The 64,829-nt window shown below is 44.8% G+C and overlaps 1 protein-coding gene across 1 annotated transcript; it reads right to left on the bottom strand.

Moving 5' to 3' along the window:
• Nucleotides 1–10,242: 10,242 nt before the first annotated feature.
• Nucleotides 10,243–58,991, bottom strand: LOC111149732 (solute carrier family 1 member 2). Its single transcript, XM_022506975.1, has 10 exons — nucleotides 58,856–58,991; nucleotides 56,926–57,078; nucleotides 54,659–54,909; nucleotides 48,175–48,343; nucleotides 43,707–43,833; nucleotides 34,950–35,183; nucleotides 29,969–30,163; nucleotides 26,118–26,252; nucleotides 13,474–13,705; nucleotides 10,243–10,344 (listed from the first exon to the last, which is right to left on the bottom strand). The coding sequence occupies exons 1-10, from the start codon at nucleotides 58,983–58,985 to the stop codon at nucleotides 10,273–10,275; spliced, it is 1,698 nt and encodes a 565-aa protein (XP_022362683.1). The 5' UTR covers nucleotides 58,986–58,991; the 3' UTR covers nucleotides 10,243–10,272.
• Between the last annotated feature and the right edge of the window lie 5,838 nt (nucleotides 58,992–64,829).

The following is a 64,829-nucleotide window of genomic DNA, read 5'->3' as shown; positions in this document are numbered from 1 at the left end:
TGTGTGTGTGTGTGTGTGTGTGTGTGTGTGTGTGTGTGTGTGTGTGTGTATGATGCGCATCATATACCTTTCATTGTGTGAGAATCTCATTATGCTGAGCCTGGTCTTACTTTTGAAGACCATGCATTTTATTTCTACAACATGACTGACAAATGCTTGCTACTCACCTTCACAGCAATGATTTTTCTAGCACTAGAGAAAAAACGTGCAGTTGGACCTACTGAAAGATGATATGTTCGTATTTTAGCCTTTATGAATGATTTAAGGACTCTTTTGGCCCGATAGTCAAAAGAGCTATTCACCAACTATTTCCAGTGTTCTTCCTGGTATGGTTGTACTTCCCTGCCCCCTTGAGGTTAGGTAGAGCCCTGTGACTTCCTCTGGTCATTGAACTATGAACACAAGTGAGGTCCATGACATGTGGGAGGAAGCTTTAAGACTCAGGGTAACATCTGACACGTTTGGTATCTTCTGAATTTGGCACCGGCAGAAATATGGATATGAAGTCTCTCTCAGACTCCCTCAGTGAAGATGGTATGCAACAGAGTCCCTGAGGCAACTTGTGATGGGCATTTCACATAACTGAGAAATAAACCTTGGATCAAACCCCAAGATTTGGGACATAGCCCAAGTGATTCACAGGGGAAATTTGGATTGCATCCCATTTTTGTCCTCTTCACTAACTTTAGGTATGACATGACTCCATTAGATACTTAGGTATTCTGGAAAGTATTCATTTGGACACTGTACTTTTCAGTCCACAGTTTTTCCAGAAGAAACACTTCTGGAAAGACCCCCTTCCCCACTATGGAACCAACACTAGTTTAAAATGGGAACTGAAGGAGAGGCAACGACCAAGAGAAATCAGAATGCACATTTATTGATAAGAGATATATACACAAAAGTTAAAACACTTAGTGAAATATTGGATTCACAGATTGCTTCCAGTATATAAAGAATATCCAGTTATTTTACACATGAAATGTTAACAGTAATCAGTCCACATGGTAAGAAAGCTCAAGGTGAAAATGAAAGATCTCAACTACCCCAGATGTGCTTTGCCAACGAGGCATCTCCTAGTATCATATTGAAGAAATATCCCCGAAATTAGTTGAAATTTTTATCTGTTTTCATTCATTAGTCTTTAAACACCTATGTGCTATCAGTGCTCTGGGCTACATGACTTTAGACCAATGGGGATGGTGAAGTTGAGGAAAACAGTTATTCTTATCTTTCATTCTGGACACACAAGAACCTTCTGAGGAAACCCTACCTAAAGGCTGGCTTTCCTTCAGTAGGGTTTCCACCTGGAATCTGACAGGAGTTGAAGAGGCCACATTTTCCAGGAAAAATGTGCCTGTTCTGCCATCCATACCCCCTCACTCCAATCACTGGAAAAGCCACTGAAAATTAATGTGCTTTGTGCCCTCACGGGATTGTGCAGGCTTCCCCCCCACCCCCGCCCTTTTTGTGAAAGACAGAGGCACTTGATGTTCCCAACTGTGCATGGCCATTTTCCTCTGTCCTTGGGGAGGAGAAAGGGGTCACGGGAACTGTCAATGCTACAGCATTCCAGGTAGTGATCATGAGACAGAATGTGTGTTTTAGGAGGCAAGTGGATATTTGCATTAGTTATCTCATCTCCAATCACTCAAAACATGCACACAGAGCCTACAAGGTGGAGGTCATACTCCCTTCATGTCTGTGGGATCTGTGCCTCATCAGTTGTCTTTTTGTAACCCCAAAGCTCTATACTGACCATTCTTGGGCCTCTAGTGCTCTTTCTATGGACATCTGTACAGTTTACTACAAGAACTGTGCTTCTATGGGGTTTTGCCTACATGGCAGTTAAGTTAACATGACTCGAGAAACCAAGGGGGACAAGGTTCTTCAGAACCTCTAAGTCATGAGCATCCTGATCAGTATCTGGCAACCAGAGAGGCATACCTTTACCTAAGGACAGGATGTGAGCAAGCACATAAGCAGGCTAACTTTTTGTCTTTCTTAAGTCCAATCCACCAAGCAAAGGAGGGCTGTAGATAAGTGTCCTCATTCTACCCCGACTTAGGCCTAGATCATCAGAAGCTCCACAACTATATTTTCCATGCATTAGACAGATGTCTGATGACCTTTCACTAAGAATCATGACACACACCCAACCTTCCCTTGCTTGGAATTGCGTATTTACAAAGATGCTGGATGCCCAGACTTTCACACAATCATTGGTACAAAGGATTCATAGAGAAGTTCTTCACTGATATGTACCCCTAGATCACATTTAAAAGAGGAGAAGTGCTTCACTAGTTATCTAAGAGGGAAAAGTAGGGTTTTCCAAAACATCCAATTGACATGCCTACCGCATTTAGATGAAAAGCTAAAAATAATATTTAAATTAAATTAAAATACATCTATACACTATTTCACTGAAATTACACATAGATACCTACATTATAGCTACACAAAGTGCACAGGCACTGTTCTTCATGCACGAACCAAGTGTTACTGTAGACACACAAGAACTTCATGCTTTGAACAGCTCTCTGGACTCGAAAATCACAGATACAATCATTGCCAGTTGAGGGCACTTCTCATCTGTTTGCTGAATGAGGAACAGTTTCAAATACATACCAGTACACTTTCTATGGAGTTGACTATCTTCTCTGAACATGGCAAAAATACTAACGCTACGACCATATCAGAAAGTGTGTTTGGCAGAAGGAAAACCCCCTGGTCTTCGCAGTGGCTATCGATTTGCCTTTTGGGGGAATTACATAGATCGTTATTCACCTGAGGACAGAATCTACCTGGGCTCCTTCTAAACTATTTCAGAGTGACTCTAAGCTCCCACCTCCAGCCCCAGTGATTAAGGGTATTGCTTCATAGCTAGTACTAATAACCTTTTTCTTAAAAATATGTGCTCAATTCACATAACAGTATGACATTTACTAGCAATTTGCTTGGCAAGCATGAACTGCAAAAAATCTGTCCCGAGTTGCTTCTTAGCACTCACCCTCAAGCTCTCTACTCAAGGTTTTCCGAAGCCAATTTTGACATAAATGGTTGGGGGGAGGCAGGGGAAGTTCTGATACAGAAATGATCCCACGCTCATCACCTTATTTTTCGTCTTCTTACTTTGGTGAAATTTGAACACTTAGCTGGAAAAACAAGGAATCAGCACCATTCCTCAAGTTTAAAAGACTGATTGTTTAAATACATATCTTAACCAGCTAAGGGATTGAAGCGATTCCTCATTCTTTATGGTCATTTTGTTCAATGCAGCGTGAAGGACCGGATTCTTAAATTTTTTGAACGCGGTTATATGCTCAGGAAACAACTGATAGGCTCTGAGTTGCCGTAGAAATGTCTTGTGCTCTAATTAGTTATAATTCTACCTATGTGGTTATATAGAAAATACCATAAGAAAATATCTGTCTGCAAAATTACAGATACGAAATAGATTAATTCAGTCTACACTGAGCTCTCTGTGATTTATGAAGAATAGATACAAACCTATAACATTATTAAAGGCTAAATCAATATTAAACATATAATATCCAGGACTATAAATACATTTCCTCATGCTCTTTATAAATAATAGCAAAGAAGTCCAGGGATTTGTTTAAAAAAGAATGTAACACAGGGCTGGAGGAATTTCGCTGGGTGCGATACTGATCACAGGGCAATGGGTTGTCCCTGGTAACATCGGTTCTTACCAGGAAGCCAAAATGTATCTGCTGGCAGCAAGATCAAATTAGATTCACAGTTTGCCAGCTCTCTCCTTAAGCCATAAAAAACAAATAGAAAAACAATATACAAAAATCCTCACAAAAGTAGTCTTTTATATACAAATCTCTAGAGCGACCAGATAATCTGATCTGTGTTGTGCAACATGGGAATGCAATGCTGAGGTTCCCCAGGGGGAGGAGGAAGAAGAGAGGAAGTTAAGGTGATTTATGGAAAGATCTGGATGCCCAAGGTTGAGTTCCTAGTAAGGACAATTACTCTCCTGGAGTAGTAAGTAAGCAACCAGTGGGCCAGCTTTCCGATCACACATCTCAGAGGATTCGCTGCGTGCACGAGAGACCTCAGAGCTGTGCTAGACTAGCTTTCTTGGTGAGTGCGTGCAATTCTCTCCTACCAGAGGCAATGGCCATTTCTAGGCAGGCTGAATGGATGCCATGGAGAGAAGCAGAGCCCCAGCGGGAGCAAGGCCCGGATGGCATCATTCCCGTCTCCACCAGGAATGACAAGGGTCACAGTCAGCTGTTAGTTCCAACACTCACCCAGGGATTGGGGGTGTCTTCGGAGAGACTGGAGACCTGTGATGACCCATGCTCTAAGTCATGTGTTGACTCTGCAAAACAGTGGGGTCTGTTTCTGTAGCAGGGTGTAGTCTCAGCACAAAAGGGCCTGTGTGACAATCAGAAGGACTTTAAAAATCTCAAAATAGATACTTGGTCTGGAGGTAGGAAGGTGAAGCCAGGCTGGACATAGGGAAAAACAAAACAAACAAATGAACAAAACCATGAGTAATAATTTAGGATATAATTTGAGTGAATCAAGTAAGAATGTGCGGGCTTCTCTTGCTGGTCTACAGGTTCTTCCATGGGTCAGTGGAGAACTAGCCTTTGTCTTGCTGCCTTTGCCTCAGGCCTTCTGCACTCGAAGACCAAACAACAGCAAAAACCCTGACCCAGTCCTTTCTGTCCTACATTTACATCTTTCTTCCCCAAATCTAAAGAATTGGGCTTCTTTGGCAACCAAGCAAATACCAAACCTATTTCATATTTAGCAGAAGCATGGGCACAGAGCAAGGACAAAACTGGGGGGCCATTGCAGCCGTACCACAAAGTACAAGGGGGTGTTCCAAATCCATGTTGGTGGCCGGCACCTTGCAGACAGACCGTGCCTTGTATCTACCCTAGAAACCAGCCCAACTCCACTCTTGTAAGATAGAGCTTCTCTAGCTGGGACGGGATGCCCACAATGAAAACAAACCAAGAGGACGTTTGAAAATGAATTCAAATATCCCTGCAGAGAAGGGACTTAGCCCAGGCTTAGCCCGTGCTAGGCTATGCGCATCTGCGTGTGGGCAGGGAGGGAAGGTATTAGTGTGTAAGTCTTGCACCAAATCTCCTAAGAGTATTCAAGTTTATTTGCCAAACATTCCCAAAGTCCCATAGTGGGTTGGCAGTTAGGACGGTGTGCAGAAAACTGTGTGCTTTGGGCTCGGAGTGGGTTCTGTTACTACAGCAGGAACATTCTCGGCCCCTGAGGGAGGCTCTACGCTCCCCCTGCCTCCCTGGCAACCGTCTTCTTTGAGCTGAATGGCAACTTCTACTAAGACAGGGAGTGAGGCCAAGGGCCGTTTTGTCAAAGGATGTCTGTTTGTATCCCAGAACACCAAACTACAGATTAACGTGGCCATCTTCCAAGCTTGTTGAAAAACATCAAAGGAAGAGAGAGACTTGAATTTAATATTGTCCCAAGGGGACAAAAAAAAAAAAAATCCAAATTGATTATTCTGTATTATGGGCCACTCTGACTTAAAATATAAGCAAGTCATACTTCACAGTAGTAAGCCTCTTATGAAAAAAGAAATTCAAGCAGAGATCATAATATCATGGATTCTTAGGGCCCCAAGAGGTTTTTAATTGCCTAATCCAACCCCTTCGCTTTAGGTATGGGACAGAATGAGGCTTGGGAATCAAGTGACTTGTCTAAGTTACACAGCTCAACATTGGCAGAGTCTAAGTCAAATGTTTGTTGTATCCAACGGCATTATTTCTCATCCTCCCTGTGTCATCATGTGAATTCACTGTGTTCTGCTATGAAATGAGATAGTACTCAAAGAAGATTCCTTGTCATCTTTTCTAGAACCAACCCTTGCCCTAACGCATGCGGTGTTTTACTAAATGATCTCTCAAGCAGCAACAATGACAGGTGGAATGAGAAAGGAGGAGGAAGAGCGGGAACATGGGTTTTCCTTTTGGGAAAACCACGGGCAGCTATAGCATGAGCAGCTTTGGACTCGCTTCACCTAAAGAGAACAATCTGCCCATGGTGTCTGCCCGGGTTGGCACTCGATAGCCCTTATTCTAGATTTCATCCAGAAAGTACCAGAGATCCTGAGGCCACTCATTTCTGGCAACTAGATTGACAAAACTCTCATTTCAGAATTCCTTCAGCTTCTTTGCTTAAACTTACTCTTTTTAGGTTCTCAGAGGGGATATAAAGTTAAGTGAAATAAGCCGGTCAGAGACAAATACCATATGACTTCACTCGTATGGGGAATTTAAAAAACAAAACAAAGGAGCAAAGATAAAAAGACAAAATGAAAAAATAGAGAGAGCAAACTACCGGTTGCCAGAGGCGAGGTGGGTGGGGGGATGGGTGAAGTAGGTGAAGGGGATGAAGAAGACACTTAGCGTGACCCTAATATTCCAAGTGGGTATTATGACAACTGAAAAAAAATCTGCTTGGTCCTTTTGCTTGCCTTGGGATGAATTTATTTGGAGAATAAGAAAGGCAAAAACAGCAACCTAGACAACTGTATGGTTGTCTAGAATCAAAAAGCAGGGAAGAAGAGCCACCTCCATTGGGTATAACTGCTGAGCACTTTTGGCCATCAAGCCAAGCAAGAGGTACGAAGACCTTCCCAACAAGGGTCTGAACCATAGAAAAATTCTCTCTGAGCATTTGTGTACCTGTTCGGACTTACTGCTATATTTCATGGGAAACTATAGCACAGATAGATTCCTTGATTCTGACAAAAGTAAAATATTGTCATAGTGTTTGCTTTTGGGAACAAAAGGAAGTGTGGTATTTGCAAAAACGTGGCAGGACTGGATTTCCTTTCAGGGAGCGGGTAGATGAGTTACTCAACCCTGAAAGTTTTTCTTGACTAGATACACTTGCAAGTGACATACTTCCCCATGCAAGGTTGGAAATGGCCTGAGGCCCTCTACTCAGTCATTCGGATTCCTGAGATTTCCTACCGGGAATACATATCCCCATAAATTGAATTTCCCCTAAGCCTTTTTCAGTTTCCACAAGTCTAAATCCAAGATTGAGGCATTTGGCACTCTTTCTTTCCGCCAACCAATACTGCAGAGGAGAAGCGAATACTTGTCTTTTACAGGACAAGGTAACTTCTTCAGGCAATAAGACTACAGGCTGTGTTTCCACACCCAGTAGGAAATAAAGAACTGAATCTGATGTCTATGTGGTTCAGATCTTATTACCTGAAGACCTGGACCTCTGTGATCTAGACGACTGCCTTGATTTCTTTGATGCTCCACATGGGAGGCATATTCTCAAAGACCTAAGGTAAAGCCTTAGCTTGAGAGAGAAGCCATTCTTCCTGCTGATTGGATTTGGCTCATTGAACTGTAGTTGGTAATCAAACGGTGATTCTACTTGGGTTCCTGTGGGCAAAAATTATAAAGGGGAGGATGAAAGTCTGTTTAATTGATTTTTCTCTCAAAATGATTTGGATTCCTAAAAAGAGTGAATGAGTTTGTAACAAAATGGTGTTGCCAAAGCCCTGACTTATAGACCTTATGGGATGCAGCATGTGGATCTGGCCTCCTGTGTCCGTATATAACTTATGCATCATCAAATATTAATGGACTGTTACAAGCATTTACAACTGTGGTGAACCTATTAATATAAATCTGTGCACATAACGGAAAGATTATGGGTATCTTATTTAGAAAAGGGTTCTTAGAGGTATACTCTGGATCTGTTTTTCCTGTTTATGGCACTCATGCTGGCCAAGGGAAGCCCTAGTGGGCATGGCATAAGAAGAATGAACGAGACCTAAAAAAATAGAGATCACAGTCATACGTCAGCTCTACATACATCCTGGATTTTTGGGTTAGTCCTGACTTTAACAGATTATTCATTTGTAATATGATGTGAATTTCCAGATGAAAGTGAGTTCCTAAGTATGTTCTCATGAAATGTATTACAGGTAGTCTAAAACCAGAAAAACATGTTTTGTTAAGCTGTACACCTTGCTTCTTCTGAACACATTGTCCCCTTATATATTTTATAGGATAACTAGGAAGACAAAGCAAAGCAGGAAGACACTGAAGCAGAGTCTTGGGGAGACAATCCCAAGACCACTCTTTTGAGAAACACGTCAGCATTTACAAGAGCTAAGCTGGCCTTAAACAGCAAAACCCACAAACTCCTTGGTGCCTCGTCTAGATCCTTCTCTTCTCCATCACAAAGCTCTTGGGAGCACCACTTAAAGACAATCCATAACAGTTTCACAGCTAAATCCAGGACCTGTCCCCTTGGCCCACAGTATCGGCTCTAAAGGGTGTATTTATTGTCCACTACTGCATTTCACACATCCTTGGTGACCCAGTTAACTGTTCATCTAATGAAAATGAAGAAGACCAATGACACTAAAAAGAAAAAAAGGCAAAAAGCTGCTTAATACTGCTCAACGGTGGTCCTTATCCAAAAATAACAAGGGTCTGAGAGACAAAAGCAATCGGAATCTTATGTCTCTCATATGTTCCGAAGGTGTCTGGTTTGGAAGAGAAAAGTCACCAGGAATGGGCAATAAAGGGTCCATGATGTCTATGTACAACCTCTTCTCAGAGCATTTGGACAGTACAACTCTTGGTATGTACCCAGCACCCATCTGCCAGTCTTTGATGACCACCTGACTCCTACATATAGACCAAGTTTCTACACGCTCCTCGAAGTCAGTCAAATGTACTTTATTTCTCAGTGATTCAGGTTCAAGTTCCCAGCAACCTCCCAGAGCCTGCAACCTTAGGAAAATACTGTGAGTTATTCAACAGAAAAGGATAGTAGAGAAACTGACAAGTTTAGTCTACACAATCCACCACTGGGATTCGTTGGGTGCCTACGGCCTACAAGGCACGGTGCTAATCCCCTTACAGTACTGACTCCTCAAACTGTAACAGCCTTGAAGATGCCATCTTGAAGTTGTGAGGAGCCATTGTCTGCTCCCATTTCATGGCTCAAGGCCATCTTGACTTTGCCATAGGAATATCACCTTTATGGGATTTTGCACGTTTGTTTCCTATTCCTTGCTACACAGAAGACTGGGAAGCAGATTGACTCTGCTTTCAACTGTGCCCTGTAACTAGATTCAAGTGCTTTGAGAGAATACAAGAGAAAGCTCTCTATGTGCTAGATCATGGACAGTGTTTTGTTTTTATCGAGAGATGGTCTTAAAGGCGGCACAGCCAGCGTAACTGTCCTCTCTACCCGTGAGGAGAGTGGAATGGTTAGGCCTTCTAGGTTAATGAGATTGTGACTGAAATAATTTGCGATTAAAAATGTCTTTTTTTTTTTTTTTTTTTTGGTTAGATATACAAAAAAGAATTTTACGGCTGGAACAAAGAAAGTAAAGCATCGATCAAATCGTCTCACTCGATTTCCCTCTACCAGGTGAATGCCAACCGAATTGGAACATTTGACTCTGGTTAAAGTTGACGTTGGCTGTGCTCTCTCACATTTGTCCACATGCACAGCAGCGCTACGCAGATTACATCCTAATTCATTATCATCATTGAAAGCAAATTACGAGACCTCCTTTGAAATTTCAGTAATGATTTCCCAGGACTGGATATGGCAGAGCAGAAACTCAGTGGGTTCCGTAATCGGCCGCCTTGAAGAGCACGGTTCCCACTACCATTCTCTTTGAAATATTTAACTGAAAGAGTATACAGAAGGTAGATTCTCAGAGTTCCCGAAGACAGGGGTTTGCTTTTAATTAACACATGAGCCACCCCTAAGACATTTCAAGAGAATTACGTCTAGAGGCTTCTAACAGAATCTCTTGCGTGCACTAAAGCAGAAGCAGGGATGACACCTGAAGGAATCACACACTGAGTGTCTGCTCTTTATCCCAAGTCCCCAGGATGCACCACATGCTTTAGTCGTGTCCCCTGGGAAAAGAGGATCCGCAGCTCTACATTTAGAGAGTAAAGGGAAGCTGGCCAGAACGCGTCTTCAATTCAAAGGGATTCCTCCAGCAGCCTCCATTCAGAAAGTAACACAGGTGAGAAAATGAGGCATTTACAAAGCATCACTTGGCAAAGACACCGCACTGCGCCTATCACTGACTCACGACAGATCCTTGAAGCCTCGGCTAGCAGATTAAGTAAACACAGAAATAGATGCTTTTTTTTTTTTTCCTTTTTAAGACAGCTTGTTTATATTCTCTTTTTACCATAAGATACGCTGGGGAGTTTGTTCAAAACTTTGCTGAGAGTCATGTCCTTATTTTTCACGTTTCCACGGCTCTTCCTCAACTCCGCCGTCAGCGGACTTTCCGTTGGCTGCCAGAGTCACCTGAAAATAATTATCATCAGCATCCAGCTAACAGGCTGTGAACCAGAAAACCTCCCCCACGGGTTATATGGAGGAGCACCAGATCCAAGCTTCACTCTACGACCTCCCTACTACTTTTAAATGTTATTCTTTCCCGGCAGATTGGGAGCCAATCTCGCTTTTCAACATGAATTTGTAAATACTGAAAAGTCCACATTGGCCTTGGGGAGTATGGAGGAGCTAGAGACAGTCTGCAGTTTGGAGAATAACTTCCACTCTGATTTTAGGGTTGGGGGCGTGTCAAGCTGCACACGGACCCATCATCTAAGAATGCAGCCCTTAACAAAATAGTGTCCTTGTGCTACTCCATACAACCAGAGAAAACCCCCCGGAACTCGACAGCTAGTTCTACACATGCGTGTGAAAGGTTCAGTCCCAAGGAGGCCAGGTTGGTTTATACGAGCCCAATTGCAAAATCAGAGATCAAGAGAGTCTGGATACCAGATACGCTATCCAGGCTTTAAACGTGAAAAAAAGAAAAGAAGGGATTAAAAGCCAGAGATCTGTGACAAGCGGACCTAAATGATTTCAACGCAGACATTTCATAATCAGGTATCCGCACCAGCCTGTCTGTATCAGGGCTTTCCTGGCTCTAAGTGAACTGAACCCTTACACCGAACGGGAGGTGTTCCCCTCCGCTTCTAAGTCGTTTCCTAGCTTACCTTCTGTCTGTCTGTCCTCAACGTCATGTGCAAACTTAAACCCACGACTGATATTCCACATAATGGAGAGACTGGATTTATGGAAGCATTAGGATATGGAAATATGACAAATGCAGCAATGTTTGAAAGAAATCCGAGCTTCTTCTTACCCGAGTGGAAGTGAAACGCATGCGTTAGGAACACACACAACATGCCAGGGACAGTAAACAAAACCAAGCATGTGAAGATAAAAGCTATTTGTTGCGTTCCTCCTCCGAACCCCGGAAGGCCCCCCATGTTCCTCTAGAAGACCATGCAACAAGCCATGACCATCCTACATGCAGTGATTCTGATAAAAATGTAAAAGTTCACGCACAACTTCAAACTACGGTGACAAAGGCAAGAGTCTGAAAATAGAAGAGGCCAACAGGACGCGACGATGCTTGAAGCGGTTAACATTTTGACCAGAGCTGCAGCAAATTTGTTTCCCCTTCGGTGAACTGTCAAGAAAGACTGCCAGGAACAAACTATCTGCCTGGAGAAAGCTGTCTGTTCACTCTGACCTTGAATGTGCCTAGTTGCCTTTGAGTGGTGAACAAGGGCAAGAGCTGTCCAGAATCATAGGTCAAGGTCAGGTGCCTCTGGAACACCAGGCAGCACCCTGGCGTGGGCCCTGTTGCTGTCATCATGGTTGAATACTGGGGCTATGTTTCCAAAGTGGCTGGGAGAGCAGCTTTTTGTTTTTTAACATTTCTTTCTTTTTCTGGCTGGGTTCAAAGAAGCTAGGGCTCCACTCACCAGTCCATCCCATCTCTGTCTCCTCCAACCACCTGGGTAACAGAAAAGCAAGAAGGAGTGGGGGACTGGCAGGAAGCATTGATGTCTCCCATCTTGTTATTTAAAAATAGTGATATGGAGAACCGATCACAAGGAGGTTTAAGCCTTTACTACAAAATTATATATTCACTTTGCTGTCCTCCCATGCCCATTTCAGGACTTGGCAGATAATGGGCCCCCAATAAACATTTGAAGAATGATGAAAATAGAGGAGGTCATAGGAACGAGATGGAGGTGCTCAGCGAAACCCCACAAGGCACACAATAAATACTTAAATAGAGCATAAAGCCATTCCACGGGAATGTGGACCCTTGTTGGCCCAAACTAACATTTTGATGGGGAATAACCCAGCATGTTCATTTAGATGTGGGAAACGCTAATGTTCCAGGAGAATGGAATATGTGCTTTAGGTACATCTGAATTTCTAATAATTTGAATCATTTTCATTGAGTCAATTAATTTTTGCATTTGTCTCTTAATGGGTGAGTCCTTCCTTAATTTGTACTAGAGGCTCGGCTCATCCACTCATGTACCTGATATAGAGGAGAGGACCAAAAGACTGTTGCTGGTCCATTAGATTTCTGGATCTATGTTACAGTCCAATTAAGAGAATCACTCCTATGCTACCCTTAATTGTCCAGCAGAAGCCATGGTTTATATTTGGAATGACCCAGAAGAAACCCAGGAAGAAATTAAGTATTAAATGAGATCTTGTCAACAGGAGTCAAAAAGGATCAGAAATCTGTATCGGGTACAGATCACCCTCAGTTGCTTCCCGGAACCTTATTAGTAACCCAGCCCCCAGAGTTGACTCTGCTCACCTGCCAGGGTTTCTCCAAGTTTGCTTCACTCTGGTCATGACACTCTGTCTTTGACAATGTCAAGTTAGTTACAATGAAGGCTAGACAGAACCCATCAAGCTTGAAGACTTAGTACCCAGCAGCTTGTGAAAGAGGCCAGAATATCCATGATTCAGGAAAGATAGGGCTGCCACTGTAGGAAACGTGGTTATCTATGGATAATTGTCCTGAAGTACGGTTGTCCTTTACTTGAAATAGCTCCCCCACTCTTGGAGCAAAATGACTGCCAGTTCAAAACTCACCTTCTCACGAAAATAATTAAGGGAAAGATAGTTGTGCAAAGTTGGGTGGGTGTATTTTTGACCAATACGTAATTAATATACAGCAAGAAGGAATAGTTATGCTATGTAAAGTAAGCGATTCTGGATATTTCTCTTGGTGTTTCATGCAAGGAATAGAATATTTGAAATCCAGCAAAGCTTTAGAAACCACAAATTCTTCGGCAAAATGTTCAAGAAAACCAATCACATTTGTGGAGTCATTGGATTGGGGGAGGGGGCATCAGAATGACTGTTTTACATCACATGGACAAACCAAGCAAGTGATCGGCTCTCCCACTGTAAGACCTGATGATTTCCTGGCATGTTAGACACAGAGTTAGATGATCTGGGACTCACAGAAGCTTGGGTTACATGACCCTTCAGAGAAATAAATGTGACAATAATACATGCAGGGATTTTTTGTGCTTGTCTTAGGAAATCGAGCATGCACTATTATATACAGGTCTCAATATCCATGAAGGGGAAAGGTACCTTGCACTCATCTACTATGACAGAGTTGTGTGCGGCATAGACGCATTGATTAGAGTTGCTTTCCCTGTGGTTCTTCGCGTCGTCATAAATGGACTGAGTCTTGGTCATTTCAATATCTTCATGCACTCGATGCTGGGAGTCAATAGTATCCAGCTCAGACTTGGAGAGGTGATAGACAATCCCAGCCCCAAAAGAGTCCCCCACAACATTGACTGAAGTTCTCATCCTGTCCCTGGGAAAAAAGAACAGAAAACATTTAGTGAAGAAGCAGTGACATGGTGGCCGAGAGGCCAAGGTCTAGAACCAGAGAAACCTGGGATTGAATTCTGGCTCTGATTTTCCCTCTCTCTGATCTGGGGCAAGTTACTTAATTTTTATAAGCCTTGATTTCCTTGTTGGTCAATTGGAGATGACAATCATACTTCATCAGCTTGTATGAAAATTAAATGAGATCATGTGCATAAAGGGTTTAGCAAAATCTCTGATGGATGGTTAAAAAAAAAATAAACAATAGCAAAGAAAAAGGAGAGAAGGAAGGATTGGAGGAAAATAGTTCTCAAATCTCAGAATTGGCACCCAGGCTCCAACAAGTAGAAGGAAAGTAGAAGGACACTACTAGTGGTGTCCAGCAATTCTTCCTGATGTAAACCATTCTTCAAAGACTCCAGATTACCTCCTCTTATGTTACTTATTAATTCTACCTGTGAATTCTCCTGTAATAGAGAATTCATCTCTTTGTAAGGATTGCAACTAACACTACCTTTCCCAGAGCACCTCACTCTTCCCCCAACGCATACATACACATGGACACAGATAATGGATGAGAAACCCAGCCACAATTTTCTCCCTAACCAATATGCACAGAGGCTGTGGGTCCTGGAAAAACCAGAATACTTTGCCATGCTCTCTCTATTAACCTAAAAAAATTAAATCTTCCAGAGTGCCTCTTGAATCAGGAAGTGTCAAGAAAACCCCTTTCTCAAATCTTTTTCCCAAGTTCTGATTTGAAAAAACTGGATGGTCCAGAACTCTCCTTTTTAGAAAGTCAACACCAGGAAAATGGAGTTGTTAGGAATAAATTGCGTTCTCTAGTCCTTTAGTACAATTGGTATTAAGAGTCCTTTTAACCATGTGTATGAGATAGTAGAAGTCTGAAAGAGAAGGATGCTGGAAAATCAAAACCTTTTTTTTCTAAAAAAAGAAAGAATTTGGGCAAAAATGTTGCTAAAGATGTCGTAGTCCAGGACACTCTAGCCTTTAATTTAAAAAATTATAAGGATCCTAGAATTAGTTCAAGGCAAAGTGGAAGTTTTAATTAGTTCTTAGAACAAAGGCCTAAAATAAATTCTAGTTGCTACTATTAAATCTATTTCTCATTAGAGAAATGAAGCCACTCCAGGAGGAATCTGGCCTGGCTTCCTTGCAAAGAGCTTGTGAGACTGCCAGCCTCTGGTTTCAAGTGGAAAGATGTTCTGCATGCAAAAATAAAGAACAGAACCAGACTTCAGCCCTCAGGAGCATATATCCATCTGAGACTGCTCCTTTCCTCCCTTTTGCTTTGGAGAATCTGCCTCAGGGTAATAGAGTCTGAACACAAATGAAGACTGACGCTTGAGGTCCTCCACAAAATTAAGCACCTAAAGCCAAGATTGGTAAGAAGACCCGGAGTGAAGGGATGAGAAGGTATTCATGATGATAGTTAAGAAAAGATATATACGTCTGGAGACAGCCTGGATTCAAATGCCAGCTTTTCCTTCTACTTGCTGGAGAACACTGATCATACTTAACATTTAACTGTGAGCCCTAGTGGCCTCACCTGTGAGATCAAAATAATAAAAATATCTGCGACACTGGGGTGTTGCAAAGATTAAATAAGATAACAAAGTGCTTAGCACAGAATTCTCTGAGACATTTAGCAAGAGCTCACAAAACATTAGTTATTACACGATGATGTGTACTCTAAATATTACTCTAAATCTTATCTAGTCAATTTAAGTCTGTTTTTGGCAGTGACTGGGTAGAATGCCCAAACACGCCGAGTTAAGCTACCATCTCCCCCTGGAAGCATTAACTTTATTTGTGGGACAGTCCTTACGGCGGCCTCCCAGCTAACCCGCTGAGTTATTTATCCATCACATAGCGTTGGTTGCCTTTGCTGTGTTTCAACTCTGCTTTCAGTCCCACCCGGCATGTGTCCTGAGCCATACACCCAACATCCTTGACCAATTGTTAAATTCCAAAGAGCATTCAAGTGAAGAAGAATTCTCTGAGTACCCATTTATATCACGGCCCAGAAGGATCTACCTTACTGGCAAGCAGATGGACCAAAGGCAGGGGTGGTGGAGATGATGCTGATGACGGTGATGGTGGTAATGAGGATGGCAGTTGATATATCACCTTTAATATGTCTAGAAATATGCTCTACAGGTATTACATTGTTTAATCTCTCTACAAATGTTGCAAGAAGTATTTTAATTTAATTTAATTTTTTCAGTGTTCCAAGATTCATTGTTTATGCACTACACCCAGTGCTCCATGCAATACATGCCCTCCTTAATACCCACCATCAGGCTCACCTAACCTACCACCCCCTCCCCTCCAAAACCCTCAGTTTGTTTCTCAGAGTCCACAGTCGCTTGTGCTTTGTCTTCCCCTCCAGTTTACTCCAATTCACTTTTCCTTTCCTTCTCCTAATGTCCTCCATGTTATTCCTATGCTCACAAGTAAGTGAAACCATATGATAATTGACTCTCTCTCCTTGACTTATTTCACTCAGCATAATCTCCTCCAGTCCCGTCCATGTTGATACAAAAGTTGGGTATTTATCCTTCCTTATGAAGGCATAATATTCCATCGTATTTATGGACCATATCCTCTTTATCCATTCATCTGTTGAAGGGCACCTTGGCTCTTTCCACAGTTTGGCAATTGTAGCCATTGCTGCTATGAACACTGGAGTACAGATGGCCCTTCTTTTCACTGCATCTGAATCTTTGGGGTAAATATTGGTAGTACAATTACAGGGTCAGAGGGTAGTTCTATTTTCAATTTCTTAAGGAATCTCCAAACTTAGTATTCATATTTAAGAAATGAAAACTCAGAGGGGCTTTGCAAAGTTACACATCCTAATAAAGTCACAAAACTAAATTCAAGCACAGGCAGTGTGCTTCCAGAATTCACAATGCAAAGTGCCCAGACAGCTTTGATTTTGAAACCAGCTCAGCCACTTCCTAACTGTATAACCTGGGTCACTTCCCCTACCAGAATTTTTCTCAAGCAGGCAAAATACCTATTTTATAGGATTTCAAGAAGATATAACCAGTTCCTGACCCATAGTGAATATTCATTATATGCTGGCTCTTTCCCCTTTTGGGAAGAGCCATCACCCCCATCATATGGGCAAAAACACAAGACACTATGCTCAAGGGTTAATGAATTTTCAGTTTAACAAATCCATTGCCACCCAAATGGGTGATATAAGTTTACAAATTCTCATTTCCTTAACCCTTGACTTTCTTTGACATCAGATCCCAACTCTCCAGAGCAGCCACTGAATCGACTTTTTGGAATAGAATATCTGTTCTCTCCCATACCCTCAGGCCTCCTTGAATTTGAAAATGAACTGACCAGAGGAAATAGCTATCGGGCCAGGAATGAATGAAGATGGGATCGAGTAGAACCAAAGCATGCTGATGTCTGACACTAAAATCAGGATGGGAAGGGCCCTGGACTTAGAGCTAGAACCCTAACCCAGATCTTCTGGCTGTCTTACCTAGAGCAAATCACCTCTCAAGAAACATCTGGCATGCCTTAAGAACTCATTAAAGATTGATTGCAGGAGCACAAGAGCATCCAAATGGCTATGTGAAAATAAGAAGAGAACACAGACTCTAATACTTGGTGAGTTCTTTGTTAGTTCATTTTATTTATTCAACAGATGTACAATGAGCATCTTAGCGTGGGCAGGACATTATGTCCAGTGCGCTGGCAACAAAGAACAAGAAAATGCCCTTCCCATGCTCCCTCTTCCCCCTGGAACCCACACTCTCTTTACTTCTGTGTCCCCCATAGAGTGAGATAAATGTTCTTGTAGGAATAAGTGGTGGGTGCTATGGGTTTTTGTAGGTAGGACATTTTAACTATGCTTGGGCCCCAGGAAAGACTTGAGTAGAAGTATCTCAACTTAGGTCCTAAGGATAAGTCTGAGATAAAGCAGCAGAAAAGAAATAAATAATGTGAAATTGAGGGGATAAGAACACCTAAGAACATTCAGGAGGCAAATGAGTGAGATGAGAGGCAGAAGGTAAGAACTGACCAAATCATGTATGGCCTTGTCAGCCAAGTTCAAGAGTCAGGTCATTATTCCAAGAGTGATGAGGAGCCACTGGAGAGCAAGACCATGCTTGTTCCAGTATGAAGAATGGTCTGAAGGAGAGCAAGTCTGAAAGAACAAAATCCACTTAGTGAAGATGTGGTGGAAGCTTACGAGACAGAATTACAGGACTTGAGGACTGACTGGTTATAGAGAATAAATGAGAAAAGAGTCAACGGTTCCTCTCGGGTTTCTGGTTTTGGGCAACCAGTGAACAGTGCCACCATATGTATGGGATACGAAATGTTGGGATGAGAAATGTTCTCAATACAGTTTGAACATACCAGGTCTGAAATCTGGGAGCCAGCAAAGCAGAGAAGTCCCACAAGTGGTTGGGAATATGGACTATCAGGAGAGACATAGCAAGTTAGGAGTTGGTACCTGAAGAGGCGATGGGTGGATGCCACAGGTGTGTTTGGTTCATCCTTGGAGGGAATGGAGAGTGAGAAGAGCAGGCAGTCTTGTCTGGACCCTGAGGGTGACCAAGAGCCAAGAAATGTGCACAGGCATAAGAGCCTGCAAGGATGGAAGAAAAATGGAAGAGTTGGGGGGAAGCATGTTTCAAAAATAAGGGTATAGTGGAGAATGTCAATTACAGCCAAGAGGTCAGGTAAGAAGAGTAAAAGTGCCCCTTGGTTTTAGCAACAAAGAGGCCATTACTGATCCAGCCAGGGCAGGTACAAGCCAGAGGCAGAGAGAGAAGATGGCTCACCATGGACAGAAAACTGAATGAGAAAGAGAAAGTGGCGCCATTATTTGTTATCAACGTATTCAAGGCAACTGACTGAGAAGGTGAAGGGAGGGAAAGGGAGATGGAGGGAGACAGGAGATAGGAATTTTAGTTTGCTGCAGAGGCCACCAGGGGAATGTCTGACCAACTCTGGGGAAGTCCAAGTCTAGCTAAAAGCAGGATATGGGAGTTTGCGGTTCCCACATGAAAATTTCTCCACAGGCGAATACTTTCATTTTGTCTCACAGCCAGTCCTGACTGTTCAGGAAACTCTGCTGACCTCAAGTGCTTCAAGGCTACTTGGTAAAAAGAATTTTAGAGTGCTTGATGCTATCCTTGGGTCTGGACACTGTGTGTCAGAACTGTGAAGAGGAGACGGAGGGGAGGTCAGAATCGTTCACTGAAGGGGATCCACCACCACAGGTGCCCTAGCTTTGGGGCCACCAGGAACCAAAGACAAGAGAGGGGCTTGCCTTCATTATTCACACTGATAAACCCGGTCTGGTTCCCTGGGAGAAAGGCAATTGCCACGGTCCTTTTTCTCTTTTCTATCTCTTGATCTAAGTCCTCTGGCAGGAGGGTGTTAGAATTGTCTGATAGTCCTGGTTCTCATGAACTAACAGAGCCAAGGGAGCAGGGTCGCCAAAAATCCATCTGGTTCCTTGTATTGGGCTGAGCCATATGAAATTGCCATTTCGACAGTTCCCTAAAGCCAAACATTGGCAATTTCATGTGATTCAACTTAGCATTCAGACACAAACCATCATGTCTGCCTCTTAGAATGCAGAGTGCACAACACGGCAGAGGGGTCACCAAGGCCCCAGACCTAAGAAGGCTGGCACAACACGAACCATCCAAGGGCTAAAGCCACATGGGGATGAGAAGGGAAGGAGGGCCCACCAAAGCATTGGGGAAGAGCATGAACTTTGGATGGGAGCCCGGGCTGCGATCCCGGCTCCGGCAGGGCAAGGAACGTAGCTTTTCCTACTCAGCTTTCTCATTTGTCAACTATGGAAATAACCCCTCCTTCCAAGCATGTTAAGAAGATAGTAAGTGCTAATGTGTCCTGAACGCTAATGTGTCATCAAGGGGGCCTCTGCCAAACTCTGCATATAAAAGGCCTCACAGCGCATGGGACACAAACCCAGTCAGGTTCTTCATCCTTCTCCTCCTCCTCCTCCTCCTTCTCCTTCTCCTCCTCAGGAGTCCAAGTGAAGAGGGGAGTAAACCACTTCCTCTTTTGTTTCCTCCACCAAGTCTTGCACACTCCTCTTTTTGCACTTAGCACAACTCGGCTGGGATTTTTTGACCACATCTGTCCCCATTACTAGACCATCAGCTCTTTGAGTGCTGATACCACGTGGTCTCGGTTGGTGACATGGGCAAGATGGAGGGAGGCGGGGGGGCAGGCATGTGAGGGAGGAAGGGCAGGGATGGGTTGTTGAAGAGGACAGAAAAACTCTAGAAAGAGAACTGTCTTTTTGTTTGGCAAGTGTCTGGCTGGCTGTCTTGGCGGTGAGAAGTTAGGGCCAGGGCAAGAAGTAGAGGGAGGAGGAAGGAGACGCAGACAGCCTAAATTACCTTGCCTACAAAAACCAGAGAGGTGTTCTGATTGCTGGGGGTGAACACAGAGGTGAAAGGAAGGGCAAGGCACAGAGAGACAGGGACCAAAGGGCAAAACAGAACCGGGAGAGGAGACCAGGAGCGGGGGGTGGGTGGGCACTAAAGGACTTCTTTTAAAAGAAAAGGGGTGCCTCATATTAAATTGTTGTTTCCAGGATACCTGAAATTATTAAGAGATTACTTCAGTGAAACTAAACTCAAGATTCAATTGTAGATAAAGGGACATTTTCCCTTTTTCATCTTATCACTCTCCTGAGCTTTGTGCCTCCTCGTTTTTCCATATTTCTTTTGTGATACTTTAAAAAGTGATTTTGCTGTGCAGAACTGTAGCCCCACCCCCACCACACCCCCACCGCACCCCAGATCTGTAATTTCATCACCTTGAGCCAGGGACACTTTGTCAGGAGAGGGAAGGACTTAGGAGAAAGGGTCACAACCCATCCTAAGGTCGACATAGAATGGGTAACATAGAGAGAATTCTATGGGACTGGAAAATCAAAGCAAATATTTAAACATAAGCCCCTAGAATCTTCAGAGCTATGGCAGATGTAGAAACTGTTTCTTCTTCCACCAGACATGGAGTAGGGCTTCAATCAGTTCTGTGTGTATATGTGCATACGTGTGTCTCAAATAAGAGAATGAGAATCCAGGTGGATGGGCCCAGACCCTCAAGGAACAGCCAGATCATCTGGGTTTGAGTCCAGATCAGCCATTCAACATGCACTAAATCAAGATAAGCTAATTTTCCGTGAGCCTCCATTTCCTCAGTGGTTAAATGGGGATAATACCATTACCTGCCTCATGATTTGGGGCAACTTTTAAACAGGTCCAAGTAAAGTGCTTAGAATATTGTCTAATATTAAAGGGGTACTTGCTGAGTATGAGTTATCAGTATCCTGAGTCCTTTCCATCATTTTTATTGACTAGATGTGAGAACGGCCAACTGGTGTTCAGGGAAGAACCAAGGGGTGCCTGGGTGGCTCAGTTGGTAAAGTATCCGACTCTTGATTTCAGCTCAGATCTTGATCACAGGGTCATGAGTTGAAGCCCTGCTTGAAAAAGAATCGAAGTGCTGATATCCCCAAATCAGGGACCCCTACTCTACCTTCCCTATCTCTAATACATGGTTTCTGGAAGTGAGGTCCCTGGCTTGTATCCTCAGCATCACTGGCAATACTAATTCTTGGTCCCCACTCCAGACCTCCCGAATCTCCAGGAGATCTTGGCGCATGCTCAAGCTTGAGCATCACTGCTCTAGTCCCTCCAGGGAGAGATGCTAACAGGGAGCTTCAGAGCTCCCCCTGCAGGAGGGAGGCCGTAAGTCTCCCTAGTAAGTTCAATTTCAACTCTGTCCCCCAGCTAGTAAATCTGTCCCCAGAAATGATCTCACTAGCAATCTTACATGATAAGTGGGTCATGGATCCCCTTGGGTTTCACTGTATTTTGGCTTTCCTTTTGCCACCTGTGGCCAGACCTGGTTATTTATTACCTCTTCCTGGTACTGGTTCCTTCCTGCTTCCCTCCAAGAGACGGGGGTGTCAGCGAGTTCTCTTAGAAATAGGTGCCAAGAATTCCTGACACAAAGGGCTTCTTGGACCCTGGGGAAGGTTCTGGTTTTACCAGCCCCTTCCATCCAGTGTTCGAGGACTCCGGCAGTTTTCGGGGCCCAGAATCTTCGTTTTCACCATGACATTTACAGAGCAGCCAAGCCTGCCCATCAAAAAGCATCCAGGGCCTGGCGGGCAGTAATGAGGCTGGCCAGTCTCCAGCAGCTGGCAAACACTGTGGCACATTAAATGTCACTGCAGGCTTTGTTTGGTTTTAAATTGAAAAATTGCTAGAGTTATGAGAGCTTACAAGCTTTGCCTGGAGAGAAAAAAAAAAATCCCTTCACCTTTTCTTTTTCTCTACTTCACCGCCCCCCTGCCTCCACCACCGACTATTTCACTAGGGAATGGCCAGCCTCCCCCTGTACATCTGTGTCACCTCTTCCCTCTGACCCTGCTCACACTGTAACGGGCACCCAGTGGCCACAGAGCCCATGACCAAGAGTGTGTTTCCAGAGCTCCACTTGCTGGTGAGCAAGAATGTGCCACCATTACTAATTCAAAGCAGATCTGACCTAGCTACAGACCCCTACACACATTTTCCCAGGCTCCTCTACCCTCCCTTTTTTTCCTCTTCTTAAAAGGAACGTTCAGGCTTATTTGTACACAAACATCCATCACCCTCAGAATACTAGTCCAGGTCTTAAAACCAGTAGGGCACTCAAGGGCATGGGGTCTAGACTCTGCTTTTAAGCTGACAAGTCATTATTCTCACTGTTCACATGACAGAGCTGAAGTCTGGAGGGTAACTTGCTCAAAGTCGCACAAAGAGTAAGTGCAGAGCTCAGATCCAGGGCTCCTGACTGTTTGTTTTCTTTTCTCTGGGCACAGAGCCCCCACCCCCTCCCGCACCTGAGATCCAACCCCAGAACCAGAAGACAGCTCTTCATTTGTTCCTTCCTTCCCACGCCAGCCTGGGATTGAGTTTTCTCATATAGAGTTTCATCAATATAGTTAATCCAAATGTATCATCAGTTTTGGGTTCAGCCAACTCCCTTCTGCTGGCACGTTCCTGCCCTGGAGTTAGGACGCCCTGCTCTCGGCGCAAGTACGAACATGTGAGTGCTGGTGTGGGGTGATGGGGAGGACCCAGCCCTCCTATTCCATTTGCTAGCATTTAGGTCAGAAGTGGGTAGGGTCTTAGACGTTTCATGAAATGGCTCTCATCCAACAGGCTTGGAAGCAAATGACTGCCAAGAAGCCCAGCGCCCACAATGGCTGGAGGGCTTGAATTCTCGGAGTAGCAGAGACCTTGACTGGACCCCTTTTGTCCCCATTTAGGCTTTTCTGATGTTTTGTTTTAGTCTGGGGAGGAGGAAAAAAAAACAGGTCAAACGAAAAATTCCCTGGTTATTCTGTGAAACTGGGGGTGACCCTAATAGGTCTGTCTTCCCTAAACCTTTCTGACTGAGCGCCTCTCTGCTTTCTGCCCACCGCTAGATCTGCCTGGTCAAGTAGGAAGTTGTGTCAGGGATGGGGGTAGTGGTAAAGGGTCCTGACCTGACCACCCAAGCTCTCTTGTGCCCACAGGCAAGACACTTAACTCTTCTGATTCCCGGTTTCATCATCTGTGAAACACTCCTTAGGGCCCTTCGGGGATTAATCATTACCACATGTAAAGAACATGGCGGAATCCACCAGGTACCAGCTCCCTTTCTTCATTTCCAGATTTTTTCACTCAGAAAAGGCATTTGCATGATCATGAGGGAAGGTTATCTCTATAATGATCTTTTATAAAAAGATCAGTCTCTAATGGTGGATTTCAGGCCTCAGACATAAGCCCAAGAAGAGACGAGGTAATGGAGACACACAGGCAAGAGTAGTCCACCGTTTCAGGGGGTTCAAGGAGCCAAGGGGCAGAGGACTCAGGAAGCAAAAGTCACAGGGGAAGCACAGTTCATTTCAATAGTTTCCTCGGTCTTTCTTCCTGTGTGGAAAGGCCCCTGGTTATCACACAGCAACTCTGTGGTGAAATTTAGCACATATGTATTGATCTCCGACTGACCCTAAAGTATTGCCAATGCCCTCACTTCCCTTTTGTCCTCCTCCCCAGGAAAGCCCACCCCACTCCTTTGTCTCCTTCATCCCATTCCCTCCCAATCCTTCCACCCATAAACCACTGCGGAATCTTGGCCACCATGATGACCGCCTGGCCTCATCGGACAGACGCCGTGAGAAAAGCTGCCCTGGAGCCAGCACAGGCTCCCAGAACAACGGAACTAGCACAGAGGACCCACCCCCAGCCCCTGAGAGAGGCTAGCAGGGACAGAGAATGAGGCTATTTTTCTCACTCTTCACCTTCCCTCTAAAGGTACTTTCAGAGCATTTCCCTGGCGATGAGGATCCCGTCAAGAAGATCATGAAACTTCCTTGCAGCCCTCCCAAGGTGTACAGATTACGTCTGGGGAGCACTTCTCTATTCTAACCTAGATCTTAACAACAGGCAAGCTCTGTGGAGAGGTGAGTCTTCCTTCCAGCTTTCCAGATGTCCCTCCCTTCAGTCACAGGAGTGTTTTTCCTTTTGGAAGGGCGAAGGGAGGGGGAAGGAACTGTTGTTTTAGATGCAGGAAACTCAAAAGCATTAAGGTGGCTTCTGGCTCTTAAAATCTATGCCAATAGATGTCAGAAAAATTGCCCCTGCCATGTAGAGCAGTTTAAAAAATCTGTGTGGCCACTTTGGCCTTGGACCTCTGTGTCCCTGACATTGAACCCAACAGCATCCCCACCCCTGTTGCTTAGCTCCAAGATTAGACAGGAAGCATCAGTGTATACCTCACAGAACATCAGAGACTGAGTAGGCCCTTAGCAAGGATTGATTCCCATCTCCCTGTTGGGGGCCATCTGGCTAGACTTGCCCTGTGAATGGGTAGTGAGTGTCTTACAGTATGAAAATGCCCTTCACTGGTAAATATACTGGGAAAGGTAGCTGAGCTATGTGGACACAATCAAGTTTGAACTTCTCTGCGTGGCCATGCTGGGTTTCCATTTTGCCCCACCTTTCACCGGACCCTGCCTCCCACTCTGTACTCCAGTATTACTAAACCACTCATAGGTCCTCACACTGTTTGCTGCCTCAGTGCCTTTGCACAGGCAGGCCTTGGCCTTGACTGAAATGCCCTGCTTCCTCCCCTGTCTATATCTACCTACCAGTTACAATTCAGCTCAGCTCTCACTGCCTTCAGAAGCTTGAATATGGCCATGATGAAGAACGTAGCAGCCTCCCAAACCAAGCCAAACTGGACTCAAATCTTTCCTCACTCTCAAGTCACTTTGCCTCCCTATACCTCAGTTTCCTCATCTATACACCAAGAGTAATAATACCAAACCTTGGGGGTTATTAGAAAGTGGAAGAAGTAAAATGCTTGGTGCCGTGGCTGGCATCTGGTGCCCAGGCAAATTCAGTCGCCATGTTCATTATTGCCTGATTCCCCCATTCTGCCCTTCCATCCAAGACTGGGGTGGGTGCCTCTTTCTAGCACGATCCTTTTATTGCAGCCTATATATTTTTTTAAGATTTATATCTTTATTTTAGAGCAAGGGTAAGAGCGAGAGTAAGAGAGAAAGACCACACCAGTGATAGCTGGAGGGGCAGAGGGAGAGAGAGAGAGAATCTCAAGCAGACTCCCCTCTGAGCGCAGAGCCTGACATGGGCCTTGATCCCAGGATGCTGAGAACATGATGTGAGCCAAAATCAGGAGTCAGATGCTCAACTGACTGTGCCACCCAGGCACCCCTACATGAGCTATTTGCATCTACTTTATTGAAGTATAATTTACATATGGTAATAGGTACTCAAGCTAAGTGTATGGTTTGATGAGTTTTGACAAACGTAGACCCTGTGTGTACCTGTGCCTATGAAACATTTCTACCACCCAAAACGATTTCCTTGTGCCCCTTCCCAATTAGTCTCTTTACCCCGTCCATGCCCAGGCAACCACTGATCTCTTTTTATTGCCAAGATTATATTGCCTTTCCTGCAGCTTCATAAAAATCGGATCCTCTGTGCTTTGTTCATTCAGCCTAATGTCCCGGGACCCCCCGTGCATCCGTGGCGGTGTCCTTATTGCTGGGCTTTTCACTTTGTTTTGTAATTTATCTGATGCCTCCACTGGACTGTGAGGTCCTCAGCATGCTTTTTTCACCTTTGGTTCCCAATGAGGCACTCGGTAAATGTTAGAGGGAAGGAGGGAGGGAAGGGAGGGAAGAAGTTGTCATGGGGTTTTGCAAAGACCTTGGCTGCAACCTTGCATCTGGTCGAGCCCCGGGAGGCCAGACTCACATCCGCAGCCCAGCCCCCTTGGCAGGCACTTACAGAAGCCAGTCCACGGCCACCAGCAGGCTGATGTCCTCCGTCGGCAGGCCCACAGCCGTCAGGATGAGGAGCATGGTGACGAGGCCCGCGCTGGGGATACTGGCTGCACCGACGCTGGCCAGCGTGGCCGTGAGGCTGAGCGAACAGAGAAGACTGGGTCAGGGGAAGAGAAAGAGGACTTGGCAAGACCATCCCTGGCTTCAATTTTCCCAGCAGTCATAAAATTTCTTTTGTTTCTCAAAGAACAGAGAAATCTAGAGTGCCAGCACCCGGGAATTAGGGTCTCCTTGGATTCTACACAGCTGTGGTAGAAGTTTATAAATTCAGGGATTGTAGCCTTATGCTCAGCAGGAGAGCCAATTAGCCTAACATATCGCAGGGCTCAACTAAGGTAAGCATGGCTCTTAAGCAGGCAGGGAAATAATAAAGAAGGAAAACAAATCACCCTAATCCTCCCATGGGAATACCACTGCATTCATTTCTGCTTACGCCTTTATGTCTCTGGGAGCCCCAGAGACATTTGGACTCCATGGCAAGAGTCTGAGGAGGCCACTGCCAATGTTAACATGAGAACTCAGAATAGCAAATATCCAGACCCAATTGAGTGGACATCAGGGGAACAAATCAACAGATTCCAAATGACATTAAGCTTTAGACGCCTGGACATTTCACCATGGACTGGAAAATACATTATTCAGAAAGAAGGCGCCAAGGAGAGATAATGCAATAACAGGAGGTTTTCCTTCTGAAGCCTCTCATCATTTGCAAAGCCAAGAGCACACCCAGCACCGTTTTGAAGTTGTCTCTGGAAGAGGGTTCAATCTAGGGTTCAAGTGCCCTGTCTAGACACCAGGGGGTCTCTGTGGTCCAGCAAAGGGCAGTCTCTTTTTCCTCCTCTTTTCTGATGCCATTTCTGAAAGTTGTCATTTCTAAATGGAAAGATGCTTATGAAAATATAGATTCCCAACTTGCTTTTGTGGGCACAGTGAAGAAAAGGGGGGTGCTTTATTTGTAGTTAGACAAAGCTAGAGTTTCTAGAGTAGGTCCTCCAGCTCCAAACTAAGAGTCAGGCTTCCAAACTGGTTTAACTGAACTCAGACCATTGCTGTGACCAAGCACAGAATCCTGGGTCTTACCATGGGGAGGGACCTGAATTTACCTAATCTTATGTAAGAGGACAGGAAGACCATAGGAGGTTCTGTGGTTTGCGCTGGTCTTTCCATACTGCCATCCTCCCAGGTGTAAGCCTGTCACCTTCTGGACACCTCCCCTTGGTGGGATTGACAGAACCCATCTGTACTCTTCTCCTGCCCCTGTCAATGTGGCGCTGCCATCAAGGCTTAAAGAACTCCATTTTTTATTTTTTTATTTTTTTGGATCCTTCTGGATCATGGGAGGTTAGAGTATAGAGTGGGTATTGATGAAGATTATGGAAGGGAACAACCTAAATTCGAATCCCAGCTCTGTCACTTATTAACCACAGGACTTTGAGCAACTTACTTTACCTCCTTGTGCCATGATTTCCTTATCTTTAAGAAAGCGTCATCAGGAGCTAATAAATAGAAAGCACATAGAAGAGGCCTGACACATTGCAAGCCCCCAGTAAATGTGAACCGTTCCTGTTATCAGAAAGTCTGGGCAGGGTGAGGCCGCTTTGCAAATAAAAGCTTCCCTAAAGCCCCGAGAGTTAGAAAGTGGGAATTCTCTGCCATTTGCCTGGCACGGGTAGAACACCAGGAAAGAGGGACTTCCCAAGTTCCAACGGTCAAGGCCTCAGCCGTTTTATTTACAACATCAGTTGCTTCTGTTATGAGTCATTCTTACACATCCCTCTGCACTGTGGCCCCATGGTTGGGCCCCTCTGGGCTGTGAGACAAAAGACTATAAAGGATATTCTTCCTGGAAGCTGGTCCCCCTACTCTCCCTTCAGCCTGCAACAGCTTCCTGGGGACAGTGATCTCTCCTCCATCTCTCTATCCCTTTCCGCATTTCCTGTCCTTCCACTCTCTGGCTCACTTCTCCAGGGCTGGTTCTTGGACGCGGTACAGAGCATGACACACACATTGTCACAGCAGAGCCTCACAGTAACCCTGCAAGGTACATATGGTTGCCTCTGCTCTCCATGGGGGGAACCACAAACCGGACGGATGGAGAAACATCGAACTGCTTGGCCGCCGTCTGCTGGGCTCAGGACACTCATCTGCTTGATTCCAATGCTGTGTGGACCCCCGATGCCCCCATCCCCGATCCCTCCAACACTGAAAACTCTGCATTAATCAATCCCAATCATTGGTCACCAGACCATCCTCCCGTCTCTTAAGTTTTCATCTAACAGTGTGAACTTGGTGTTAAGTGTGGCTGCCATCAGGGCCAAGAATTCAGGGACCAGAAATCATCTCACTTGGCTTCAAAAGGAGGGGTTTTTCCTTTTGTTGGTCTCTGAGTTTTAAAGCAAGAGACGTTGGCAGTCTTATGTGCATTCTGTGACCACGTGACTCAGAAAGCGTGGTACCCAGATCTGAAGTACGATTTCCCTGAGTGACATCATGGCACTCACTACACCACCGTCACATTCTTCTTTCATATTCTAGAAGTACTGAATGCTATTGAGCATCACTAATAGTAATAATACTAGTAGCTAACATTTATTGACAGGTGACTATGTCCCAGGGATAATACACTTAACTCCCTAGGATGTCCCCAATATACCCAATGAGGAAACTGAGTACCCCCCTATAGTGCTGCTACGGACTGAGTTGTGTCCCCCACTATCAAATTCATTTGTCTAAGCCCTGATCTCCAAGGTGATGGTGTTTGGAGGCAGGGCCTTTGAGGGGGCGGTGGCGGGCGGTGGTAAGGAAGTCATGAGGGTGGTGCCCTCATGAGGGGATTAGCTCTTATCAGAGGAGACCTACAAAAGCTTTCTCACTCTTTCTCCACCTGCCAAGGAAAGGCCAGAGCAAACAGCAAGAAGGACAACACTAGCCAGGAAGAGGACAGTCACCAGGAACTGAGTTTGCCAGCACTTTCATCGTGGTCCTCCCAGTCTCTAGAACCGTGAGAAATCAATGTCTGTTGTCTAAGCACCTGTGGGTCTGTGGTATTCTGCTATAGCATCCTGAGCTAAGACAAGTCCATGCCTCACAGCATGGCTGTAAGCATTTGAGAAATTAGCATATGCAAGTAAGTGTGATCTGTAAGTTTATGGAGAAGCAATGCATTGTTAACGATCTCTTGGGAAAGTGTTCTTCCTAAATTTCTTCAAGGATGAATACATAGGGTAAAAATAGATTTAGTAAAACATGGGTATCTAAATTTGCTACTTAGTTATAATAAAATGGTTTCTATTGTATTGAGAAACCTCTTCCTTCCAGTGTTTCGTTACTTCTGCCATCGCCCTCTGAAATGCTGAAGGGAACAGATTTTAAAGAAAGGAAAAGTGGAGTCAGAGTCAGCTGATGTCGGCCCCTGTTACAGCCCTCCTGGCTCATTAATGTGGTAGTCTTCACCAACCACCCTGCCCCTGGAAGCCTGTGCTTCCCAATTTATTAAATGGGTGTAGAAATCACTGCCTTGCAACATCACAGGATTGTTAAAAATCACGTCATACCAAATTTCCAAACCAATTTCACATGTGCAATACAAACAGAAGGCCTACGTATGAGCCTGCTTCTTTCCTGTCACAATATTTTCCCTTCGAGACTGCCAGTAACTCCCCTTCTGTGTCATTTCCTTCATCATTCTTCCACCAGGGGACCTGAAATTCAAGCGGCCCCATCAAATGGAGTTAGTGTGGAAGGGGGGAGGACAAAAGGTCATTTCAGTGCCTCCTCCACCCAATCTCCACTCACCTCACAGTCACAATCTGGCCTCCATCCAGGATAACACCATTCATCTGGGCAATAAAGATGGCGGCCACCGCTTCATAAAGGGCTGTGCCATCCATGTTGATGGTTGCTCCGACTGGGAGGACAAATCTGGTCACGCGCTTATCGATTCCCAGATTTTCTTCCAGGCAACGGAAGGTAACAGGTAAAGTTCCAGCACTAAGGAACCAAGAGAGAGAGACACATGAGTTTATATCCGCTTTAGAGAAGCAGGACAAAACTCAAACTGAAATGCCACCACAAAGCGTTTGTTCTTTGTTCCAATCAAGCAACATGACATGAAAAAAACAGTGCCCAAAGCCAAATTAGAGACCAGCTGTTCGGCGTTTCAGTCTTATTAAGATGCTCATAAGTAGCAAGCTCTTTTTGTTGGTTTTTGAGATCTACTTAGAGCTTTAAATTCTTGTTCCTTTGATCAGTGTGTCCCTCTTATATTAAATATTAAAGACCAATGATCCCAGCACCCTGGGATCGAGTCCCACATCGGGATCTCTGCTCCGCGGGGAGCCTGCTTCCTCCTCTCTCTCTGCCTGCCTCTCTGCCTACTTGTGATTTCTCTCTGTCAAATAAATAAAATCTTTAAAAAAAAAAAACAACGTGTCAGAAAACAATGAGCAGTCAACAGTGAAGCGGAAAGAGGGATTTTTGAATGACCCATAATTTCATGCTGGAAACACTTTCCAATAAGATGACTACATGGGCTGCCTCCAGCCTCTGGGAAATGCCCTGAGCTAATTTTCAGAATGCTGGACAAACATGTTAAACACCATTTAGCCTGAACCTGAGCCTCTAGAAATTCACTAGGGACCCTCACAGACAGTCCAACTCCCTAATACGTGGTCACTGGCCAACTGTACAGTCTTTACAACAATATAGAGCAAAAAGCATGTGCTCTGTAGCTAATCAAAGACTCAGTGTGGACGGAGTGACTCCCCCGCTCTCATCCCAGGCCTGGGACGGGAATTCCTCACCACATGACCCAGCCTCAAGGGCCAGAACTCCTGACATGTTCGTGCGTCTTTCAAATTAGGAGACCTGTAAAGATAAGGGTCACTGACGGCCAAAATATTATTTCCATGTGGAGAGAGGCGTGTGGGAGGGTAGGTGGATTTGCTTCAAAATTTAAGTAATATGGAAAGAAACGTAGAACACCCAAATTGCCATGCGAGTGCTTTGTGGCCCGTTCTCTTTGGGGTTTGTCCTGTTTTATATTTTGCTTTTGGGGCCTTTTTTCTGTCCAAACCTTAGCAAACTGAATTGGGTGCAGACATACTTTTTTCTATCATGCATTGACAGCCTTTGTCCTGGTTCCCTCCTTCTACTAGTCAGAATTAGGGTTCCCACCAAGCTTAACATAGACCCCTGCCAGAGGTCTCCGTTTCTCCGAGAGTGGGAGAAGCTTTCTATGGCTTCAGAGGAGCTATAGAAAATGCAGATTCCAGGGCCTACTCAGAAACAGAAAACGGAAACTCTAAACTTAAGGTCACCTAAGTCGGCATCTTCTTAAACCACTGACCCACAGGCTCCCAATAATAACCTTAGGGAAGCCAGAGTCATCTTACGGGAACATTCTTTGTGGTTTCAGGCCAGGGGTCTCATGCCTCCTTCTTGGTCTTAGGTAGAGGAAATGAATGTTTGGAGCCCTCTTGTATCTTCTGCCCAGTTGGCTGTCCCAGCTGTTTAACGTGACTCCCCCACTCCACCCTTTCTTCGGACCCTTTTGAAGAGTTGGCAGGACACCATGACTAGTGCAAAACAGCAGCTGTGGTAGGTGGCTGGGATTCTAAATGGTAGAGTCTGAGCACATTTCTGGGAGGACTGGAATATGTCAATTTTTATTATTGTATCCACTTTCCCAAAATGTCATCAAGAGGTCTTCAGATAATTAAATAGATCAGAGAAAATAATTGGTAAATCATGAAAATACTCTCAAAATTCATATATACCCAACCAATCCAAATGGGAACTTGAGAATTTTAACTCTTTCCTGCCCATCTGACATTCTGACATGGGTTTTTTGGCTCCTGCCTCAATGACCATATGACAGTTTTCAAATATTGCTAATAATAACTAGCAGATACTTGACAGTCTTCTTCTCTTCTCCCAGAGTAGTTTCAACAGCATGGACTGATGTCAGCAGGATGCAGAGAGGAGTGTCCCAGGCTGCCCCCTTCCATCAGTCCTCCCTGACACCAGCCTGTTGAGGAAAGGAAGTCAGCTCCTTCCACTTCTCCTTCCGTCAGGGTCCAAGGAGGTAGAAAGAATAGTTAACTGGCCATCCTGAGGCTTTGTGTTTTTTCCCTCCCATCATAATGGCAGAGTTAGTTCTAAGTATGTGACTCATGCCACAGATTTTTCTTTAAGTGTGTTTTCTTTTAACAAATGAAATTCCACATCCTGGCAAAAGCCACAGTTTAACCAAAGATTAATTCACTTGAAATACAGGGTAAGGAGGAGAAATGGGTCTAGCATTCGTGGCCTTGGCCAGATAACCCAAGCATCTGTCTGATTTAAATATGAACTTGGGCCATCCATATGCCTTTAGGATTTACTTTATCTAATTAAAAGTACTGGGAAAACTGTCTAGACATTCAAAGGAAAGATAATAATATTTTTTGAAAGATTTAAAGATCAAAACCACAAAGGCATTGGAAGAAAATATAAAGTAATATTTTATTATTTTTGGTGGTGATTTTCCTGAGGAAAAAAATTGAAATTCCAAATACTAAATGAAAATATTGACAACTTCAATGATATGCAAATTTAAAACTTCTAGGGGCAAAAACATGACAAATTTTCAAGACAAGCGCCAGACAGAGAGGAACATCATTTGCAACATGGGACACATGAGTTAATATTTTTATACATGAAGAGGGTTAAAGCCAATCAGGAATGGATGCATTCCCCAATAGGAAATGACCATCACAAACAATTCACAAGGTCAAATAGAGGAGGGGAGGACGGTCAATAAGAAGGCAAAGAGATGTTTCCTCTCATTAGTAATCAAAGAAATGCAAAATCAATAAGATCATTTTTCACCAATAAGATTGGAAAATTAATAAAGTGATAATATCTAGCGCTCATGAATAGATGGGAAAAGGCAGTCTCGCACACCCCGTTAGTAGGGACCTACACTAACAGACTTTTTTGAGCAGCAAGCTGGTGGTACGTTTTCAAACATACAGTGTGCTTACCACTAGACTCAGAAATTCCACTTCTATAAATTATCCTGAGGGGATCATCAGACAAGCTTACAGAAAAGTGTTTATAAGGATGCTTGTCACAGCCCTGCTTAGTAAACACACTTTACATGTACATCACACAGTGGAGGTGGGGTTGTGTTGTGGCACCCACAGGGTATTATTATGTCATTTAAAAAGAGTGGGTGGGAGGATCATATTGACAGAACTTTTATGATAGGTTGACCGGTGATAGCAATTTACAACACCTATACATGGTACAAACTGGAAAAATACAGAACTATTAAGATTAACTAAAAGGGTTACTATTAATTACTCCTGGGCAATAGAAGAACTGGTAATGTTCATTTTCTTCTTCAAAACTCTATTCACTGTCTGACTTCTTTTCACAATGAGCAAACACCACGCTCATAACCAGAAAACAAATATAAAACTAAACATATTGTTTGGTGGGGGAGAATTTTACTTTTTCTCCAAAGAGAGGGGGATCTTTATGGATAGAGATACTTATCCATATGAAATATATCAGACCAAGAGGGACAAAGGAATTTGGGGTGTTTCCCTTCATCTTGGGAAACTGAATGCAGAATCCAGATCCCTGGAATTATATATATTTTTAGCGTCTTCTGAAATTCCACTCTACTCCTGCCAAAATCTCATTGATGTGCAAGATGGAAGTATAAATTTGGTTCCTCAGGTGGTCACCACTATTGACCTGTAGGGAAAAAATGACTGCCTTCTCAGTAGCCTTGGGACAACTGTCACGCTGCGTCACAACAGAGTGGCCGTCTCACCTGCAGAGCATGGTCACAGGCTCGACAACAAGGACCTACCACCTGTGACTCCAGAGACGATGCTGAGCTAGGGGTTGCAGAGTTGGCTTGCCTCCCTCCCACCTGCCTCAGTCTTAGTTTCATGACCCTTAGTTTTGTGCAGAAATACCAGTAACTAGTGCAGGCTGAAACAATAAAACTCTTCTAATCTTTGAAATTCTAAATTGCCAGGTGTTTCTTATGTATCCGTTTTTGTTTGTTTGTTTGTTTTTGCTAAATTCAGTCTAAGAAGATATCTAAAAAATATATTTTTTTCCTCCGTGTATCTCTGGAGTCCTCACTGGCTTCAGATGCCTGGGAACTTAGTTAACGAAGAAGGAACAGACTCTCAGTCAATGTCAAGTTGAATCAATGCCAACCCGATTTTCTCAAAATCACTGGGGCAGAATGGTCCACTAGAAGTTCATACAGAAGTCATATACCTGACTGACTTCTGGTTTGGTTTTTAAAAAAGAAAATCTCACTGAACACATTTGCCATGAAAAAGCTCACTTTTTTGACTTTTGAAAAATGACTCCAAAGGAGTGATCTTTTGTGATAGCATTTTTCAAATCACAGGTCAGAGAATTTCTTAAATAGCTTAACATCCTGATACATCCTTTTGGAAAATATTTAAAATGAAACCAATGCTAGATATGCCAGATTAGATAGGCAACAGCATGCATTCATCTGGGAAATTTAATATTAAGTATTTCCAGGATGGTTGCTTGTCAGCAAACATGTTCATCAGAAGGCTCCTGAGTTCCTAGGAGCCAAAAATACAAAACAGTTACCTTTTTCAGAAGTATTTTAATAATACGTGAAACCCATCCCCATTGAACTTTATGATGAAAGGGTTTTGCAAAGGGGAAGTGGCAGAGAGGGGAAAAGAATGAGCAGAGAGAAAGAAAGGTGATTTCTTGTGTTCTCTACCTGGAAGCGGTACCCAGGGCAGTGATCCAAGCTTGGAAAATGCCAGCAAAAAAGGAGAAAGGGTTTTTCCTGGTGACTACAAAGTAAATCAAGGGGAGAAAGATGCCCCCATGGATGATGAGGCCCACGATCACCGTGATCATGTACATCCCCAGTTGCCTAGCAACCACTTCCAAGTCCTTGATGGCAATGATCTTCCCACAGATTAGGCAGGCGATACCCAGGGGAGAGTACCTGGAAAACATAAAAGAAAAACAACCAAAAAAACCATTGAAGACATCCTTCTGGAATTCACAACTTCTATCTGGGCCTTACATGTACCACACCCTGAGGAAAACCCTTCCTATTTCTAGACCAAGAGTTTCGCTGGAGGAATTCCACGAGATTCGATAGCTGCTCTCCTTCACTTCAGACTAACTGCACCATCTGAAATCTCATCAGTGGGTCCGGTGATTTTGAGGAAGAGCAGACACAAGCTTTACCATCCCCCAGGTAAGCACCAAGCTGGAGAGGCACAGAATCTTTGAGCATCTTGTTTGGTCTCCCTGTTCCCCCCCTGCAACTTCGTCCTTGAAAACTAGGAATCCATTTTGAGCTCCCCAGAAAGCTCATGAGAGTTTCACCCACCTCTAAGCTGGCGTTGGTAAATTTGCTTTGTTTTTACCTTGGACGATAGGAAGCTTATTAAAATATGAGAGAGACAGAGACAGAGAGGGAGCAAAAAAGAGAGACCTGCCAAGACAAGAAAACCCTCTGAGCCAGAGAGTCCATTTAGAGAGACGTGGTTTTATTACTTCTCAGTCTGAAAGTATTTCTTTCCATACTTGTCTTACCAGGGACGCTGGCTTCCCTGCCCCGAGTCTCAGGCAATACAGTCAGACCTCTGCACACGTCACCTCATTTCATTTTTACCACAACCCTGAAATCAAAGTATCATTATTCTTATTTGGCAAACGAGGAAATTGAGGTTCAGAAAAGTTAAGACCAGTCCAAGACCACAAAACCAGGAAGTAGGAGAACAGTCTCAGTGCCTATGACTCTCCGAGGGTTGTTTTCCCCTCCCCCAGCCAAACCACTTTCCTTTAATGAGCAATGGGAGCTCTTTCTACATAGGCTGACAGCTTACCATATACCGATTTATTCTACGGAAACTTCTTTCATGCTTCTATCTTATTATTGTTTGATTGGGAGCTTGGAAACAACTTACTGCTGTCCTCACTTGTGAGGGCACTAACCATGCTCTCTTTCCTCTTGAGTGTATTTTTCCCATGTTGGGCAACAGCCTTTTTTTATTGCCCAATCTGGTAGTGGTTGAAGCAGAAACTGGTTCGGCCTGCAACACCTTCCGACTGGAAAGAAAATGTTTGAGGGGGAAGTTGATACTTTAGTAAGAATTATGAACGTATTTGAGAAAAAGACTGGGGAAATGAAGTCCCAAGATAAGGTCCCCCTGCTGAGGTAATGGAGTCAGCAAAGGGAGACAGACCGCCCAGCCAGATTTGCTGGTTGTTTTTTGTTTATCTGTTGTTTATGTTTTTGTTTTTTGCAATTGTGCCTTTCCTGGGTAAAAAAAGATGTGGGTAGAAGTTCCTGGGGTGGCTCAGTTGGTTAAGTGTCTGCCTTCGGCTCAGGTCCTGATTCCAGTGCCCTGGGATTGAACCCCGCATCAGGCTCCCTGCTCAGTGGGGAGCCTGTTTTTCCCTCTCCTTCTGTCTGTTGTTTCCCCTGCTTGTGTTCTCTCTCTCTGTGTGTGTCAAATAAATAAATAAAATCTTAAAAAAAAAAGAGGTGGGCAGAGGAGAATTATATATACAATTACGTAAGACATGAAGCTTGCCCAGCCACATGACCTTGTAGTGATTTAGTCCCATTTTATAGATGTGCAAGTCAAAGCTTAGGCTAACTCCAACCTCATGGGATGCTGTGAGGACTGCATATTTGAGCATGCATATGTGTGCCCTGTCAAAGTCCCGCCCCCATCCCTGTGAGCACCAGTCTGACTGCTGACCAAGGAATCCTCTACATTCTGCGGTCGCACATGTACACCATGTCCTCTCCTCCACCATTCTTAAAGAGCCAAGTCTGAGTTAATGTGGCTTTCTAAACCCACGCATAGACTACTGCCATCCAATGGCAGATGTTTTTATGAGCAAAATATTTTGTCAAGAGGAACCTTCTGAAAGAGCTGATTGGTAAATGACAAGAATTAGTGAAAACCTTAGAATAACTCTTCCCTGATGAGTATCCAGCCTGTAGCCTCCACATCTTTCCCGTGGGTGAAGGCTGGCAAGAAGGCTGGCAATGTTGGAGGGCTGTTTCTGCAGGCATGAAGGAGCTAAGTCCTTAAACCCTTGAATTTCTCACCATTTTACACTCTCCTGATGCACCCATGGTCACAACATCTCTTAGATGAGTGGGGTTGTCTCAGAGGCCAGGCCTTTGTGCCAGGAAGTTGTAAGTAACTGAGCACAATGCACTTTCCCATAAAACCAACAAGCATTTATCTTCATAAGCCACGAGATCAATTCTTTCCCAAGCACCAACCACCCTTTAAAGATGTCCAGAAAAACACAAACATGAGCTGTTCTGGGTGACATTCGATTTCCCTGCTCTTCTGGGACACGCAATTTGCAGAATGGAGAAAAAGGATTTTCAAGGCACTTTGCCAAGCAAGACCAGCTATCTAGTCCCCCTGGAGAACACATTTGAGCCAGAGCCAAACAGATCAGAGAGAGGAAACATGTTTCCTCTGGAGCACTCAGCTCACTAGGAGAAACGTGAGTTTCCAAGGTCAATGAAGAATGTTACTCAAAGGCCAGAAGGTAGAGTATCAGGGCAAATAAATATGGTGAGCAGGAATGAAACACCTTGGTCTCCAGAACAGGAATGAGCATTAACTCGAAGAAGGAAAGAGCCTTTGTCCTCAATGGTGTCTTCTAGAGTCATTACTTCCCTGCACCTGTGTTCAAAATGAGTGGCTTAATCTTCCACTCAGGAGCTGGAGTTTCTGAGCTCCTGGGTTTCTACATAATTATCTCATTGAAAATGACACCCCAGGGGCACCTGGGTGGCTCAGTGGGTTAAAGCCTCTGACTTCGGCTCGGGTCATGATCTCCAGGTCCTGGGATCGAGCCCCGCATCGGGCTCTCTGCTCAGCAGGGAGCCTGCTTCCTCCTATCTCTCTCTCTGCCTCTCTGCCTGCTTGTGATCACTGTCTGTCAAATAAATAAATAAATTCTTTAAAAAAAATAATTACACTAATTTAAAAAATTTTAAAAAAAAGAAAGAAAATGACACCCCATGGAAAAGAAAGGGCAAATGCACGGGATTCGAGGTCACCACACAAAGCTCCTGAGATGAAACAAGCAATCAAAGCCATAAACCAAAGTGCATGAAGAGACTGAGGGCTCCAGTAAGTTTCTGAAGCCAAATGGTACCCAGGAATAGCTGGACCCACTTCTGAATTAGAAGGACATGACTGCAGAGCAGGAAGAGAAAATATCTACCACACTGTCGTTGGGTTGCTTGTATCTGCAGCTCTGGGCACTGTGGTCAAAGCCACTGATTAATCTAAGACTGGCCCGTCAAGTCTTTTTCTTCCTGTTGCATCAACCATTCTTTCCTCCATCCACTTGGTACCTCTGCTCTTGTCATCTTCAGGTTCCCTCCCACCAAGTTGCCCTTGCCAAGACTGCCCTCCACTCCACAAACACAAACTCATATATAGAATTTAACATGCCCAGACCTCAGTGTCTCTGTACGTTCATAGACACCAACTTCACAATCAAGTTGGCCTGCCTGGTATCAACGTGGATTCCCCAGGCCCACCACATATCGGCTGAGTTAGAATTTCCTGGAGCTGACCTAGGGGGCATTTATATTTTAAACAAGTTCCAGGTAATTCCTGATGTGTTTGGAAACCAGTGTTTCAAGGGCTAAAATCTGCTCTACAACCGATGAAATGCAGGTATTACTTGGTTAGCCTCTGGAAACCACTTCCATTAGCTCCAACTGATTCAAGACCTTTAGTCTTAACCCATTAAGGTAAATAATTCAGGACTCTGAGTCATAGGACCAATGGTGGATCAGACACTTAGATGGAAATTAGTGGAGGGACTTTCTCAGGCTTGCCATAAAGCCACTCTGGTTCTGTCCCACACTGCTATTGGTTTCCAATAGCAACACTAGCCTTCCGGTTTGGGACAGAACCCAGGAGAGCTAAGAAATGGGAGAGTCTGTCAACAGAGAGCTAAATATACATTCTAAGAATTACCCAAGGGTGTTGTCTGTATTCAGGCTCAAAAAGTAACACAACTCTCCATTTTTCCCAGTCTACTTAGATCTAGACAGATGTCCTGACTATCCAAGGAGTGACTGTGCTCAGAGTTACTTTGTGTGGATTAGAAATTTTTATCAGGATAGGCTGAAAATCAGTATGGAGAGCCTCCAGGCTTGTAGCCTCCTAAGGACTTCATTTTTCAAGTCAATAAACCCCAACTCATCATGGTAGCCTACAAGGCCCTATGGGATCTGCCTCTTGCTCACCTCCCCAACTTCACAGCTTTCTACCTCCTCACCAACCAACCACATTACAGCTACCCCTGATCTTCATTCTGACTCTTGAAAACCCTTTATCTGCTATTTCCTCCCCCTGGAAAATTCTCCTGTTGGTTCTTCACAGAGCAACCTCTTTTCATTCTTCAGGTCTTCCTCAAAAGTCACTTCCCCAGACAGCCCTCCTGGGTCCTCTGGATCAAGTCTAAGGCATATTTCCATCCCCCATCACTCTCGGTCCCACTGTCCTGGTTACTGACTTTGTAGCAGAGATTACTGTCTGAATTCTAATTTGTTTCCTTTTATTCCTTTAATCCTTCTCCTTTTCCAAAAGAATGTAGGCTCCATGAGGGCCAGAATTTTTCTCTCTCATTCACCATTCTATCACCGGCACCTAAAATTATTATTGGCATAGAAGAGGGGCTCAAAATATATTTGTGGATTGAAAGCAGGGATGGATGGATGGATGGATGATTGGATGGATGAATGGACAGTTGGATGCATGGATGGATGGATGGATGGATGGGTGGTGGTGGTGGTAGGTTAACAGGGAGGGAAAATTGAAAGAATGAAGAGATCTCACTTCTTGCCTTGTGTTTCTACAGTGGCGAGAGTATGCAAAGTTTTACTTTCTGTTTAGATTTTCAGATTTGAAAAAAATGTTTTAAAGAAATTTGCAAAAAATGAGGATATGAAAATCATACTGAAATTAAGGGTTTTTCTCTCTTTTTTTTGGTGAATCATAGGACCTTTTAGGCTTCTTGAAGAATCCATGAACACAGAGAAACAGAGGATATGGATTGAATGATAACAGTAATGATAATCACAAAATAACTGCAATGATAATACTGGTTCATAGACAACATTTAGGCAGGTCCCAGCACATAAGAAATGCTTTGTAACTGTTGGTCTCAATTTCATTTAATTCTCACAGCAACCCTAGGAGGTTGATTCTATGATCAATCCATTCTGACGTGGAGTTTAGGAACTGTCTAACCCATATAGAATCACACAGTTAGTAACCAGAGTGTCCTGGATTCACTCTGGTGTGAAGTCAGATAGAAGCTGAATAAGGTGCCATACAATTAATTAATTAGTTAATAAGGCACTGTGCAACACTGGGCAAGTTAAACTCTGTGCTTAGTTTTCACATCTGGAAAATGGGGCTAATAAAACTACCTATTTCTGCTAGGTATTACTGAGACAATTAAGTCAGTTAATGCTCATAAAGCAAGTGGAACAGTATTCAGCATATAGCAGGAATTTGGCAAATCTTAGCTATGATTTAATGACAATTATAATAATAATAATTAGCTCCTCAGTAATATATAGGTAAAGCACAATAAAAGAGGTAATGTTGAGAGCATAGCAAACATTTCATAACTCTAAGTTATAATTTAGTAATAATCCCTATTACAATAATAGCCACCTCTCCAATGTTTTATTTTGCTATTATACTATTCTGACTACCACACAGAGAAGAATCCCCAAGAACTGATCATTTAGCTTTGAGGGGGTCAGTTAAAGAGTAATTGAGTGTTTCACCCCAAACCTTCCCACACGCATCGTTATCCGGCACTGACAAGGCAGCTAAAGAATGAAAGAAATGTGTAGAAATGGCATCTTGTGTCGTAGAACCCCTTCCTGACTGTTTGTCTAGATGAGGTCACCGAACAGCTGTCAGAAATCGTTCCATAGGCCTTGTCCCTGGCTCACAATTGCTCTGCGTCTCCTGGGATTTGATAGTAAATCTTTAGGAGTTTTGGTTTCAGTGAACAGGAAACCTTGATCCACACCCTTCATCCCTGTGGAGAAGAGAGCACGCCCTTCATCCCATGACTGACCTCACCTCCTAGATTCCTTCTCTTCATGGGCTTAGTGGAAGTGACACGGCCCACATCACTGGCATTATCATACAGAAATATGAACTGAATTTTTAGAGCAAGGATGCTCATTCTAAAAAATTCTAGGAGACCAGGGCAGATCCTAATGTTTACTACCAAGAGGCATATCCTACTTTAGGCATTATCATCTATTAAAGTCTCAGCAACCACAGATGGATCTTAAAGTTTCTAAGCATATTTTTTTTAGAGCATCACATTGTGTGTGACTTTAGATTTTCATAGAAAAGAAATATTCAGAAATCTAGGATTGCCTGGGAAGTTGAAAAATCAACACGACACACACACAATTTTACCGGCATCCTGTTTGTGTTTTAAAAGTACAAAAAGCAATGATCTGAAACAAGCCAAGTCTAGTAAATATGTTTCATGAAATCACGAGGCACATCTTCTTGATCTGAGGCTCATCAGCTAGCCTACTCACTCCTGAGGGTTCAGTAAGAATTTCTACCAGCATATCACAATGTTTGGTTCTGTGGAGGTAAAAAAAATAAGTCAAAAACAGATTTTTGCCCTTGTAAAGTGGGAGTAGGGGCCAAGGGGAGGAAGAAGAGAAAAAGAAGGTAGAATTTTAGTGGAAGGCACCACACAGAAGTAAAAGAAGATCAGAGGAGGACTGGGGAAGGTGGGTAGCAGGGGAGCACACAGAGACAGGGAATCTGTAATCCAGAATTTCTGTGACAGATAGGACACAGATGTCGCTTGATATAATAATGGTTTTCTTTTTTTCCCAGGCAAGTGTACCAGACCATCATAGAGATCTGGAACAAACACATGTAAAATTCTTTTCATCTGAGGGGCGCCTGGGTGGCTCAGTGGGTTAAAGCCTCTGCCTTCGGTTCAGGTCATGATCCCAGGGTCCTGGGATCGAGCCTCGCATCGGGTTCTCTGCTCAGCAGGGAGCCTGCTTCCTCCTCTCTCTGCCTGCTTCTCTGCCTACTTGTGATCTCTGTCTGTCAAATAAATTAATAAAAAATCTTAAAAAAAAATCTTTCCATCTGAGAGATATGGGGCAGTAGAAAGTTCTGAAGGTGGTATAGCTTCCTTCATAAAGGAATGGATGTTCCTGCTCTCCTGGGCTGCCCTAGAGTTCAGAACCACTGACCATAAACCTACATGAAATGGAGTAGAGATGGTATTACTTAGATAATTCAAACAAAAAAGCCCCCCAACTATGCACCAAGGATTGTGAAATCAATAGGTACTCCAGCTTCTCTCCCGCCCCCCGCCCCGATACATAGTCTTAAGCAAAGTATTCAACTTCAGTATACCTCAGTCTCCTCTTCTGGAAAATGAGAGTCATGATGCCATCTTTGCAGGGTTATTGGAGTTACAATAGGTAAGTATTAAGCACTTATCATGGCTCTTCACAGATAAAAGGAAATCAAGAATTGATAAGTTTTATTCTTCTAATGATCGTGATATTGTACAATCAAGACGTAGTCACTCTGGACCACAGTCTTCTCTTCTACACAACTAGAGGGTGGAACCACATTTCCAAGAGTACTTATAATTTTAATGTGTCCTCTGTGATATCATTTTGCTTGCATGGCCTGAAAACTGCCTCTTTTTCCTTCTGTCTGAATGAAGAGTCTCCGATACATTGCTTTTGGACGCCAGAATATTAGAGTGGCGGTCCTTCCACAAACCCTGGGTCAGGCCATATCATCCCTGGTATCTTGGACTTATCTCAGTGTTTTCTGATACTGCTGGTTTCAGAATTACTAGTTGGTTTTTTCAGCTTGTCCCTCTTTTTAATTGTTGTTGTTGTTTTTGTGTTCCCACTGTAGGGATTGGCAAATTTTTATGTGAAGGGTCAAATAGTAAATACTTCGGTCTTTGCAGGCTACACGGTGTTGATCAGAACGACTCGACTCTGCATTCAGCATAAAGTAATGCTAGACAATATGTGAATGAAAGGGTGTGGCCATGTGCCAATAAAACTCTATCTATGGGCCCTGATGTGAATTTCATGTAATTTTCATGTGTGTGAAATATTATTACTCTTTTTATTCCCCCCCCCCAGCAACATAAGAACATAAAACCCAGTCCTGTAGGCCACTAAAGGAATAGCAGAAAGGATCTGGCCTGAGGATGGGCCATAGTTTTCCAAACCATTTTCTAGGGGAAGCTCCCAGAAAGAGATTTTCATCCCTTTCTCAAAGTCTTTCTGGAGAGCACTTTGCTTGGTCCATGGCCACCCACTCACTCCTGCTAGGAAGGCTCCATGATCTTCCAAGGATCCCAAGACCTCTGGACGCCCCCACCCCCACCACACTGAAGGAAGAACAAGCCCACTTACCACATGATCATGATCACTAACTTCATTACAATCTCATTCAAAATGTTGAAGAATTCCACCATCAGCTTGGCCTGCTCACCCATCTTCCCCATGGCGATGCCAAAAGCGATGAAAAACCCTATCAGACCTGTTGGGGGAAATCACATTACACAGAAGGGCAGATTAGAAATATGTGTTTCTTCCCCCTCCTTCACCATTCCCAACATAGGGAGCCACCTTCTCCCCTGCCTGTTGCCCTGTGATTCAGGCATTCGGTTTCACACTGAAAATACCTTTCTCCTGGATAATTATGGCATCCCCTAACATTTCCCACAACAGCAAGTTGAACTGTCAGTGGTGTTAGTTCCTTGGAGGAAATGAATTCAGTTTCATTCCAAACTCAAAACGCTCTCTTCTCTCTCCTCCTCACTTATGAAATCATGGGTAAGCCGATTCCATAGTCCATAGATTAATGAAGGAAGGCTTGTTGGGACTTGGGGATTATCGTGCAAACTTTGGAGCCTACATCGGAACAGCAGAGACCAATTAGTCAAGAAAATCCCTGCCAGGGTTATGTCTATGTTAGTTTGGTGTTATCCTAAACTTACGCATGGCTGGTATGTTTCACTGTAGGAAAATCCTGAGCATAAAAGTATTTTTCTACTGCTACATGCCTAACGTGAGAAGGAGGAAGAATGTTGAAAAGTCAAATGGAAATCAATGAGAAATCAAAAACAATTGGGAAACCCCAATTGACCCAGTTCGTTTGGATTTAACTTGTTATTAATTCTTCATCATTCTTTTCATGGTCAAAATTGGTAGAATGCTTCCTTTTTTACTGCATTTTTTTTTGCAATATCATAAAGGCAAAATATAGACTTTGTAACTTTCTAGCCCCTTAGCCTCCTTCTCCCTTCACTCGACATCACTTGACTTCAATCTCAATCCAGCCCCACCACAGCCTGTAAGAGCAATCCTAACCCAGGCTGTAAGGATGTGAGGAACTCTGTCCCCATCAAATTGCACTGGGTCCTAAACCAGCTCCAACACCCAAACTTGGGTCTTATCTCTGTATTGCCTTTGCCTCATTCCCTCCACCTGAGTACCTGTCCTGGGAACCATATACTTTGGTTCCTCCAAGCTGGGCCTGGCTTCTCTCTCCCCACAAGTTTTCCTCCCCTCACCATTCCTTCCCATTCTTGTCCTCAGAGTCTCACCCCCAGCCTGAAGTCTCACCCAGGCCTACCCAGGGACTGGGGCACAACATGGCTTACAGACATCCCCATTACTGCTTATCTGAATTTCTGATTCCCAGTCAGGCTGTGCCCTCACCCCACTCCTGACCCACGATTGCCAGTCCTGGGGCTCCAATTCTGACTACTTGCATGAACTGTCAGTCAATGCTACTGTCCCTTTGGCCACAGGACCTTGCTTACCCATCTGACATTTTCTCTGAAATGTAGTATGGCCCATCCCCTATACCCCTCTCCTTCCTTCCTCTTCCCTACACCAGCCTTAACCCAGTTTGGCAGACCTAATTGCCAGTCCTCTCTATTACATTCAGTTTCCTATTGTGTTCAGTTCTGCCCAGAGTCTTGAGTTATACTGGGAAAATTATAGCATTATAGTTTGATTCTCTTGGGGAGGAATTCTTTTTTCTGAACCTTTGACTTTACCTTTTTCCTAGCTCCCCCAAAACCACTCACTTCCCCACACCAAGCACATATCAACTCAGACTGTGCAACTATCCTTCATTGGAGCCTCTCTCTTTACCAAAAAGAACCCAGCACGTGTACCCAGGATTGTTAATCCCCAGTAGTGAATACTTCTCCTTTTCAGATCTCAGCCAGAAAGACCAGCAAGGGCCTTACAAGTGAGTTATTGGCCACAGAGACTGGCTTCATGAAATTTAGTGATCAGGGAAGAGTGGTCTAGCTCTCCCATCACGTATGGAACCAAATTTGGGCTATTCCCAAGCCCTTCTCTCAAGCACATGGAGAAGAGTTTGCTAGGTGTGTAGTGAGAAATAATCTGTGAACATTCTGGCTGAGAAGAGCTAGTATTACCCAGTTAATTTCATTTGGAGATTTTAAGAGAAAAAACTCAAGGTCTCAAAATCTCAAAAAGCTGGCAGAAAAAAGTTCCCCTTGCGGAGTCAGAAGAAATTGGGCCACATCTATCACTAAGAGAGAGAAGTTGGAAGGAGCAAACTCTGCCAGGAATTGATTTAATGGTTGGGGTTAAAGGAGAGAGCTCAGAAGTGGTCTGGAGGTTACTGGGGAGAGAAATGAGTACTTCAATAAGAGGGAGCCCAGAACCAAGGTTTTGTCTTCACTTACTGCAATGCCTGATCATTGGGACTTTCCAAAACAAAACAAAAGCCACCTTCTCCACCCTTAGAAGACCAAGGGATTTGTACATGGGAAGTTTCTCAACAGTCTAACTTCCCTTGGCTTTCCAGAGCTCCGTCTGCTGCTGCCCACCCATGTCCAGCTTCCATGTCACTTCCCTCTGTCAACATCACCTCACTAAAGTCACTTACTGGAACTGGGATGTTTTGCTTGAACAAAGCCCCCTTAGACTGGATCACTGGGGCTGAGAGAGTAGTGAGTTGTGTTGAAACTCCCCAGTACAGCCCAGGGTCAACAGGACTTCCCAGAATCCACTGAGAATCTGGAAACGACCATGAAAGTCTTCTGAATGATTCACCCCAAAGTTTTGGCCTCATGACTCATGGCCTTAACCTCCTCCAGAATATGTAATGGACTGTGGGTTCACTTTGCCCATGGGCCTTCAGGGACAGAGTATGGTTGGGAAGGTCCTGAAAGGATCACACATATCTGGCATTGGGCAAGAAGGGGTGGATCTGGGGTGGATCTGAGGGTATTTGCAAGCTCTCCCCAGAGGAACTCACCCTCTCTGTCCTCTCTCTTTCCTCCTGTCACCTCACACTGACTGTCAACAATGTTTATTGATCTTCCATTGCCTCTCCTCCATGCTCTCACTACTGAACCTGCTTCCCGCCAGGCCAAACTAAGAAGATCCCTACTGAAGCTTCTGCTTTTCAGTGCCTAGACAATCCTCCTTCTTCTCTACCTCTTTCTCTCAACCATTCTGGGTAAGGTAGGTGTCAGGTGAGCAAGTTTAGAACAAACAAACAAATAGGATACCCAGTTAAAATGTGGATTTCAGATAAAGAATGAATATATTTTATTTTAGTATAAGTATGTCCCTTGCAATATTTGGGACATACCCTACACTAAAAAAGTCATTTGTTGTTCACCTGGAATTCACACCTAACTGGGCGTCCAGTCTTTTCTTTGACAACCCTACTAAGGAGACAAGGGCATTTGATCTCCTAGATGGTAAAGTGGAAGGATCATTGAGCTGATCCCCTTCTAGCCAGCAATCCCTCAAATCCTTAGAAATCTTGCTTGCATGGATCAATCTATTTCTCCCGCCTAGCTTCCCTGTTTCTCCCAGCTTAGGGCCAAATGTCCCTCTTTCTTTTGTAGGGAACATCAGTTTAACAGTGGGTGTGGGGTAGGTTAGAGGGTGGACCCAGGGGGTGGATAGGGAGTAAACTGAGCAAATGGGAGTCACCCATGCGATGGGAGTCTTCATTCTCTATGAGCTGTTTTCTTATTGAGCTCCTCAGCTCTCCATCCACCTTGGATAGCGACCGTAAAGCCTGCACCAGCAGAGCACGAGGCATAGGCTACTATGCCTCACGGGTGCAATCTCATTTAATACTCATAATGATCTACCAGAGAAATGGCAATCCCAACCCCACTTTACACATGAAGCTTGAGAAGCAGAGCAACTCAGCCACTGTCAGCTCACCCGTGAGTGGTCCATAAGGGATCCAAACCTGGTCTGCTTGCCAAGCCAAAGACCCAACACCATGGAAGGCTAGGAAGGCTCCAGATTAGGGGAAAAGGGCTCATTGGAATCCCAAAAAATTAAACAAAGCCATTTCCTTTGGATAAGCTCCTTTGGGGCACCAACACCAACACTTTACACTCCTGATAGCATTGTGTTTGTTTCAAGAATGTGAAAGCCGGGGTGGGCTGCCCCTGTGCCTAGCACAGCATTAACACCCAAGGACAGCTCAAAAAATAATATAATACGAAAGCTTAAAAAATGAAAAAATCGGATGTGTAACTTCATGAAATAGACAGAGAAAGTTATTTGTCAACACCACACAGAAAGTCAGGGAATGTGTCCAATGAATGTTAGTGCCCTCTTTTTCCACAACCAACCTCTAGCTGCCATGTTCCCTCATGGTCCTGCTTGCCCTCTCTTTCTTCCTTAATGTCTCAACTATCAGTCTCCATGACCCTCAACTTTCTCTCTAGAGAGAGCCTCCTGCTCCACCTACAGAATACCAGCGACAGGTTTTCTGAGAAGGGAGGCAGGGCTGCTGGGTGCTGAGAAGCAGGAAGGGCTGGCCATCGTCTCCCCCTGCGATGAACACCAGGTTGCCTACCTAAGACATTCATGCCGTCCTTGAACTCCAGGCCCTTCTTGATAACCACCTTCGCTTCCTCAGGTGCCTCTGTCACAGTCTCATTCAACAAGGAGATTACAGCATTGGTGGCATTGCCCTCCTCATCTGATGGAGGCGGCACCAAGACTTTCTTGGTCACCGTTTGAATCTAACGGAGTGGGGGAAAATAGAAACGTGAGAGGTTTATCACCCAAAGTCTAGCCACTTACATGTTTATAAAGTTCCCAGTATGTGAAAAAATAATTAAGAACTGTCAAAACAAGGTTACAAAGGTTGGGGAATATTTTATATGTCTGTGTTTAACAAAGTGACATTTTATGACACAAATATAGTGGGAAATGATTATTCTCATCACATGATAATTACAGGATTTATAACTTTCATTTGTAATGTGGTGTGATCCAGTAATGGGACGCACACTTCAAGGTGGGGGACAGACGTCTACTTCTTACATTCCCATGATGGTAGCCCTGCATCTTGGAGACAACATCCGACATCCAACATGGATGCTCTTCATAATGGCGAAACTAATTGGATGACCCTTCTTGCCCCTTGGGAGGGGCCTTGGATCTGGTCAAGAGTAGGAGAGTAAGGGTCTATGCAGGGATCAGATGAGGCCTCATGGTCCACCTGCTTTGCTCCTTCCTCTCTGGTTCCTGTCTGGCAGAGTCTTCACAGACCCACTCATTTGGGCTCCTTCCAGAATCATGCTCTGCTGAGCATCTCCATCTGATCACCAGATGTACTAGCAGACAGCAGCTACAATGACAGGGATGTTGGCTTATATTTCAGATCAAAATGTAAGGAAAGAAGACACCCACTCCTTCTAGACAGTGATGCCAAGCCTTGCTCAATGTTTCCCAAGGATCTCCGTGGAAATGGCCTCCCAAGAACCTCTCATGCTATTCCTCGACATCTGTGACATCCATTCTATTTTTAAAGGTGCCAGGCACCCTGCATGCAGAGTGCTGTGAAAATTCACATCGGAGCCCCGAGAAACAATACCTCCAAGAGTATTAAAATAGAACTCATGCAGAATCCTAGAATGTCAGTGCTGGTATATAGTAGACAACAGATGGCTGAACCCTGAATAGATACGGAAGGGGAGGCATGGGGAACTCAAATGACTTGTCAATCAATAGAGCTCTTGGCAGAACTGGGACCTGAACTCAGAGTGCCTGAGCACCACTGAATTCTTCTATTCCCTAAGCTCCACGGTCCCAGTTCACTGTGGCGGGGCCAAACGGTGAGCAATGCCAAACTGACCATTGTCCAAAGTGGGAGAAAAGCAGGATATGCTCTGTTCTAGCCTGACCACCTGCACCTGTGCAGGGAGGGAGGAAGCTCAGCCTGAGTGTGCAAGGGGAGAACAGGAAGCTCATGGTCCCCTTGACCTGGGCAATGTCAGCATGAAGAAAGAACACAGGAACCATCCAAAGGGAGGCTTCTGGGAGCAAGAGAGTTACGCTCCCAGGGGAAATGGGAAGACCAGAAGCCAACTGGGGACCTGTCCTTGGAATATTAAAGAAGCCAAGCCTTGAGTTCAAAAGACTAGTGGCCCTGGTGGTAAATAAACAGTGGCTCTCAGGGTCAAGTGTGCACCTGCCATCTATCATCTCTTCTGTCAACAGTAACCCCTCAAGGCTCCAGGGCTAACTACCTGCAGGGCAGACAGATAGCTAGTTGCTGAAGCGGGATTCAGGGTGAAGCATGTCTGACTCCAAAATCAGCTTCTAAACAGCACAGTCCAGTGGCTTAAGTTTCAGGCAAGTTGCTAGGGATACAGGAACATGGGCCTGGTTTCTGCCGGAGTTCTTGATCTGGGCCTACCTGGGTTGGACAGCGCCATCTAGGTGCCAACTCCAGTCTACCCAAGTCCAAACCACCAGGGTCTCTCACCTTAGAACGTGGAAAAGCCTGCTCACTGCTATTCCCACCAGCCTTCTAGTCTACCTGCAAACACCAGGTAAGTCCAGCTCCCCAGAGCTCTGTCTACATCTAAAGCTGCCGGGTTGATTTCTTAAAAATAGAAAAACAGTGTCTCCCTGTGCCTAAAACTCTCTTAGAATAAGTTCCTGAGACTGGCCGTGGCCTACCAGGTCCTGGCTGAGCTGGGCTTTGCTTCGCCCAGCTCACTCTACCTCCCACACACTGTCCTTCCTTCTCTCTGAGGGCAACACCTCTGGACAGGCTCCGCCCCCAGTCCCCAGCAGCTCCGCCCCATCCTCAGCCTAGCTCAGTTTGTCCCTCACTCTTTCAGCTCAGGTGTCTCTCACAGTTACTGCAGAGCACCTCATCCTGCCTCCGGTGCTCAGAGAGCACTTACCTTAATTTTTTTAATAGCTTGTGTATGTACGTGATGTTTGTTCTGGTCTGTGTTCCCCACTCCCTGAATGTAAGGTCCCCTGGGCAGGGACCCAGAGTGTCTCGTTGCCCGTGGCGTCCCCTGCATAGTAGGGAGCCTGGCACCCAGGAGGTGCCCACAAGTGCGGAGTAGATGAGTGAACTGGATTCCCAGGAAGAGAAAACCCACATAGTCCCTGTCACTGGGTTGGATTCCTGTGGTCTGGCCGCAACTGACTGCCCATTGCTGTCCTGGAAACCTCGGCTTGGGTCACCTCCCTGCTCTGTAAGACACGGGGCCTGCCACCTGGGGGAAGGCAGCCTCTGCTCTGGGGATGTGCACCTTCCTCTTTCCACCCCTGTGTCTAACTCTGATCGTGAAGGCCCCCCACACCCAAGACGGGCTTTTCTTCATCACTTCCAGCTGTATCCCAAGGGCACAGAAGGCACCCCTCAGGCACCATTTCTCTCTGGCATTGCAATGTCACCGTATGATGATTCCCTTTCTCTGGGTCCTCTTCGAGGTCCTCCTGAGTCCCTGGATGGTTCCTTGTTTAAGACCCCTTTCCTCTAGGCTGCCTGAAGTCCAGCTTAAGGAATCTGCATGCTCCCTTGCCCTGAGGTAGATGAATGACCTACACAGGGTGCCCAGGTGGTACAGTCAGGTAAGCATCCGACTCGGGTTTTGGTTCAGGCCATGATCTCAGGGTCATGAGATGGAGCCTTGTGTGGGTCTTTGCACTCAGCGTGGGAGTCTGCTTGAGATTCTCTCTCCCTCTCCTTCTGCCCCTCCTGCTCCTGCTCTCTCTCTCTCTAAAATAAATAAATCATTTAAAAAAATTCTACTGAATTTTTCCTCTGATTATCCTAACTCCAAAGGGACAGTGACCCTGGGCTTTGCTGGGGGACGAAGGGTTCATTCCTCATGAATGTTCCCAGCGGGGGCAGGGAGGGGGTGTCGCAGGAGGGGGCAGGGAGGGGAACAGCTCAGCCCTCAGTGGTCCTGCAGCGGACAGCTCCAAGCTGAGACCGCCTACTGACCAGACAGGTCACTGAGTGCGAGCACGGCTCACCGCAGCCCAGAGCAACAGCTCCAGGGGCATGCCTACTTCAATACTCCCCTGTCGAGGGCACCAAAGGGGGTGTCCTTGTATGGAACATGGACACGACAGGGCCCAAGAAGGAAGCCCCGATCCCTACCTCCCCAGTTCCACAGCAACACTTCCACAGTGCTCTTTTCAGAATGTTAACAACAGACGGGGCACCCGCTTACATCTCGCTCTCCAAAGCAGGAGAATGCATCTTTCTAAGTGGGCTGGCAGAGGTCCAAGTCCACTCTACAGAGGGAGTGCCAGAAAGCACCCTTCCTCTGCTGCTGCTCTTCCCTTCCCAGCCAACCTCCTGGGCTGAAATGATTTCTTTTACTTTAGTCATCATCATTATTTATTTATTTATTTATTTATTTATTTATTATTTATAGATTTTATTTATTTATGTGACAGACAGAGATCACAAGTAGGCAGAGAGGCAGGCAGAGAGAGAGGAGGAAGCAGGCTCCCTGCTGAGCAGAGAGGAGCTCTATCCCAGGACCCTGGGACCATGACCTGAGCCGAAGGCAGAGGCTTTAACCAATCAGTATTTTTTTTTTAATGGAAACTTTTGGTTTTGCTTTTTATTGTTTTCTTAAATTTTATTTTATTTTTGTTTTTTACTGGAGTAGAGCTGACAACAAGATTACTTTAGTTTCAGGTATACAACATAGTGACCAGACAAGTCGGTCCGTTAGACCATGCTCACCCCAAGGGCAGCTGCCCTCCATCACCACACAACTCTACTACAGTAGCACTGACTCTATTCCCTCCACTGTGCCCTTCATCCCTGTGACTTGCTCAGTCCATTAACTGGAAGCCTATGTATCTGTCTCCCCTCGGCCCATGTTGTCCATCCCCTTCCCTCTACCAACCATCGGTTTGTTCTCTGTATTTATAAGTCTGCTTCTGCTTTTTGCTTGTTTGTTTATTTGTTTGTCTTGTTTTTTAGATTGCACCTATAAGTGAAATCATATGGTATTTGTCTTTCTCTGATTGATTTCCCTTAGCATCATACCCTCCAGGTCCATTCATGTTGTTACAAATGGCAACATCTCATTCTTTTTGAAGGCTGAGTAATATTCCATTGTGTATATATACACATATCTTCTTTTCTTTTTAATTTTATTTATTTATTTATCAGAGAGAGAGAGCAAGTGAGCAAAAGAGCACAAGCAGGGCTGTGGGAGAGAGAGAAGGAGACTCCCCATCGAGCAGGAAGTCCGATGCTGGACTTGATCCCAGAACCCTGGGATCATGACCTGAGCCGAAGGCAGACGCTTAACCAACTGAGCTACCCAGGCGCCCCTATACACATCTTCTTTATCCGGGAAATGCGTTTCTTTAACATAGTGCCATGCTATGGTGCCAGCAGACTGGCATCAGAAATCAGAGAACACATCCTAACCCAGAGTCATTTGGGCTCCCCAGTGATTGGCAACAGTATTTTCGGGGCAGCTGGGAAGGCAAACTATTCCTCCAGGCTGCCTCTTTGTTGAGTTCATTTTTCTGCACTTTCCCGGAAATGACTGAAGGAGGGTCTTTGGTTCTAGTTGACTTGCTCCCTCGGTTACTGGGAACTGGAGTATATTCTAACCTAACCTGACCTTGGGGCTAGACAACAGACTGGTGAGTGGGGCCTTGGCGGCTCTCACAGTGGCTCCGCTCAGCAGAATCATCCATTTTTTAAGAATCATAATGCTTTAAAAAATTGATCTTCCTGTATGCACTTGGTGGGAATAGACATTAGTACAAACTTTTGTAGAGCCATTTTGCAACATCCAGCAAATCTGAAATATGAAACTCTTTGGCAAGACATAAGTGCCCAAGAATTTATTTTTTAGATATACTACACAGTCATGAAAAGAGAGAGAGAGATAATGCTAAACCTCGTTAAATAAAAAGCAAGTGTAATGCGGCATGGGTAATGCAGTTCCCTCGGGTGGATTTTTTTTTTTTTTAAGATTATGCATATATGCAGTTGAGTATCTGACCCTTGTCTGGGCTCAGGTCATGATCTCGGGGTTGTAAGATCCATTCGCATGTTGGACTTCGAGCTCAGCACAGAGTCTGCTGGTGTCTCTCTCCCCCTCTGCCCTCCCTGTGCTCGCACACGCTCTCTCACTCTCTCCTGCTCTCTCTTGCTCTACAATAAATAAATCTTAAAAAAAAAAAAAAGATGTTGCACACATCATACTATATATTCAGGAGGAAACAAAATTCCCAGCATAACTAGTTCTAAGGACCAGAAGTGAGGACTTGACTCCTTACGTGCGTCTAGACTGTTTAAACTTTTTACAACCCTCGTGTATTACTTCCACAATTTGAAAAATACCCATTCCCTGGGCCCACACTAGAGATTCTGACTCTGTAGGTCATGTGTATTTTTTAAATCTACCCCTTGCAGTTTTGCTATACTACCAACACTGAGACCCACTCGGCATTCTAGAGTGTTGTGAGCAAAAGTGATAAAAATGCGTCTTTGAGGGGTGCCTGGGTGGCTCAGTGGGTTAAAGCCTCTGCCTTTGGCTCAGGTCATGGTCTCAGGGTCCTGGGATCGAGCCCTGCATCGGGCTCTCTGCTCAGCAGGGAGCCTGCTTCCCCCCAACACTCTGCCCGCCTCTCTGCCTACTTGTGATCTCTGTCTGTCATATAAATAAATAATTTTTTTTAAATGTGTCTTTGGACAACATGCAGAGGGGAACTACAAACAAGGAAAGAGGTAACAGGGGGAAAAAAAAAAAGGTAAGAAAGGGGAATCCCAGAGCAAAGAGATGTTAAGTGAGCTGGAAAAAAAAAAAAAAAAAGAAGGTTAATAACAAAACAAAACAAAACAAAAACTAAATAAATAAATAAACATAACTTTAATCCCAAAATCCTGCTGCAAATCATCTCAAACAAGCTCTAGAGAGAGAGGTAATTAAATATAAGGAAATGACTCCCCAGAGCTGGTTCACTGAAACACTCTCCAAGTTACAATCTTGCTCACTTAGGAGGCTGAAGGGGCATATAGCATTGGAATGTTGGGTTACCTGTTGAAAACAGGCCTGGACCAGGTTTTCAGGAAAGAGATTGCGAATAAGGTCCAGGAAGGCATCCAGGCTGGACACTTCATCATTCTTCTTCCCTGGCCCCAGCTGCTTCTTGAGTTTGGGATTTCCTGGGTGGATCGCCAAGACCAGGATGACCCCCAGCACCGCAGCAATGATGGTTGTGGACATGTAATACACCATGGCTCTCGTCCCCAGGCGCCCACTGGCTTTAGCATCCAGGCCCGACAACCCTGCATTGAAAAGACATTGGAAAGAGGACTCCTGTGATGTCTCTGTTAACTGCCCATCTCTGCATCCCCGTAACACTGCTCTGTATTACTCAGATGCATTCGTGGTTGATTACGGCTGCTGCTACTGAAGATTCCAATCCTACAGTTTACAGTTTGATCCGCCAAGGACATTTTTGAGGTTCTAGAGAACTGTGGAGAGTTGACGATCTCTTCTTCCAAGTTTATAAACCTGATCTCTCTCGTTCAGAGTTTATAAACTGACCGGTAACTACTTTTCGTCAGTCTGCAATAGTGAGTTAAAGTTGAATATATTCCATTTTTAATTCCGAGATGATGTCCTTCCCATTTATTTGGTATTAAGACATCTTTTCTTTATGAAGTGACGGTGCTAGTACCTGCTGGTTTTTACTTCATTGTTGTTATTAATGTCCTCACTTTAAAAAAAAAAATGAAAAGCTGGTAGGCCTGGTGATTGATATCAAGAGTCTAGCCTAGTGATCTAGCACAGCCCTTATTCCTTCAAGGTGAAGCACAAAATGTAGGTGGAGACCTACATCTTCCAACCTAGTGCAGGGATTAGAGAACACAAAGATGGGACTTTGTCTATACTGTGGGAGGTCCTGTGATTGCTGGAGGAAATTCCAAGCCAAGTCACAAAAACTCCTACCTTCACTGGGTTTTTTCCCAGTTGTTTCTTCTAGTTTTCTACTTCCTGGTTTCAGTTTCTGCTTTTACTAGACAAGAGAGATTGTAGCCCTAGCTGTGGGGGAGGAAGTCATTGGTATGAACTTTCCTGAATTGAGCTGACCCGCATTTGAGCCACTTCTCCTTACAACCAAAAGTCGGATTCTGGCCAACAGATGCTCATTTTCCTGGCCAGCTTGCCCTATCTATGTTCGGTTAAATGGGCACGGAGAACATTTTCTCTGGTTTGCAAAGAAGCCTTAAGAGGACAGTACAGTGTCACTCAGTCTGGGCTGAATAATGAGACCTTGCATTCACCGGGCTCACTGGTCAACCAGAGACTCTGGAAAAACAGGCTTAGCATCTGAATCTCTCGGTGTTTCCAGGTCTCACTTTCCTCATAAGGTGGAGAGTCCAGAGGGACAGCTTTCTCAAGGTCACCCAGATGGCACCCAAATAGCAATCAAAGCCTAGCTTTGGGGGTGCCTGGGTGGCTCAGTGGGTTAAGCCTCTGCCTCCAGCTCAGGTCATGATCTCAGGGTCTTGGGATTGAGCCCCGCATTGGGCTCTCTGCTCAGCAGGGAGCCTGCTTCCCCCTCTCTCTCTCTGCCTGCCTCTCTGGCTACTCATGATCTCTCTCTCTCTGTCAAATAAATAAAATCTTTAAAAAAAAAAACAAAACAAAAAAACTTAGCTTTCATCCTTAACTCCAAGCTCAGTCTCTAAACTCCATGAATTTATACCCTATTCAAGCAATATTTGGTAAGGAAAAAACTGCCAGTATAAGCCCATAGAAGCAAACAAATTCTTTCAAATAAAACAATTCTTTCAGCCCAAAACAAACAAACATGACCTATACATTAAGGGTGCTTTTCTCAAAAACCTCAAAGGGTTTCATATCTAATCTTTATTTTATTTTTAATACCCACTTCCCTCTATACCCAGTTAAACAGTTAAGAGAAAATTTCCTTTCCTATTTGTTACTTTTATTTATCAATATCTGAGCCAAGTTTAATTTGGAAAATTAAAAAAGTATACATTCAAAATTAAAACCTCTATTGTTTGTTTATCATCACTTTTAACATGGCTGTTTCCCTTTCATCTTTTATTGTTAGACAGAGAAATGGTCAGACTGACCAATAGATGGAAAACTTTTTTTTTTTTTTAGGATCGAAAATCTCCTTTTGAGAGACAGGAAAACCAAGGCTCTGAAATAAAATGACACAGATCATCCCAATTATTCATTCCACCAAACTGAGATTCAATGGTCCATCAACAAGCCAGAGCATGGGTGTGATTCCCTGTGGCCAGGCACCAGAGAGATGGTCTTACCTGTGATTAAGCTGGAGATGATGAGAGGCAGGATAAGCATTTTTAACATCCTCATGAGTATATCCCCTGGAAAGGCTATTAACATGACCACATCAGGGTGGAGAGGAGATGCCAAGCGAAGAAGGCCTCCACACACTGCCCCCAGGATGACACCTAGAAGGGAGAAGGGGGGAATATCTGAGTTCATGTTTTGCCTGAGTCAAATGAATAGCTCTAGGGATTCAGTCACATTGACCTTTCTCATACCTCTCTGTTATTGGATGATGAATAACACGTTACGAAAATACCATTATATAAGTCAAGTTGATTTTAATGACTAGGGAGAGAATATTGTGTACCTCTGTCTATTCTGACAAGCAGCACTGGGAGGGTCTAGGAGGTCCTTCTCTCCTTGACTTGACTAACTTCTTTGAGGATACTGTTCATTTGTATCCTCAGAGATCAGCAGCAGAAATAATCCCTCACATACTGCCAGATACTGCTTCCCCTTCTCCCAGCCTCAGCCTGGCCAGTGGCATGGCGCTTCATGTATTCTAACTGCATACCAGATAAAAGGAACGTTTGATCTACCAAGCTGGTTGTGAGTTCCCTTTCTCCTTCTACTTTCTTTGGCTCCCAAAGATTTCCCCTTGGTTCATCCTTAAGAAGTTTTGTCCTTGACTTCTATGTTCTTTTACATAATCTCTAGACTCGCCTTTGTGGGAGACTTTTATGGGAGATTAGGGGGCGTCTCTCAAAGTGTATAATTTGGGAAGAAACAATGTGGGCAGAGTTGCTGGTGGGAGCCTTTCACTTTGCATACTCGGGGATTCCACAAGACAAACCAGGTATCTGCAAACAGGCAGCCGATATCAAAGATCTTGTAGAAACCACAAATCAGGTCAGACATAGCACAACTAGCTGAGAGGGAGGGGGTAGTTCCTAGGTCCATGAACTGGGGTGTTAACTCCAGGGGTGTGCAGGGAGCACTGTGGTCAAAAGCCTGATCTTTTTTTTTTACTTTTGCAGGAGGAAAACATACTTCTTGATGACCTACGAGGAGTGAAATCTCTTTATGTGGAAGGTAAGCTTTGGAAACCCCTACCACACTTCTGTCTTCTTTCATTAAGTGAACTGAACTGTGGCAAGCCTGCAGTTCTGACCCAGGTCCACTGATGTCCAGGATGATAGACTCAGAGGAGGAGAAGCCAGGTTGCTGAGTGGGGAAAGGGTTGGAGATGAGGAGTTGTTCATTGCTTCTGTGTGTAGCCTAGGAGAGAGCTGAAGAACAAGGTGGGATGAAGAGAGGAAATGGTGTGGTTGTCATTTCAAGACCGGGCAACTTGCCTGCTTTTCAACAAACCCTGGTTGAAAACCCAAGATGAAGGTTGTGTCAACAGTCACACCAAAGGACAACCACAGCCCAGGCGAGGTCTGAGGCAGAGGAATCAGAATTTGGAGGAGAATCCTCTTCCAGCCTGACCTCATTCACTAACATGCTAGACTAATCTAAGGTAATGGGGTGTTTATAGGCTAGACCTCAGGAGCCCCCTTCATGGGGTTTTCAGCACCAGCTGCCTTTATCTTCAGGCAGGTATTCCTCTAAATGTGCTCTGCCGACCATCTGCTTAGGAATAACCTAGAAGGTCTGTTAAGACACAGATTCCAAGACCTCACGGCAGATGGCCCAAAGTCTCCATGTGCAGGGCTGGGAATCTGTGTGTTAATGTACTCATGGGAAGTTGTAAGGACCACTAGAATCCCAAGGAAGAAAAATGCATGGCTGGGGCAGGTGAGGGGACCATTATGCCATCAAGGCAGCTGTGCCTGGGCAAAGGAGGCCTTAGGGAAGGCATGAGGCTTTCATCCTGCAGCAGGGCTGGCTGTGCGACCCAGCTTCCACCCAGAGCCAGGAGAGAGACAGGGAGGAGGGAAGGCCCCCGTCACCTACCAAACACGGTCAGCGTGAGCAGGAGATTCTTCCCCAGCTTGTCACACAGACGTAGGCCGAGGTGTCGCTGCTTGGGCTCCTCCGAGCTGAGATGGTTGTCGTGCATTCGGACTTCCACCTGCTTGGGCATGTTGTTGGCACTGCAATGGAAGCACAAGGAGTGGTGAGAGCTCACTGGGTGCCACCCAGATACAGTCAGAGGCGCTCGGGCAATAGCAGGTGAAACAGGCCTTCCCCCCAGACACAGCGGGGTATCTGGAACCAGGGGTAGGAAAATAAAAACCAGAGCAACTCAGGGTACTCTGAATTACAGTTGGCCTGTAAGCAGGACACCAGGACACACTGAACACCCACTTGCCGGGCACATCTATCCCTACCATCTTGGATCATCATGGTAAACAAAAGGCATACCAGCAGGGGGCTCCCGGGAGGCTCAGTAGGTTAAGCGTCTGCCTTTGGCTCATATCATGATCTCAGGGTCCTGGCATCAAACCCTGCGGCCCACTCCCTGCTCAGTGGGTAGTCTGCTTCTCCCACTCCTTCTGTCCCTCCTCTTCCCCCCCGCCCACCGTCTGTCTCAATTAAAAAAATAAAATATTTTTTAAAAAGACATACCACAAGCAGTGGTAAGGATTTTGTCTAAGAGTTGCCCACCACAGTAACTCTGAGAGGCAAGAATCTCTGCCCTGTTTTCCAGAAAGTAACTTCCTCAGGGTCACAGTTTATAAGAAATGGAGATATAAACCCAGATATGACTGCCTCCAAAACCTGAGCTCTTCCATTCTTGGATCAATGGCAAAGAGGTGATGTTGAATGATCTGAATCAGATCTGAGGTCAGAGGAGTCATGACCTAAATCTTGCCACATTAAAATGCCTCTGAGCTCAAGTCTTCCCCATCCTGGTCATGCCAAAGTCATCAGTGTGGGTAGGCCAAGCAGGGCTGCGCTAAGCTGCCCGCATCATGCTACATAGCGTCCAAGAAGGATGGCTTTAAGAAGCACATGATCCCTTCATCCTTCAAGGCAGCCCAGCCCTTTTCCAGATAAACCCCATGTGAACCCAAACCACGGTGAGGGTCTGCAATGGAACCCTTGATGGGGTAGTAAGCACCCTACCTCTTTTTCCAGCTTTGCCATTTGCCAGGCCAATAAGATTTCAAATTTAAGCTTGGAGTTTGACATAGAAAGGCCTTTTTTTTTTTTTTTTTTTTTACTTTGACAACTTAAGACACTTTTGTCAGCTGCCATTTCCAATCACCATCATGTGATTACAAATTTTTTAGCCATCTTTAACACCTAGAAAGATGGGTCACAGTCTCCGACTAAATGGCAACACCTTCCAAGATGGGAGGGTGTAAGCCTTATCCCGACGTTCTCACCACAGACTGGAAAAGCTTTCTTTGGGGACCATTATCAATCTGCAAACCTGTGGTTTAGAATCACTGGTTGTAATAGAAATAGCGTGGGTTTTGTAAACAGGGAACGTGGGATTCAAATCGTGCCTCCATCGCTTGCAAGCTGTGTGGTGTGTAGAAAGAAGGCCTTGATGCCTCGCTTGTGGAAATGAACATTACAATGTATGTTAGGGGCCTGCCATAGCACCGGCGTCTGTGGTCCCTTCATGCAGGGAGCATGGACACACACAGTCTTCATCAAGTTCATGACAAGGGTGACACGTAACTCAAAGGACCTACTTATTTGCACCTCCATCCCAGCAAGATGCTGAGCTTAGCTCCCAGAGTCTCAGATTGAAGACCAAGGACACAAGCACATCTACTTAATTTTTTATAACAGGCTGCTTAATATACTTGCTACCAAAATACTTTGAAATTAGGAATGATGTTTCCTGGTCTGGTTAGAGTACCCAACTGAAACTCTTAGTCCAAAATATAAGCATCTTGGTCTCCCCATAGTGGCTCATCTGGTTCGTTTGGGGCCAACCTCGACTAGCTGACATGTGTGCACTAACGATCTCTCAGAAAGTAGGACAGAACGGCTCACAGCAAGCAGATGAGGGCCAATCTGGTCAGCAAGCAACAAATAGCACTTCCTCTAATCACTAAGCGAAACAGACAGGAAGGCTCTTTGGACGACACAGCAGAGGAAAATGATCAAAACGATCTTTTTTAACACGGATAGACCACGTTTCGATGTTTCCATTGGGATCTTTTGATATTTTTAAACACGTCTCTAGCCAGTCATCTGAAGCTCTAAATCAAGAAATAGCCAAAAAAGAAGGGGGGCCATGTGTGTTTCAGAATTAGAGAAGGGATCCGTCAGCCAGCCTTTGGCAATGCGCGGCATCCCCTGGAGACTGTATTCCCCAGCCTTCTGCTTCAACTGAAGCCATTTTGCCACTGATGTTAGACTCGGGCACATAGTTGGTATTTAAGTGAGACTAATAAGTATTTACACCAAACGTTCTGGCAAATTCCATAGGATATAACAAAAGTATCAGGCATCGACACAGCCATGTTGTAGTGGAAACAGACAGATACTGGTTTAACACATGCACTCAGTCCAGCAGTCGGCTTGGGGGCCTGTGGCGCATGATCCTTGGTCTGATTCTCAGGCTGTGACAAATGTCCCTGCAACCCTGAGTCAAAAACCAGCCACATCAAAGGAGCAGCGCCAAAATGCCATGAACCCACATGTATTTACTGAGAGGATTCCCATGACGTCCTCAGCCCCGCCCTCCCCACACTTGAAATGAAACAAATGCTCCAGGCTCATAGGAGTCCGTGACATCTGCACGTAGAGAATGATTTGTAAATTACTTCAGGATCCCAGCCTGCATCTAGGAACCCGAAGTCACCTAAGAACTCCTGGTAAAGATTCCACACCAGCCTAAATGATCACTGCATCCCCAGAACACGAGGAGAGCACGAAACAGCAAATATTAGAGAAAACAGCATTATATCATACTATAGAACAGTACAGAGCTGTTTCCAAGCCTTATACAGCTTCAGAATATCTTAAATGAGGTTATCCACGTACACGGCTATCTGAATGCTGGTTCCTGAAAGCACATAGTCACAGCGGCAATCGCAAGGATACCTCCCACTTACTGAGTATTCTGTATGTCAGCCGCTCTGCTCAGGAAAGAGTAAGGGGCAATCCTTGCTCTTGAGCTCGTGAGGGGAAACAGAAAGCCCTTTGTATAGTACTTGTCTGCTTCACTTGTAGGTCACAGTCAAGCTCTGCAGGGCTTACTGTGCTATGGGAAAAATGGCACCCAACCTTGCATTGTGGGACAAGAATGTTCAAGAAAGGCTCCCCGGAGGGCTGATGCCAGAGCTGTATCTTAAAGAAAGGATTTAATGCCAACGTCTTCATCTGCCACCAGTCTGCGAGCCCCGGGAGAGCAGGGCTGTGATCTTTCATGCCTGGCTCCAAGTCCGTGATGAACATTTGCTTGGAGAAATGAGGAATTAGAAAGCAATGACAAAGGGCACCTTGCTTTCTCCTGGGAACGAGGCCCTTTCATGGACAGACTGGTAGCAGCCGGCTTTAGCAAGCCTCCTTCCAGGCTTGCATTTATGCCCGGAATTCCACTGGACACATATGACAGACCCCATGCTGTTCAAGGTGCTAAAGATACCACGATAAACAGAGAGGGCAAATCCCTCACTCTTGCAGAGTGCGCATTTTAGTGGAAGACCAGCTAAATGAACACACATATTTCAAGTGGAGATATGATCAGGGCGATTCTGCCTCGGGGGCCCAGGGAAGGCTTCTGTGACAAGGAGACATTAGAACAAAAGAAAAGCGGACGATAGATGCTTTGGAAACCTGTCTATCCAAACTTGAGCCTGAAGCTCCCACCAGATACAACTCTGGACATCTACATGCTGGATAAGCACAGGAAGTTATCTCAAGTGTGTATTCTTAGCCCCTTATCAATCCTCCCTTCCTACAGCTTTGGGGGTACACCCCAAACCAAGCAAGAAGGAATTGAAAAGCCCAGATGTGCCTTGGTTGGCCCAAATCCATCCAGCCTGATGCTGGCCAACACCGCTGACCACTTCAAGTTCTCCTTGAGGGCCTTTGGGATGGAAGAGTTAGCAAGACAATTCCTTAACATTGGACGTTTCTGTAAACCAACATCTGCTGGATCGCTCCCACAGCCCCACAAAGCATGGCCACGTGATGGGACAGCCGTTTGGATAACTGAAAACCGGAAGAAAGAGCCTGTAATTTCCTTCAGCCTAAACTTCTCCACCAAATGAGGTCGACGGCTGTTCACGCTGCCATCGCTGCCCCATCCAGATCCCCGAAAGCTGGCTTGCCAGCGCGCTCAGCTCATCACTCAAGACTCCCTCCGTGGCCCGAAAGGGAACATGTAATCGGGCTGGTGCTGAGTTTCAAGCTCTTCTCGGAACCTGCTTTTCATTAGCGTTTGATTTCCCGTGCTCTGTCAAGAGCCTCTAAGAATAGGCTCATTAGATGTGGGGTCAGATTCAGAGTTCCTGCCTGCACCCTTCTGTGTTGCCATATCTGGCACCAAACTCTTTCTTTCTCCTCCACTGGCCCGGTGAGATGGCAGCAGAACATTCCCAGGGAATCCCAAAGCAATGGACGTGTTTTGGCCTAGAGGCTCTGAGAGCCTCCAAGGGGCATCACCACGCAGCCCTCTGCTGCCCAGGGCCGAGAGCCTGAGGGGACAACACCCAGGAACTGCTCTATTGGGGGAATCCTAGGTCAGAGCCTCAAGAAGAGAAATAGAGCCTACTGAGGGGCTTTTCCTCAAGCTGTTGGCGTGCTGCGGCCGGCAGCTCAAAGCATGGAACACCACAATGTGGTGATTACAGCTGTGATCACCCCAGGTCCAGGATTTCCCCGGCTCCCTAAAGAATACCATCTTTGCTGTAAAAGGGACTGGAACTCTAAGACAGTGGGGGCGTTGCCAGCCTGCCAGTCCCGCCGCCCTCACTAGGTCCTGTAAGAACTGCTGGAACAGGTCAAGGATGCTCACTGACCAAGAAGTCAGACTCTCTCCCTCTCTTTCTCTGACAGCCACTGTGTCCTTAAAGACCCCATGAATGAAACTCAAGGTTTACAACCCCCAAATCTCCCTCAGTCCCTTCTTCTGTACATCTTTGGGCTTCTATGTCCATTTCTCAGATCCCAAAAACACTTTCTAGAAAGGACCTGTTGGTGAACCACTTCACAAACAATATTCCTTTTCTACGGCCTTCTCCTGGACATCCAGAGGTCTGGCTAAAGAACATGGCTTATAGTTTTCCCAAACTGTGACAGGATTGGACCTGTGGACAAAATAAAACAGGTAGTCAGCTGATCTGGGTTCTAACTCCAGGCCTGCCTCTACCTGGTTGTGTTAGAAATAGCACGGGGGATAAAATGGGTATAAAGCTGCTTGCGACAATCAAAAGACAGGAGATAAAGTAGTACGAGACAATGAAAACAAACTCAGTGTCAGAAACCAATAGGGTTTAGGTATCATTTTTGGCCGATTTTGGGCGGGGGGGGGGGGGTCTCTCAGGCTCTTAACTTATAAAATAAAAGGTTGATTTAGAAATTCTTTAATGTTCTAAGGTTCTGTGATTCTCTGTGGGGAGGGAGAGGATCTTCCCCACCCTCAGGAGCCTCCATTTCTGGTCATTTGGGACTGAATAAGCTTAGAGTTTACCAAGAGATGAATCACGACCGACCATGAGGGGACCTCCCAGTTGCTTCGCGTCGGTCCCCACAGGGAGAGGCAGACATTGTGACTTAGAGACAAGAGACACACCAATGATAGAACAGCCACCATTGCTTTCTGTCCTTACCTGTGTTTCTCTTTCCAAAAGCATGATTTAGTAACACTACTAATGCTGGGTTAGGGCTCAAATTCGCTACCACAATTCAGACACAGGCATCTTCTTTTTTTTAAATAATTTTTTTAAGATCTTATTTATTTATTTATTTATTTATTATTTGACAGAGAGAGAGAGAGAGAGAGAGGTCACAAGTA

This window comes from Enhydra lutris, unplaced genomic scaffold (genome assembly GCF_002288905.1).
Source record: "Enhydra lutris kenyoni isolate GAN:26980312 unplaced genomic scaffold, ASM228890v2 scaffoldscaffold22, whole genome shotgun sequence".
Lineage (NCBI taxonomy): Eukaryota > Metazoa > Chordata > Mammalia > Carnivora > Mustelidae > Enhydra > Enhydra lutris.
The sequence above is the reverse complement of the archived record's forward strand: the minus strand, read 5'-3'. Positions and strand labels throughout refer to the sequence as shown.

What these genes read in the sequence shown, in the direction of transcription:
- LOC111149732 (XM_022506975.1), bottom strand. Translation starts at nt 58,985, where the DNA reads ATGCCCAAGCAGGTGGAAGTCCGAATGCACGACAACCATCTCAGCTCG. An exon ending in CATCTCCAGCTTAATCACAG is followed by an intron (nt 54,910 to 56,925) that starts GTAAGACCATCT and finishes TTTTCAATGCAG; the next exon opens with GGTTGTCGGGCCTGGATGCT. An exon ending in TCCAGGCCTGTTTTCAACAG is followed by an intron (nt 48,344 to 54,658) that starts GTAACCCAACAT and finishes CCACTCCGTTAG; the next exon opens with ATTCAAACGGTGACCAAGAA.